Source organism: Gymnodraco acuticeps, unplaced genomic scaffold (genome assembly GCF_902827175.1).
Source record: "Gymnodraco acuticeps unplaced genomic scaffold, fGymAcu1.1, whole genome shotgun sequence".
Classification (NCBI taxonomy): Eukaryota; Metazoa; Chordata; class Actinopteri; order Perciformes; family Bathydraconidae; genus Gymnodraco; species Gymnodraco acuticeps.
The window spans coordinates 73,256-145,344 of record NW_022989904.1 but is presented as its reverse complement, the minus strand read 5'-3'; the positions used below and the strand labels follow the sequence as shown (position 1 = coordinate 145,344).

At 40.3% G+C, this 72,089-nt stretch overlaps 2 protein-coding genes across 4 annotated transcripts in view; both read right to left on the bottom strand.

The window, feature by feature from the left end:
- Positions 1–9,863, bottom strand: part of rxfp2a (relaxin family peptide receptor 2a) — an 80,842-nt gene extending 70,979 nt beyond the window's left edge. Inside the window, exons 1-2 of one of the 3 annotated variants that reach the window (XM_034207328.1) lie at positions 9,480–9,863; positions 1,083–1,226 (exon numbers count right to left, since the gene is read on the bottom strand). In XM_034207328.1, the coding sequence (XP_034063219.1) occupies positions 1,083–1,226; positions 9,480–9,564 (229 nt within the window). In that variant the 5' untranslated portion in view covers positions 9,565–9,863. The remainder of the gene's footprint in view (positions 1–1,082; positions 1,227–9,479) is intronic. The other 2 variants (XM_034207342.1, XM_034207336.1) reach the window with 2 other exon arrangements.
- Positions 9,864–44,577: 34,714 nt separating this feature from the next.
- On the bottom strand, positions 44,578–70,560 carry LOC117540603 (beta-1,3-glucosyltransferase-like). Its single transcript, XM_034207376.1, has 15 exons — positions 69,596–70,560; positions 67,234–67,271; positions 67,105–67,144; positions 66,315–66,424; positions 57,478–57,554; positions 57,223–57,334; positions 56,903–57,039; positions 56,191–56,254; positions 54,713–54,829; positions 53,563–53,632; positions 51,946–52,059; positions 50,505–50,604; positions 49,902–50,021; positions 47,264–47,408; positions 44,578–46,602 (listed from the first exon to the last, which is right to left on the bottom strand). The coding sequence occupies exons 1-15, from the start codon at positions 69,654–69,656 to the stop codon at positions 46,477–46,479; spliced, it is 1,431 nt and encodes a 476-aa protein (XP_034063267.1). The 5' UTR covers positions 69,657–70,560; the 3' UTR covers positions 44,578–46,476.
- Positions 70,561–72,089: the final 1,529 nt, after the last annotated feature.

The window sequence follows — 72,089 nt, the reverse complement described above, 5'->3', positions numbered from 1 at the left end:
ACACAATAAATAAAGCTTCGCCAGTTTGTTTGTTTTATTGCACAGTCAAGACATAACAATAACGGCATCACGCTGTTACAGGTGTGTAAATTGACGTAAATTGAAGTTAAATAAAAGTGTGAAATGTAAAATAAAGTGTAAGTAGTTTCAAAACAATGTAACAGTGGCAATATATATAGCAGCAGACACACCTTAGTGCAAGTTAGGTGTCAGTATTAAAAAACAGTGGCAATATATATATATATAATAACAATAGAAAATCGTTACCACTCTTATTATTGTGGTCTTTAATTTTTTTTATAGTCCTGCCTGAGCTTCTTTATTTTTACCCGACATCCGTGTGCACTGTGCACGATTCCCAGCTCAAGTAGCTTTTGCGAACATCGCTCAAAACATTTGGAGTTGGGAACTGCTTTCTGTAGAAGCTGCTGCATCCCGTCCTCAGAGTAAATTGCCAGAAGCGCCGACACTTCCTCATCATTCCACCGCTCCGGTGTTGTAGTACGTGTGGTCATAACTGCTTTAAAGTACAAAAAAACTACTCGCTCAGGTGTGGATGTGGTTTTGTAGCGAGGAAAAAAATGGCTGCCTAACAAAAAAAAATTCAGAGTCTAACGGGGCGTGGTTTGCAATTCGCCCAGCCAATAGAAATAGAATATAAATTGGCACTCTTTTATCACCAGGTTCGTACCACCTCTCTAGCAGGGACTAAAAATGGCCAAAAGAGATCCCGGCACTGAGTAGTCCCGGCGGTGTGAACGCGACATTATTGGTACTAACGGAACTAAAGAACCAAAGTACCAGGGAAAGTCCTGCGGTGTGAATGCGGCTCATGTGCTTGTGTAGTTATATTTTCTATTTTATCCTTTGCCCTGCAGTGTTAAATGAGAGAATCTACTTTTGTTGCTCTTGGTATAATGAAGTAAGACATGTGGAGCATTAGTATGTGTTGTGAAGTGCTTTCTGGAGCATCTCTCTCTGGTAAAAAAATGAAATTACCCATCCTGTATATGTTGATGAGACAAGTCTGTCGTACGAAAGTACTATGACATGGCATTTTAATGTAAAAAAAACCCACTTACAACAGCGGCGCTCGTCAGCTCCATTGGGACAGTCTTTGTGTCCGTTACACTGCAGAGCCTGTGGGAGGCAGTCACTCATGTTCCCACATGGGAAATGGCCGAGTGGGCATCTATCATCGACTTCCTGATTGTTGCCCAAGAGAGCTGAGGGAGAGATGGACAAAAGAGACTGAGATGAAATGGGTTATTCTCACAAAAGCGTCACATTTCAACTGTCTACATTCAGTTCAGGGGAAAAGTGTGACTCATATAAGTTAAAAGCAAAACTTCACAGGAAATATTTCAAAGTAAGGGAAGGTAGTGGTAACACTTTATGGTAAGGGGACATCAATCATCATGAATTCATGCATTACTTAATGCATGAATTCCAGGCCAAAAAGCTGACCAGTCACAGCAATTCCAAGTGTTGTAATCATGATTAACTAAGCATACTTCATCATGTTTGTGCCCCTTCAAATAAAGTGGTGACCTGATCCGTCGTTTACACTGATAAATAACATATGATTAACAATAACAATGGTTAGTAACCATTTGGTGCTCATGCATCAATCATCTTTGTGATCCCTCAAATAAAGTCAGCCCTGATGTCTATTTAGGCATCATGTATTTGGCAATATTACAAATGCAAATTAGATCATAATTTTGGACTTAATTTAAATGATCAATTATATAGTTAGGACTTTTTTTATGTATCATACAGTATTATCTTAAAGCTAACATACCATTAAAGATAACTCATTCTTAACATACTTTAATTTATAATTCAAAGCCAACAAGATCACATTTTCACATATCATGTCACATAAGAAAGCAGTAACAAATGTCGGCAAAGCCACAAGATTAGGAGGCCTAGGGAGGACGTGGATTACCACATAACAATTTAAAGTATATGGGATCACACAGCAAGGCTCAATGTAACCATACTAACTTGTACTTACCGTGAAATACAGAGGTTAATAAAAACAATATTTATAGGGACTGTTAGGGAATAATTTGCTTAGGTATTCAACCTTTGACACAGTTCATAATTTTTGTATTCATTTTTACCAATATATATTTCTTTATGTATTGCATTTTTAATTATTTTATCCTTTTTATTCCTCCTTCACTGGATTCCTCAAAACCACCTGCAGAGAGAAGTAATTCTAAATACTTGCGGCCTGTCCTATGTGGAATCTTTTAATTTATGAACCTGGGTCCTGCTGATTTTAATCACACTTCATTTTAAGACAATTCGTTTCTTATTATTGTGTTTAAATTATTATGTGGTAATCCACATCCTCCCTAAAGTAGGCCTCCTAATCTTGTGTTTTAGCCGACATTTTTTACTGCTTTCTTATGTGACATGATTTGTGAAAATGGGATCTTGTTGGCTTTGGATTATAAATGAAAGTGTGTTAATATTATGAATGAGTTATCTTAATGGTTTGTGAGCTTTAAGATAATACTGTATGATACGTAAAAAAGTCCGAACTATATAATTGATAATTTAAATGAAGTCCAAAATTATGATCTAATTTGCATTTGTAATATTGCCAAATACATGATGCTTAAATAGACATCAGGGCTGACTTTATTTGAGGGATCACAAAGATGATTGATGCATGGGCACCAAATGGTTGATAAAGGTGATTTCACATAGGCCATTAATCATATGTTATTTATCAGTGTAAACGACGGAACAGGTCACCACTTTATTTGAAGGGGCACAAACATGATGAAGTGTTACGTGCTCCCTTTTCTGTTGTCTTCTCTTTCTCTCTGCTGCGCAAGTACACCTGGTCCGCCCCTGGCTCCGCCTCCCCCAGGTGTACTACATGAATGAATTCATGCTTTTTCATGCATGAATTCATGATGATTCATGTACCCTTACCATAAAGTGTTACCCAAAAACAAATGTTGGGGGGACATTGACTTTCAGTTGCATGATGATATGTTATTGGTGAGCCTCATTAATAAAGCCTGTTAACCACCCAGCCTTTATAGTATTTAAGGTTATATTTGTGGAGACAATAACGCCACTTAAACCGTGTCTTCTTTAACTCCCACAGCCTACACTCCCATATTAATGAGAAATGAGGGTTATAAAAATGCTCTGATTCATTAAGCTCGACTTTGAGATGAAAAACCAAACTCTGCAGATCTTTTGTCTTCCTCACCATTAAGGCAAAAACATTTTCAGTTCTCTTACACAGAGTTTCTTAGGGTGTATCTACACTCCTATATTAATGAGAAATGAGGGTTATAAAAATGCTCTGATTCATTAAGCTCGACTTTGAGATGTTCCTAGTTTGTAAATTGGTTAACAGAGGACTCATTTATGTCAGTCATTTTGTTTTTAAACGTTTTTCATGATCCTTCATGGTGCATTATTTATGACCACCCTATACTTCTGTCCAAACCTCAAGTTAGCCACAAGACGATTAAGTTGTCAGAAAATACTTTATTTTAGCTGTTCATTTATTGCAGCCTTTCATGGATCTGGCATGTAAAACAAGACACGAACAAAACCCTCATTATCACTTGCCAGCAAACACAAAAGCTCTACTCTAGCTCTAAAAGCTAGTAGATCATTTTAATTCAAACATTTACATTTTTATAGATGCCATTGCTCCAACTAAGGTAAAGGAAGTGTCTGGCAAGAAAATATCTCCATGGAGAAAGGCCATGACCGTGAAAACAGAAAAAAGAGAATGTCGAAAAGCTGAACGCAGGTGGCGAAAAACAAAACTCCAGGTTCACTTTGAAATCTATAAAGAGAGACTTGGCCTTTATAATTTGGAATTGAAAAACGCACGACAATCGTTCTTCTCTGACATCATTACCAAAAACAAAAACAAGAAGAGTGATTAAGAAAAGCAAACAGAAGATCCAGGAGACATTTCCAGGTAAGTGACCCACAGCAAAGAATAACAGAAATAGAGGATAAAGATGAACAAGCAGCACACAAACGCCTCCTCTTTATGCAGAAAGGCACTAATTGGTAACAAGGAGCTGCTGAGGAGGACCAGAGTTGGGAACAGTGAGACAGATGAGCATTCGTTTGTGACATCTCTTTTAAGTATATACAGAATACACGTTTATATTATTATGGTATTAACCAACTCTAGTACAAGTTAGTCTCTCAGGTGAGAATAGCTTTTGTTTTTCATTGAGAATTTCTCAAGTGGTCATTTTTTTGTATCACTACTTTTTTCAACTTTCATTAAGCCAACTTCTGACATGGTGGCAGTTCTGCAAAGCACTAACTCTCTCATTATGCTAACATAACATTAACAGAAGTTATCAAACCCCACCCTAAGAAACTCTCTTTTTTTAATGAAGAAAGTGTGTAACTATAACTTTTTGAATTTTTGAATTAAAATGATCTACTAGCTTTTAGAGCTAGAGTAGAGCTTTTGTGTTTGCTGGCAAGTGATAATGAGGGATTTGTTCGTGTCTTGTTTTACATGCCAGATCCATGAAAGGCTGCAGTAAATGAACAGCTAAAATAAAGTATTTTCTGACAACTTAATCGTCTTGTGGCTAACTTGAGGTTTGGACAGAAGTATAGGGTGGTCATAAATAATGCACCATGAAGGATCATGAAAAACGTTTAAAAACAAAATGACTGACATAAATGAGTCCTCTGTTAACCAATTTACAAACTAGGAACATCTCAAAGTCGAGCTTAATGAATCAGAGCATTTTTATAACCCTCATTTCTCATTAATATAGGAGTGTAGATACACCCTAAGAAACTCTGTGTAAGAGAACTAAAAATGTTTTTGCCTTAATGGTGAGGAAGACAAAAGATCTGCCGAGTTTGGTTTTTCACGTTTTGTCTCTGATTTACGCAAACTCAGTGGTTATATCAGGACTTATTGTTCTGCGTTGCCCGTAGTTCAAAGCCAGTGTTTCTGCTAATACAATGTCAAAATGAGATTCTTGAATGCTACACTTGGTTAGACAAAGCCGGTCTGCAACATCTGAATCAAACACTTTGAAAAACAAAATGTTCTGCTCCTGTTTGATCTCAGACTTGTGTCTTTTTTATCAGCGTCTTCCCTCAGAGAGGCCTTTCAGTCTTGTTTGTTTTTGTTTTAACCTACACACATTAAATCCCACAGCAGAAGTCACAAATAAATGCTGAGTCTTGCCACAGTGATCACAGTCGTATGGCATTCACAATATAACCATTTAAGCCACTCAAAAACCAGAACACAAACTCAAATTTAGATGTGCAGGACTATTAAATTAGACTGCTTGTGGTCAATTTGAAATGTGTTTCCCTTCTCTCAAGCATGAAAGATCACCCAAAGTGTCACTGTTTCATTTACCATTGTTGGGGGATTAATTATCTATCTATTTTTATAGGCAATTTATTCTAGAGCCCTGCAGTAATGGCCCAAAACAGTCTGCATCAATCTATATTTTATCCATATATCATGTTTCAGTATATATATCAGTATATAGTTAAAGTGCTGACATTTACTTTTAATGGGCTAAAACTCCCAACTGATCACTTGAAATTGATGTAAACAACCTCAAACCTGAGTCAGCACTTTACCTCTACAATAAATATTTGTCTCAAACCCAATGCGCTAGGGGGATAGAGCCAGCCCAGCACAACAAAATATTGTGTGAATTTTGTTGTTATTACTCGCAACATCAGTATAGCCATCATGCTGAATAGGCAAAGAAAATCACAGCATTCATAAAAAAGGAAAACTGCAGAGAAAGAACAACTTTCTCAAGGGAAGGCCTACATGCTATGAGAAGTGACTGAAAAGAGAAACCTCTACATCACTGTTTGCCAAAGATGAGAAAATGTCCTGCACTGTCCAGAAAATAATAGCAATGAGAAAACAGATCCACCAGAGTAAATATTTGATTACCTCTGGACACATGGATGTCAATTAGCAGCCCCACTTTGTGTTTTGTCTTTCTATATATGGCAAGTGATTTTATTAAGTGGTCTCACAGCGGCCGAAGCGTCATCTGCCAACTCATTCAAATAAGTGCCAAGCCAGAAATGTTTGATGCATACAGTACAGTGACGTGCGGTGAGGTTCATGGCTGGTGAGGCACTGACTCTTTCTTTTAAATTGGACCTTAATCGAAATATTCGGTTATTTACAAAAGCTTTTTTAGTCTGATGCTTCAATTCATTTTAAACAGACCGTTCAACAAAAGGATACCCACAATCTAAATATTGGATTGTTCTTTCTTAGTAAGAACCAATTTTCATTACAATTGTGGTCTTACCTTGACTTGAAGATGAAGTCCATGCTATCCTTCTGGACAACAATCTCTATTACTTTTTTGTAAAAGTCCTCCTTATCTTCCTCTAGTTTCAAAAGTCTAGTTTGTTGTTTGCGTCTACCGTCTCTGCGTAGAATAACAGTAGCAACAAGAACCTGTGGGCTCACGTGCGCCCCCTTCAGTGCGGCAGAGGTTATGGCTGCCTCTCCTGGTGCTTTTTTCATTGCCGTTGTATGATGAGACCAGCGAGCCTAAATATCATATATACGTGAAATAAGTTATTTAGAGACTATGGATGGCGAGGATAAATGTAATAAAGGGATCTACAAACATTACATTGGTGACATACAGTGAGATGGTGCAGGCATGCGCTTAGGGCCCGCTTTCCAGACAGTTTCTGTGAGGTGACGCATTCTGAGGTGAGGCAGATCTCATCTGTGCCTCACCTCACCACACAGTAACTGGCTTGAGCGCGCTCACAAAATAAGTGCCCGCATTAAATTAGTACCCCGCGCTCCAGCCAGTTACTGTGGGCTTACGTGAGGCAGAGCTCGTCCCTGCCTCACTCCCATGTAGTTGTAGCGGAGCTCGGCCAATTTGCTGATTTTGACTATAAAAAGCGATTGGAATCATACATAAATCACACTTACAACACAGATCAGTGGAGACATTGTATTATTATTATTACTATTTAGTTTTTCTTTAGTTGTTTTTCCGTTACATTGGAGTATGACAGGTGAGGCTCTGCCTCCCCTGCATGCCTCCCCTGACTGCACGTCGCTGATACAGTAGCTATCGACAACCATCACTTTGAGCTTAGTCTCACAATGTTTCTGACACAGGCAGAAGCTGTAGCAAACATTTGAAAATGATATGTTTGGGTGAAAACACTGAATGTAATAGTGTTGTTTGTTCATTGTTTCGCACAGAACTATATTTTATAGACAGAGTGGGGTAACGAGGGGTTGAGGGAGAGATTTATTTTATAGTTAAATGATCCTGCTACATTTGTCACTCAGCCAAAAATAAACTTTCTCTGACTTGCTCCATGGCAAGGCAAAGCAAATGTATTTATATATTTATATAGCACCTTTCAGCACCAGGCAATTCAAGGTGCTCCAGAGATGTTTTGTTCTGAATTTGGTGAAAACTGCTCAAAATGTGTAGGAGGAGTAGCTAATTCAGTGGTAAATCCATATTGATGCATATGGATGTGGCTTATATGATTTGGCTATATCTTTCTGTACTCTCACTCCTTGCAGTTAAATGATTACAAGCTAAAACATCAAGTTCATTGCTTTAGGACTAGCATCTGTCCAAATTGCACCAAATTCGACAACACACTCCCCTGGGTCTTGAACAATACACAAGTGTGAGGAGGACAACTTACAGATAGACAAAGTTGCCTGGCTTTATTGTTAGAAGTCAATCTTTAACTATAAAAAAAAAAGAACAAAAGTAGCTATACCACTCATTGTATGCAGGTGTGTTAAAAGTGCAGTCGCTATTGCTACATTATTTTGTGTGTGTGGCGTCATCACCATGTTTACATCTGCAGGGTTGAACTATTGCTTTTTGTGGTGGTGCAGGTGGTGTGTTGTGTTGTTCTGACGATTAACTCTCCCTCCACAGTCTGTTCAAAGTAAATTGGTCGGTTTGCCAAGTGTTTTATATTCTAATTGCTTACTGTGTTTTATAAACAAAGTGCATGACTATTGCAAATATGACATTTAAAACTGTCTGGCAAAGCTTCCACCTACACATGTTGACCATAGAGACAATAGAAAAATAAAACTTTGTATCAGTCAAACCACCAGTCCCTCAAGATGCTTTCCAGCCGCAAAGAGCAGATTCAGTTTGACACAACGCCTCGTTGAGAGGTAAAAAACCTTCACATATCGAGACTGGAAGCAAAAAATCTGATACGTTGCAAGCCTCTGTGGCCCTTCAGTCTGAAGGATGCTTCTGATTGCATCATTACTGCACTCAGTAACGGCACAAATAAAATATGTACTGTAAAAGGATTGAGTTACCCTGCAGACAACCAGTAAAGAATCCTGATCTCTGCTCTACGGTCTCTGCTGCTCTGGAATCTCTGCTTGAGGCTCAGAAAAATCCAAATCTCCTGTTGGTACGCTAACTTCCCCCTTTCTCTGCAGACAGAAAATAATTGATGTGAGCAATAGTCTGCGTAATCTGATGTTATCTGACATATATTTCATTATAAATTGGCTCGGTGTTGAGATGAACCTGAATGGGACTCTGTCTGACTGTCAGTCCTAGAAAACGGTAAAGCAGTTACTCTGATGTTTTAAAACCCGGACACTGAATTTAAGCTCTCCTCCATTGCCCTGATGGAAAATATTTGATTTATTGTGAATATTTGAAGAAATTAATTCAGAGAAATATGTATACAATTCTTTAAAAGGGTTCCTCACTGAGCAGGAGTGTCACAACAATGTAATACAACTATAATCTTTATATTTCTTACCATTATATAATGATCAGTGTAACTGTGGGAAATACTTTTTATAATCCATTTTCGATTAACAAGCCGAATAACACCCGTTTCGGAGTTGTTGTTCCATCAAAAGGAGTGTTAATTTCTGCATACTTATTATGCCAGCAATCACAGCTCGTTTCCCGATTTGGAACAAAACAAAACAGAATATCTGTCCCTGTCCGGCCGCTCAACACTCTCAGTGTTTCGTTTTGTGTCAAAAATAAATCCTCATTCATGAAACATTTTGACACTAAAGGAGAGAAGATTAGTCACAGGCTGGGAGGTGAGGGGGTGTGAGTGGGCTTGAATTTTATATACAATTATGTGAAATGTAACTGCTCTACCCATGCTGTTTGGGAAATCCCTTTGAATATAATCATCTTAAAGATTGAGATGTAACAGTTTACTAAAAAGAACTGTCGATTTGTCATAATTATTATTCCCTAAATAATCTCACTTAGACAATTCATTATAAATCTTTTCAAGGTTTTATTGTTTTTAAATTAACTCAATATGTAGTAAGTCCCTAAAAAAGTATCATTGTCCTTGTGATGATACTGAAAAATCTCGCAGCCTTTTCACCTCCTTCTCTGATAGAAAATTCATCCTATTAATAAAATCTGATAAATAAAATCAAGTACTTATATTACCTCTCATCTCAGTCTGAGTGAGGTGGATAAGCAAAATGAAGACAGGTACGTCCATCCTGAGGCGCAGAAGTTTTCCAGCACTCATGTCTCTTCGGCTGTAACGCCTCAAACCGATCCACGATATGAGTCCCTGTAAAAAAACGACAGATAATTCAGCCAAAGTTCCGGTCAGTCCAAAATGTTAGAGCATGCCCGACATCTAAAAAAAACAGAGAGAGCGAAGTAAGCCATCGGATGAATTGTGAAGTGGCTGCACGGTGCGCAAAATCAGCGACATGCTCTCCAAATACTGTCCTCCCGGAGCTCTCCGAAGACTCTGCTTAGATCTCCCGTACAGCCGACTGCGGTGTGACAGAAATAATGTGCGAAAAAGAAATTGGCACCATGACTGATATATCTTTTTGAAGAGAGGGGAGGTGGAAGCCTCTGCGTGTGTGTGTGTGGTGTGTGTGTGTGTGTGTGTGTGTGTGTGTGTGTGTGTGTGTGTGTGTGGTGTGTGTGTGTGTGTGTGTGTGTGTGTGTGTGTGTGTGTGTGTGTGTGTGTGAGAATGAGAGAGAGACGGGGGGGCTACTTCCTGTGAAATAAAAGGAGCACTTATTGCACCCATGTTACAGGACCGGGCCCTGTACAGTATACTCCTCAGGCCTATAGCTACACTGATTTATATCGGCTTTATTTCCCAATCTTGGAACAAATAATTGTCTTTTTTTTCTAGTATTATTTGTGAGGCGGTTCCCACAGATAGGCTAGGCTTCTTAAATACACTGAACAAAAATATAAATGCGACACTTTTGTTTTTGCTCCCATTTTTCATGAGATGAACTCAAAGATCTAAAACATTTTCTATATACACAAAATAACCATTTATCTCAAATATTGTTCACAAATCTGAACAAATCTGTGATAGTGAGCACTTCTCCTTTGCCGAGATAATCCATCCCACCTCACAGGTGTGGCATATCAAGATGCTAATTAGACAGCATGATTATTGCACAGGTGTGCCTTAGGCTGGCCATAATAAAAGGCCACTCTAAAATGTTCAGTTTTATCACACAGCACAATGCCACAGATGACGCAAGTTTTGAGGGAGCGTGCAATTGGCATGCTGACAGCAGGAATGTCCACCAGAGCTGTTGCCCGTGAATTGAATGTTCATTTCTTTACCATAAGCCGTCTCCAAAGGCGTTTCAGAGAATTTGGCAGTACATCCAACCGGCCTCACAACCGCAGACCATGTGTAACCACACCAGCCCAGGACCTCCACATCCAGCATGTTCACCTCCAAGATCGTCTGAGACCAGCCACTCGGACAGCTGCTGCAACAATCGGTTTGCATAACCAAAGAATTTCTGCACAAACTGTCAGAAAACCGTCTCAAGGAAGCTCATCTGCATGCTCGTCGTCCTCTTCGGGGTCTCGACCTGACTCCGGTTCGTCGTCGTAACCGACTTGAGTGGGCAAATGCTCACATTCGATAGCGTCTGGCACGTTGGAGAGGTGTTCTCTTCACGGATGAATCCCAGTTTTCACTGTTCAGGGCAGATGGCAGACAGTGTGTGTGGCGTCGTGTGGGTGAGCGGTTTTCTGATGTCAATGTTGTTGTTACGTTCCCTATTGGGGCCTACAGCGGCTGTAACAGTTGTGAATCGAGTGGCCCATGGTGGTGGTGGGGTTATGGTATGGGCAGGCGTATGTTATGGACGACGAACACAGGTGCATTTTATTGATGGCATTGTGAATGCACAGAGATACCGTGACGAGATCCTGAGGCCCATTGTTGTGCCATTCATCCACGACCATCACCTCATGTTGCAGCGACATTGTGAGATGAGGCCCCAACCGACAGGAGTGAAACAAATGTGTTTGGAAACAAAGTAGGCTACTTTGCAAATATAATTCTTGTTTATTATTATTATTATTATCAACACAGTTACTTTTGTATACAGTGAGGTAAATGGTAAATGTGCATGTATGTCGTTCAGTATGCGTCTGCATTTCCTGCCAAATACTAGCCTCAAAAAGATTAAAATATAATTAATGCAAATAAACTTCTACTAATAATAATCATAATCAATTCAATAATATAAATACTATATTATTTTATTATAATATAGTTGTAATATAGTCAAGACAAAACATGCTTATGACATGCTCAAAAACTGATATTTCTTAAATCTGTATTCAAATAGTTCCCTCTGTCAGCAATGTATCAACAATTATACACACATTTCTATCAGTATTTCTCTGTGTTGTGGTTGACATGATGATGACTGTTAGGAGTTAAGGGAGAGGCTTAGCATCACCATGAAATGTGCAAATTGACATAAAAATGAATAAAAGGGGAAAAAATGCTCCATGTGTTTTAGGCTGTAAACTTGAACTGTTATGTAAGTCAACTAGACAGACAGTTTATCACTCTTCCTCCTGTACATTATCAGATAAAAGGCACCACATACTTGAATGAATGGTAAATAAAGAATGCTGGAAATAACAATTTGACTTATACAACATTCGCAAGTTGTACATTTGACTCATACAATAACCCACCTTCAAGTGATGCTCTAGTTTCTTTATGTTTTTTTTTTCCCCTCTTGCTTGCGCCGGACTGAAACTGTCTTTTCACCGACATCTCTTCACCTGCACTATTGCAACGGTGTCGGGTTACAGACGTGCTCCCCTTGTCACCTCTCACTCTCGCGTTTCAGCGGGGGGTGCGCGGAGAACTGCGCGGAGAACTGCGCACAGCATCTGAGGCCCTCTGGGCAAGGCGGGGCCCCGTGCAGCCTGCGTGATTGGCCTGTAGGGAGGGGCGGCCCTGCTAATCAGCATCTTGATATGCCACACCTGTGAGGTGGGATGGATTATCTCGGCAAAGGAGAAGTGCTCACTATCACAGATTTGTTCAGATTTGTGAACAATATTTGAGAGAAATGGTTATTTTGTGTATATAGAAAATGTTTTAGATCTTTGAGTTCATCTCATGAAAAATGGGAGCAAAAACAAAGTGTTGCATTTATATTTTTGTTCAGTGTAATATAAAAAAAGTGTATAATCACAAAAAAAGTAGTCCATTCTGGAAAAATCATGCAACACACACATTAGAAATCATTCTTACTTACTGTATTGTAGAAATGAAAAAGTATACTTCAAGATTTCACATTTTTTATCTATAGTTTGTGTTCTATGTAATGGATAACAAAATTCACAATATTATTCAGCTTCTCATTATTCTTGGTGATATCTACATCAACACATTGTCTGACTCAGAGCCCAGCTTTACTTGTGTTATTGTATGGCACCTCACTCCACTTTTTAAAGGGAATACATTTGATTTGAACCTGAAAGGACTGAAAGGGAATACTTATTGGCTTGTTCAAACATTATTTTAATTGTTTTTGCATTATAAGTCTATTACGGACACTTTTTAGGCACACAAATTGATGGCCTGTTTTTTGTGAGCATTTAAACCCTTCTTGCATCTGTTGCTGGGTGTCTCTGTCCCCAAACTGAGCTATTGTTAAATTCCTCTTGTTACAGTGAGTTTAACAGATCAAGTATTTGATAATGGACATAGCCAAGCTTTTATTTGCTTCAAGAATTGTAAACCAGGCAACTGACAGAAGATCCGACGGCACAGAAGTTAACCTTCAATGATGTGGCACAGATTACTTGGCAGAGCATTGATTTATAACTGCTCTGCATCATCTGAGTGTTTCAAAATGTAAAATCCAATTCAGAAATACCTGAGCATTTCTCTCATAATCCAGAATAATATTAAGAAAATTGGGCAGATATTGTTCTTTTTAATGTTTTTAACCAATACCACACAGCAGAGTAATTATTATTTAAATTAATTAGCAACCACCCGGACTTTGAGCTTTAAGAAAAAGGTCAAATGTTAATGCTATGACATATGTGGTTAGGAAACAACACTTTTTTGTGTGCCATTTAGATGTAATGGTGTTTTTTTTCTCCAATTGTGCCTTTGGGGCTGACCTCTTCTGCTCTAATCAATTTGGATTCTAATAAAAGTCTTCCATTTTGCCATTTTACAGGAACATGTGGGATATATTCTCTTGCTTTCGACACAGGACCAAACCATCTTAAACAAGGTTGTGGCAGCTTTACTCTTAGCATCTATATTAAAGGGGACCTATCATGCAAAATGCACTCTTGTACGTCTTTTATCAATCAATCAATCAATCAATCAATGTTTATTTATTTATGGACTTATGATCCATGACCACAGCCACGCCTCAAGATCCAGGGATCGCAATCCAGGACACAGGACCGCAGCAACAGGATCATCCATGACTCCGGATCCCGGCGTATATAGACACCAAAAAGAAAGACATTTGGGGAAGCTGGGTTAATCGGAACATGAGAGTACACAGGTATAGACAGAGAGAAGGAAGAAGTAAGATGTCCCCCCGACAAACTAAGCCTATATCAGCAAAACTAGGGGCTGAATCTAATCAGCCCTAACTATAAGCTTTATCAAAAAGGAAGGTCTTAAGCGCACTTTTAAAAACGGATAGGGTGTCTGCCGCCCGAACACAAACTGGAAGCTGATTCCACAAATGTGGAGCTTGATAAGAAAAGGCTCTGGCTCCCATTGTATTTTTAGAGACTCTAGGAACAACCAACAACCCTGCATTCTTGGAATGCAATGCCTTAGTAGGACAGTAGGGTATAATGAGTTATTTAAGGTAAGATGGCGCCTGCCCATTAAGGGCTTTGTAGGCGAGAAGAAGAATTTTAAATTATATCCTGTGTTCTATTGGGAGCCAGTGTAAGGCAGCCAGAACAGGAGTAATGTGGTCCCTTTTCCTAACTCTGGTTAGTACACGAGCTGCAGCATTTTGAAACAGGTGAAGCGACTTGACTGACTTCTTGGTACACCCTGATAATAAGGAGACAATAATCCAGCCTTGAAGTAACAAATGCATGGACTAGTTTCTCTGCATCGTTTTGAGGCAAGATATGCCTGATTTTTGCAATGTTACGTAGATGGAAGTAGGCGGTCCTTGAAATTGATTTATGTGGGCGTTAAAGGATAAATCCTGATCAAATATAACACCAAGATTCCTTACAGTCTCACTGGAGGCCAAATTAATGCCATCCATAGTTAGTATATCTTTAGATAATTTGTTTCGTAGATTCTTCGGGCCAAATACAATAACTTCAGTTTTGGGTCGTATTTAACATCAAAAGGTTTAAGGTCATCCATGTTTTTAAGTCCCTGAGGCAGTCTTGAATTTTATTTAGATGATTAATTTCATCAGGCTTGATTGATAAATATAGTTGAGTATCATCCGCATAACAATGAAAATGTACAGAATGATTCCTTATAATATTGCCTAACGGAAGCATATATAATGTGAACAAAATAGATCCGAGCACTGAGCCCTGTGGCACTCCATGGCTAACTTTGGTTTGCGTGGAAGATTCATCGTTGACACGTACAAACTGAGAGCGTTCAGATAGATAGGACCTAAACCAGCCTAAAGCAGTTCCCTGTATGCCAACTAAGTGCTCTAGTCTTTGCAATGAGATATCATGGTTGATAGTATCAAATGCAGCACTGAGATCGAGCAAAACAAGAATAGAGACACGTCCCTTGTCTGAGGTTGTTAGAATGTCATTTGTGACTTTAACCAGAGCTGTCTCTGTGCTATGATGTGTTCTAAAGCCAGACTGAAAATCTTCAAATAAATCATTGTTTTTTAAGTAATCACACAGCTGTTTTGCGACCGCTTTCTCAAGAATATTTGAGAGGAACGGAAGATTAGAAATAGGTCTATAGTTGGCTAAAACCTCTGGATCGAGGTTGTGCTTTTTAAGAAGTGGTTTTATCACTGCTACTTTGAATTATTGTGGAACATAGCCTGATAATAAAGACATAGTCATAATATTTAATAAAGAAGTGCTAATTAATGGAAAAACTTCCTTCAAACAGCTTAGTTGTAATTGGGTCTAACATACACTTTTATACATGACTATGTGTCCCCGGTGTGTCAGGGAACTCACCAAGTGTCAGAAAATACAACCCTCTCTCTTTTCCTCTATACCCAAATCTCAAAAAAAAGGGGCTGTAACGGATCTGATACAGACTGATCCAGATTTGAATTATTTCTACGTCACAAAAGGGGTGCTCCACTTAGTGGTCAATTCTCCACCTATCAGGGGAATGAGAGGTTGGGCCACGGCCGGCCATTGCTGCTCGAAAGCGCTGTAGTACATATGCAAGGCCAGTAAGTGGCGCTCTAGTCTGCCACCAAAGCAGGGAAGAAGACTTCCCTTGCATGGTTGCCATGGTTGCCCTTCTGTTTATTCTCCGCTGTAGCTCTTTTTCTCCCTCCCCGAGGCAAGCGTTTGCGCCTCCTGCTTTAAAACAAATTAATAATGACTATATAATCATATGTAAGGGATAATGTGCAGCGACGCGGTCATTATGGGGAAAAGAACACCGACAGGCTGATCAGGAGCCCGACGCGAAGCGGAGGGATCTAGATCGGCATGAAGGTGCAATAAGAGCAACACAAGCGATGATGAATTTACTTACAAAGGACGTATTTATTAAAGTGGGCTTAAATGTTCCAGCATGTGTTTTTGTTGCTACAGGTTTGGAGCAGATGATATGAAGTCACTCCAAACGAGGAAGTAAGAACATGCTATCAATTACAAACAATCTGATTTTGAGTAAAAAAGACAATTTAGCCAAACCCGAGCAGAGAAAGTAATATGTAGAGAAGGAAATGAAAAGGCCTGCTTTTTTGTTATTGTAAACATTACATTGCTGTGTAACTCACTTCCCTGCCAACACGGGGGTCTTTCGGGGTGTTTTCAAAAGTTCATGGTGTTTCTTTCATTCAGTGGCAATATTGTGTTGCACAACACATGCCTGAAATATTCTGAAAGGTAGGCAGGTTGAGGATTTCAATATCCCCACTGTTTATTTTTAGAATAAGGAGTCATTGAAAAAGGATTGAAGGTGAACCGCCTTTCCGCTCCGCCCTCCAAAGAACAGCCCTGAAGATAAAAAAAGTTATATTGCAAAAGATCAGTATTCCAAAAATGCAGTTTAAAGAGCATAATAAAAATGATAAGTAATAGACTTTTTGCCATTATTGAAGCACAGCGCCCTTTAGATACATGAGTCACGGACTGAGTGATGGTCACAGCTCACCTGTAAAAGCATTTGGTTATTAAAGAGACCTCCACAGTAACAGCATTAAGTGTTTTTAAGTCCTTGAGGCAGTCTTGAATTTTATTTAGATGATTAATTTCATCAGGCTTGATTGATAAATATAGTTGAGTATCATCCGCATAACAATGAAAATTTACAGAATGATTCCTTATAATATTGCCTAACAGAAGCATATATAATGTGAACAAAATAGGTGGTAGCACTGAGCCCTGTGGCACTCCATGGCTAACTTTGGTTTGCATGGAAGATTCATCATAGACACGTACAAACTGAGAGTGTTCAGATAGATAGGACCTAAACCAGCCTAAAGCAGTTCCATATATGCCAACTGTTGAGATCTCCATATCAAGTGAATACTTAAAACGAAAGTTAGTTATAATCAAGTATAATCAATTATATTCTTGTATAACTCACAATGAACATTTTTCATATGTTATGTTTTTCTATATTTACAGTATAAACAAAACACAAGTGGTTTGTTAAATTGAGTGTAAGGCCTATAATGATTTATGCCTTACTCTCTGATAAGAGAGTAGGGCAGTTTCTTCCCTCTCCTCTCACAGCAGTACACAGGGAGGGGGGCTCCGGACTTAAAGAGAAACACACTAAGGCCCCAAAAAGGTGGTTATTTCATAGCCGAGAATAATATTTTGCAGGGGTCATGTCCTTTTTACACAAACATGGGAAGGTGTGTCTTATGCCATAGCCAATAGAATATGTCTGGTCATGTCCAGTCCTGTACATCAGAGGCCATGCCCAGTTTTCACAAATATGGGTGTGGAGGAGGTGTCTTAGGTTTCTATATCCTGTTGTTGAGCATAAAGACACTGGCGGATGGGGAGGAACTTTTCTTTTTGGGAGGGAGCGAGAGAGAGAGGGGGGTTCCCCTGGTATGCTCTCTCTCGGTAAGCTCTGTCCCTCAGAGCTGGGTTAATAGCTCTCGGTAAGGTTCTCTCAGACTTGGTAAATATCTCTCAAATTTCTTGGTTGAATGCTGAGTGAATTTCTTTGTGAACTGAGTGGAATGATTTGATGGGAGATGTGTTTGTGAATATTAGGCCCGCCACCTGTGAGGAATCTTCCTCCGAATTCATGCGGATAGGAATGGGTTTTTGAATGTTATTCCCACCATCTGTGTCGGAAAAACGTGTATGAATATTAGGCCCGCCACCTGTGAGGAATCTTCCTCCGAATTCATGCGGATAGGAATGGGTTTTTGAATGTTATTCCCGCCGTCTGTGTTGGAAAAAAGGTATGAAAATGATGTGAATTGATTGGGTGAAAATGAAAGTTTGAATGTGCTTTTTATTATCACCGGTCATTTATGAGGAAATGCCTCTAAATTCTATCGGGAGATTTAAAAATCACAACTGAATTGGGCAGTTGAAATTACAATTCTGGTAATAAATGTAAAACTGTGAATTAAAGTTTCATATTTGAACATGATCACAGCATCATTTAGTTTATTATGATTATAATGTTGTAAAGAGAGAAGGTAAAAACCCTGTATTAGTTTGGACCTATTTTTCTTCAAATAAACTGATCCCACCTTTTGGATTGGGATAATTTAAAAGACATCTGCGCTCTCCTCTCCTGCTTCAAAGGTAAGATTGCACCCTGCCACACTCACTCTTAGGTAGGGCCACACCTCATTTACTGATATCAAAATCCTTCGGGATCGCTTAAACAGATTTTAAGAGAGTTGTCTGAATTGAAACAGCAGTTAATTGAACCTGGTTCTTCAGGGAGTTAATAGAGGTGAGATCTTGCTGACCTTGGTGGATCTGAGCCAAGCAGTAAACTTACATAGACTCAATAACTTCTGTCAGGTCAATTAGTAGGTCAGAGTAATTTCCCGGAATAAATTATCAGGACCTCACCAACTCTTACACAACTAAGTGCTCTAGTCTTTGCAATAACATGCCATGGTCGATAGTATCAAATTTAACACTGAGATTGAGCAAGACAAGAATAGAGACAAGTCCTTTGTCTGAGGCTATTAGAATGTTATTTGTGACTTTAACCAGAGCTGTCTCTGTGCTATGATGTGTTCTCAAGCCAGACTGAAAATCTTCAAATAAATCATTGTTTTTAAGTAATCACACAACTGTTTTGCGACTGCTTTCTCAAGAATTTTTGAGAGGAACGGAAGATTATAAATAGGTCTATAGTTGGCTAAAACCCCTGGATCGAGGTTGTGCTTTTTAAGAAGCGGTTTTATCACTGCTACTTTGAATTATTATGGAACATAGCCTGATAATAAAGACATATTCATAATATTTAATAAAGAAGTGCTAAGTAATGGAAAAACTTAATTCAACAGCTTAGTTGGAATTGGGTCTAAGATACACGTTGATGGTTTAGAAGAGAGAATCATGGAATTTAATTGTTCAAGGTTTATGGCTGAAAAGCATTCTAATTTACTACCTAGTGTAATATTAGAACTTACGTTTCCGGGAGCTGTTGATAACACTATACTGGTCAAAGGCAAGCTCATTAATTTTGATTCTAAGAGTAACAATTTTATCATTAAAAAAGCACATACAATCATTACTACTGGGTGCTATCGGAATAGAAGGCTCAATCGAGCTGTGGCTCTCTGTCAGCCTAGCTACAGTGCTGAAAAGAAATCTTGCATTATTCTTATTCTCATCTATTAATGAAGAGTAGTAAGCTGCTCTCGCTTACGCAGTGCTTTCTTATATTCATTGTAAGTAATATGCCAATTTAAACGAGATTCTTCAAGTTTAGTGGAACGCCACATCCTTTCAAGTTGTCTCGACTTTTGCTTTATTTTTGCGGGTTTCGGCATTATGCCATGGAGCTAATCTATGTTGTTTTATTTTCTTCTTTTTCAAAGGAGCAACAGAGTCTAATTTTATTCGCAGCGCATCTGTAGCACTATCAACAACATGATCAATTTGGGGTGGTGTACATTTTGTATAAGTTTCCTCCCTTACATGCAGACATGCTATCGAGTTAAGTATTAGTGGAATCTCTTCCTTAAATTTGGCTATAGCACTAACAGATAGGTTTCTGCTGGAGGAACTTTTGACTTATGGTTTGTAGTCTAGTAACAGTACTTCAAAAGTTACTAAGAAATGGTCGGACAAAGCAGGATTATGTGGTTCGACTAATAATTGCTCAATTTCAATACCATAAGTCAGAACAAGGTTGCGAGTGTGATTATACAACCCAGTCTCATGGCATTTCGTGTTCACCAACACGATTTTTAATCTATTGATTCGTGTTCACCAACACGATTTTCCCCTTTTTTTCGTGTTGCACAGCACGATTTTAAAAGCAATGTATTTCTACTGGTAATGTGTTTCGTGCCTGCAGCACGTCTTTTTCTCCGGCCGGGTCGTGGAAGACCGGAAGTTGTGTGGTTCATAAAAACATGCTCTTACTCAATATCAAGCCACAATTATTGCTTTTATTTTAAATCGTATAATTTATGACTTTTGTTGCCGTCTGTGAGGAAAATAAATGGGACATTCACACACTCACACAACTTGGCTCTGCAATCGGGAGGTATATTGCCCAAGGATACATTTACATGTTGAGGAAACAAGAATGAGTAGGATGACAAGCAGACCAGCAGTATACAGGAGCAAAAGAAGGCGAACGGACATAAATAAAGGTTGCAAAAACAGAAGGAAAACTTTTTCTAATATTAAAGCACTAGAAGCCTGAGAGTGATACCTTTGGGATTGATATGTAGGACAGTTGGTGCAGGGATGGTAGCCAAGTGGCTGCTGGACAAGGCAACAAGAGAGGTGATGAGCCGTTTGTAGGCTGGTGTCCAGTTGACACACACTAAAGTAAACAGATATTGTTCTAAACTGTATTAAAGTAAACAGGTATTATCTTGAACTGTATTGAAGTAAACATGTATTATTTTGGACTGTTTTAAGTAATCCTATATATATATAACCTTCTCACTTACACTCAATGACCCAGATACCCTGCTACACACACATACACCTCCTTCCACCAGCACACACACATATTCTTTTCAAGGTTCTTTCTGGGGCCAATATAATCTCAAGCACCAATATATCTGTGTACAATGTTTGATTGTCTGGGAGGGAATAGTTTGTGTGAAATATTCCTTGGGAAAGTAAAGGAGTGAAGTCAGGTGGAAGATAAAGATTGACTCTGTCCTTGTTTACTTCCGAAGCTGTCACGCAGCTCACGCTCTGTTCAGAAGTAATGCGCCAATATATCTGTGTACAATATTTGATTGTCTGGGAAAGAATAGAGTTTGTGTGAAATATTCCTTGGGAAAGTAAAGGAGTGAACTCAGGTGCAAGATAAAAAGTGACTCTGTCCTTGTTTACTTCCGAGGCTCTCACGCTCTGTTCAGAAGAAAAATACTTTTTCCCAGAACTCTGATTCGCTGTATTGGGCCCGACCCGAAGTGAATCCAACCAGTAAGAACACCTAGGGGAGTGAGCAACCGACCCAACTCCTCCCCACGGACTCTCTGATTCACTTAGGAGTCAAATGGGACGGAAGAGCCGACACACCTCCGCCCCAATATGTCTATGTATACTGTTGTTTATTCATGCAAAATGCCCCCTGTTTCTGACTGGCTGGTCCCGATATCTGTATCGCACGGCAGTAGAGCGCGGAGCCTGGAGTGCTCTGTTACAGCACACAGTGTGTGTTGTTACCTACAACACACACACACACACACACACACACAAACACACACACACAGGCGCAACATGGGGACATGGAAGAGGCCGTGGCAGAAATACTCCCTGGCAGAAAAATGTTTTTGTTATCCTTACAATGGAATAACCTTAGCATCATTATCAGTGAAAGCATCAGATGGCTCAGACATAAAGAGACTAGAGAAACAAAAGAAGACACCGGCTCAGAAATTATCATAGGGAGAGAAAAGGGCCAAATTAACTTTTACCAGGGATCGGCCCTCGCCATCTGCAATGTGTTGCATTTGGAAGGACAAGACAGACTCAAGCGGTTCATTGCACTAAAAGCATCTCAAAGGTGTATACTCTAATGGGTCAAGATAAAATAACGAACATGTCAGCTGATGTTTATTCATGAGGCGTTTGAGCAGCTGGAAAGTAAAACCATTTGGCTTTCAGGTTAAAAGACCCAGTTGTAATGAATCAAGATTTAGGAACTTCAAAGGTTTGAAAACAGAAGGGACCTATTATTATTCCTCATCATGATTCAACAGACTATTATCTTTATCCTCCTTTTGGATTTTCTTTGCTTCTAATCAATGTCACTTCTTCTTTCGAGTATGCAAATGGAGATTAGAGGCTGAGAATAAGCGTGAAGGCATGCCCTTGCATTTTCTTTGTCTACTTACTTTGAGCGCTTAGATTAGTCTCTAATACTTTCAGTGCTTTACAATGTTATTTCTTTCACTTACTACGTTTGTTTCATTCGTTTACACACATTCACAAGCCTAATATCCTGGGCGGAGATATTCAATACAACTTTTCTCTAGAAGTTTATTTTCAAAAAGCTGTTCAGTATGAGGAATTGGTAACTATTTTGGGGTGCAAACTAGCTTGAGAGACATAAGAATATCAATTAATGTCAAGCTGATATTCCGTTAGGAGAGTTTTAGTTGTCAGAATTAATAAGGGATGCATTTTTCTAAAACGTAAAGGCTGCAGCTCTGCGCCAAGATAGGAGAACAAACATGTGAGCTGATGTTTATTCATGAGGGGTTTGAGCAGCTGGAAAGTAAAACCATTTGGGTTTTCAGGTTAAAAGACCAAGTTGCAATGATTCAAGATTAAGGAAATTCACATGGTTTTTCACAGGGTTGGAAACAGAAGGGTATGGAAGCAAACAAGAGACAGAAGTATTTGAATTTTATTAGACACCGAATTTATAGCATTGAAAATAATTACTTTGAAAATCATGTATCTGAATGTTTTTGCTCCGAATTTACCTATGTGAAATACAAATGTAAAAATTAAAGTGAAAAAAATTCGAATGTTCAAATTCAGAAAATTTGACGTCAAAAAATTAGCTGTATAAAATTCGATGTCCAAAATTGCGATGCAGCATCATCCGGGCTACTCAGACAGGATAAGCAATCGAGCCCTAATGCAATCAAACCGACTTCTGGCCTATCAGAGCACGGCTTTGTCAGTCATGTGCAGTGGCGACTGGTCATTAGGGGCAGGTGGGGCACAGCCCCACCTAGTGTCAGCAGAAAGTATTAAAAGTAATGATTACAAAAAAATGCAAAAAATAAATTAAAAAATATATAAAATATATTTTAAGATCATGTTTAATCATCTGATTCGTCTGTACATTGCTGTTTTAGTCTGTGTTCTTCTAATTAGTGTCTACAGTGTGTGCCTATTGAGCTGTTTAGAGCCATGTGGGACAAAACCCGATCCTGCCCCTCCCTCTCCCTGTTTAAGTCAATGGTGACTGTAAAAACTACACTGCGCATGCTCAGAGTATTGTCCTATTTAATGTGTGTGGCAAAAAAATAATGACCATAGGGGCATAGAGCTGCCATCCCCACCATACGTCATCTCACATAATTCAGAGCTGATTGGCTGTAAGTACGTGTGCCGCGAAAAGTGTGGTGTGTGAAGAGGAGGAGAGAGAGCTGCAGTGAGGCGTCCTAAAACCCGGAAATAAACTGCGCATGGCTTCCCTCCACAAAAAAGCAATGATATTTCTCCATAGGATTTTAGAAAATAGCTCCAAATAAGATCTGTGGGAAACAAACCTGTTAGATAAATGCACGTTTTGTTCAGCCGGATAATATCCACATGTCTACCCTACTTTTATAATTTTCGAATCATAAATCTATTGATTAGATCAGATTTATGATAGACTTTTGAAACTACAAGAACATAAGGAGGACTTTTACAAAAAAGTAATCGAGATTTTTGTCCAGAAGGATAGGCAAATGGACTTCATCTTCATGTCAAGGTAAGACTGCAATTTTATTGAAAATGGGATCTTACTAAGAGAGAACAATTCAATATTTAAATGATAAAATTACATTTTTTGGGTATCCTTTTGTTGAACTGTCTGTTTAAAATTAATTGAAGCATCAGACGAAAAAAGCTTTTGAAAATAATATTATATTTTGATTTAGGTCAAAATATAATATTTGTAAACCTGAAGAGTCAGTGTGCCTCACCAGCCATGAACCTCAGAAGCTTATATATAGACATCTAAGTTTGTTGTGCCCCACCACTTTTGTACATATAAAAACGCCACTGGTCATGTGATCACAACAACCCGGGAGAAAAATGACCGAGAACAGTGGGGCTCGCCGCTCGGGTAAGTAGTCAGTTTGTGCTCTTTATTTTACAAGCAGTGAGGGCTCGACAGCATTTGTATCTTACATTAGCTAAATGAGTGAAGTAGCCTTGTGCCTTGCTGTTAGGCTAGCAAACTCCGTAGTTATAATTAATTGAAGTGAATCACAACGTTACCGTGTCCTTTTGTGTGTGTGTGGGGGGGGGGTTTGACGGTTTGCAAAGTAACGTAACGATCACTTCGGTTAGATCAGGGTTAGATAAGTCAAGTAGACAGTAGGCTTGTTTGAGACGCGTTGCGGCTCGCCTCGAAAGTAGACGAGAATAGCCGATCGCAGCCGGGGGAGGTCTCAAAAAGCTCGCCTGAAGTCGGACAGCTCGGAGTCGGTTTCGTCCTCTTCTTCTTCTTCTCTCGGTTTTTTGGCGGATTGCAAACAACTTTGAGGTGCATACCGCCACCTCCGGAGTCGGCTTGATTCGGTTTGCATTTATAAAGAATGCACACATGTGTTTAATCGTTAATGTCAGATATGTACTAAGTAAATACATTTGTTCCTGCTCAAGATTAGATTCAACTTTATTGTTATTGCACATATTACAGGTACTGAGACAACGAAATGCAGTTTAGCTTCTAACCAGCTGCAACAAGCAGTAAAGTGAAAAGTAATGTACACAATCTACAGAATAAAATATAGAATGAATTGAATGATGAATAAACAGTGAGGGGTATGAATACACTAGATATACACAGCGAAAACGGTAAGCAGTGCAAGTATAGTATAAAATATATGGATATTAATTTCATGATGATAAATATTGTGGAACAATGATGAAAAATGTGAATGGAAGTGGCGACGTAAAACGGACACAAAACAACAACAAACTTTTGACGAGCCAATTGGAGAGTTTCATCAGCAGCACGTGGAAAAAACCACCAATGAGCGCTCAGCTCGAGATACCAGCGAGTCGTTTCCCATCAAGCATTTCGCTTCCGCAGCTCTCAAGGCTGCGGGCGTCTTTGTCCCGCGAGATTTCAACGTCTCATGTAGGCGAGCCTCCAGAGCAAGTCGGACAAAATGACTAACCATCATGCAACGCACGAGCAAGACGTTGATCGCAACTGCGCAGGTCTCGCTTGTCTCAAACAAGCCTACTGACTTGCGGTGAGGTTCATGGCTGGTGAGGCACTGACTCTTTCTTTTAAATTTGACTTTAATCGAAATATTCGGTTATTTACAAAAGCTTTTTTAGTCTGATGCTTCAATTCATTTTAAACAGACCGTTCAACAAAAGGATACCCAAAATCTAAATATTGGATTGTTCTTTCTTAGTAAGATCCCATTTTCATTACAATTGTGGTCTTACCTTGACTTGAAGATGAAGTCCATGCTATCCTTCTGGACAACAATCTCTATTACTTTTTTGTAAAAGTCCTCCTTATCTTCCTCAGTTTCCGAAGTCTAGTTTGTTGTTTGCGTCTACCGTCTCTGCGTAGAATAACAGTAGCAACAAGAACCTGTGGGCTCACGTGCGCCCCCTTCAGTGCAGCAGAGGTTATGGCTGCCTCCCCTGGTGCTTTTTTCATTGCCGTTGTACGATGAGACCAGCGGGCCTAAATATCATATATACGTGAAATAAGTTATTTAGAGACTATGGATGGCGAGGATAAATGTAATAAAGGGATCTACAAACATTACATTTGTGACATACAGTGAGATGGTGCAGGCATGCGCTTAGGGCCAGCTTTCCAGACAGTTTCTGTGGGGTGACGCATTCTGAGGTGAGGCAGAGCTCATCTGTGCCTCACCTCACCACACAGTAACTGGCTTGAGCGCGCTCACAAAATAAGTGCCCGCGCTACATTAGTGCCCGCGCTCCAGTCAGTTACTGTGGGCTTACGGGAGGCAGAGCTCGTCCCTGCCTCAATCGTCATCGCTACCTAGTTGTAGCGGAGCTCGGCAAATTTGCTGATTTTGACTATAAAAAGCGATTGGAATCATACATAAATCACACTTACAACACAGATCAGTGGAGACATTGTATTATTATTACTATTTAGTTTTTCTTTAGTTGTTTTTCCGTTACATTGGAGTATGACAGGTGAGGCTCTGCCTCCCCTGACTGCACGTCGCTGCAAGTAGACCATGCTACACTATACGAAATACTCTCTTACAAAAGCCCATCATTTAAACATGTTAATGTTACTTTAGTAAAAGTATGCTAGTATAATTAGGAAAGTGTTGTTAAAGTATTTAAAGTAGACACAAGTTATACTATTATATTATATCATTTGTTTTATTGTTATTACCGATGCAAGAGTTGACTTAACCCTCAGTCTATGGCATGACTTTTTATTTTGGGAGGAAAAATATGTTTCACCATGTGTTTTAGGAGCTTAGGGGTCCCTGATATTATATCAATTATAAAATGTGACCCCCCCTCACCCCTTGCCTCAGGGCAACAATGTGCTACGAGGGTATTGAAACACCAAGGATTTCTACAATTCATAAGAAATAGAAAAAACAACTCTATACGCGTGCGTGCGTGCGTGTGCGCGCGCGTGTGTGTGCGCGTGCGTGTGTGTGCGCGTCCGCCGCATCCGCCGCCGCAAACACCCGTTGCGAGTCTCCGGCTGTAACAGTCCACTACCGCCCGCGAGGACCAAGGTTCGATTCCGGCCTGAGGTCCAACATTTTTATTTAAAAAATAATAATAATCTCCCGTTCATCGTGTCCATTCGCGACCCACCTATCACATCTCTGCGCGCCCCACACTTTGAGAAACGCTGCTTTAAAGTCAAGCTTCAGTTTAAGATTCACCCTGTAATAGATGTAAAACATGTGATGGAGCATTACTAACCTGACTCAGATGCTTTGTTTCACCAAACTATCTAAAGCTCCATTGGAAGCCATTTGGAAAGGGCAGGCACTTTCAAAAGCACTTGGCAGGTGATTGGATCAATCTGTCTATCACCTTCTATCATGGGCCACTTCTGATTGATTAACAATGGCTGGTACATGTGGAGCACAGCACTTCTGATTGGTGTGGATGAGTGACACACAAGAAGAAAAAAGAAAAAATGTGATCGATTAATCGTTCAGCCCTAGCACAGACACACAATCTCATACTGAAAAAAACATCAATGTCTTTGATTCTGCAGGGTCAACTTTTCACTAGTCGAACAGTGTTAAAGAACCACAATGTTAAAGGTCTCCTATCATGCTATTTTTAGGCATATATTAAGGGTCTCAGATATATACAAATATATAAAAACATGTCTATGATGTGTTTTGCTCAAAATACCAAACAGATCATGCATTTTAGACATCCCTCATATCCCTCTGTTTTAGCCCTGTTAGAGAAACGCTGATTTTGGGTCCTTAGCTTGAAAAAAAAAGAAAAGAGGAGGGGGAGCTAATGCCTGCTCATAATTACCCGGCAGATACAGTTAAATTCTGCCGGGATTAAATGCCATCATGTTCCAAACCACATCAAGGATTATTTCTGAAACAGTATGGAGCTCAAATGCTTTTTCTCTTGCCGGTTTACCACAAGGTGAGTTCCTTTTTGTATTTCCTGCTTCTTCACACATCTGCTCTCTCCAGTACAGGTTAGCTCTGAGTGTTAGCGATGCTTGCTAATGTAAACAAAGACCATATTACGTCCAAAACACGTCAGGCATTGTTTCTGATAGCAAACGTTTCTGATAGTGCCGTGGGTCAACATTTCTGATATTGCGTCATATCGGACGCAAATCTGGATCAGCTCCGTTGTACCCCCGTTTTTAGAGATTTGGGTACGGAGGAAAAGAGAGAGAGTTTTCCTTTCTGACACTTTGTGAGTTTCCTTACACACCGGGGACACATATTCATCTATAAAAGACATCAAAACGTGCATTTTGCATGATAGGTCCCCTTTAAATTGATAGTTTTCTTTTAACACAGGAAAGAGGACCGGATCAGACTAAGATGAGCTGACTCACCAACACAGCAGGCATTGATGATGGTTGAAATTGAGTGAGCACACAGGGGTTTTTGATAAGGCTTGCATCCCTTGTCTGGCAATCAAAGGATTAGGATACGTTGTGTTCTGTTTGTAGCTGGTACTGTACTCTCATCATACTTGTTTGTTTTTAAACCTCCTGACCAAAACAACAAAGCATTTGATCAGTACTAGATGTGCCATAAGAGTCCTCACAGAGAGGAAAACCCTGAAGCTTTCACAGATTCTGGCAGAGATAGAATGACTTTCCAAGACTGGGAGAATTGATTTAATGCTTTGCTCCCAGTCAGACCATACTGTGAGGTCTGTTATTACCTTATGTAGCTTGCTGAGATGAGATAATGGCAGGCCCCTGCAGGTGTTAATGTGCAGCAAAAAGAAGATAGCAGAGTGACCAGTTGTAAGGGTGTTTAGGATGACAACAAATACAAATCTGTATTGAGAATGAAAAATGTATTGAGAGACTAATTTGCATTCCTGTGAGACTACAACAGTCGACAAGTCATGGTTTACTTTGTCCAAGAAATCCTGATCCACTTTAACAAACTGTTATGCCTAATCGACTAAACAGTCAAATTAGATTAGAGCACACATTGCGAAGGAGAAAGAAGACCAGAACATAACATCCTTCCAAAAGAAGGTTCTGGACGCTTTAGTCCAACTAAATGATCAGTGTCTATACTCTAATTTAGATTTTTATATTAAAAATATCAGTATTACTTTGCATCATTTCAATGCATGACAAACCAACAGAGAATGATCTCCCAGGAATGCAATTCTCCTCAGCTCTACAGTATGAACCATTTCAATGTTAACATCATAACACATGTTGATTGTTTATGGCGAGGGTCAACAGCCACACAGCATCTACTGTGACCACTTCTTGAGTGCACATAAGGCTTTTTACGACTGACATGATTGTTTGCATGCATCAAACCCTGTGGACTTCTTGTTCGGGCCAACACTCTCTTCTTCTGATGGTATCGCTACATCCTGACTGAGATATTTTCCTCTGTAATCTGGAAACATCATAATAGCTTTTGTTAATCATCAACTCAACTATCAAAATGATTCTGTTGGAAGCGGAGACAAACAGCATGACTGGACAAATGTGGGACACGCTACACAGATGCTGTGATCTACAGGAGGCTGCATGAGAACAGAGATAAGCCAGGATTTTATAAAGAATAACACATAGATATGGCTCAATACTCAGCACTTGTCTTGGGAACACTATAAGCTTAAAGAGAGGAGTAAAAGCCAGAGCATATACCTTCACCTAAAACTCACACAAAACCTCCTTATATGTGTCCTCTCTTGTTCAATTTTACGAAAGAGGGTGTCTCTAAATATTCTTTTCTCTAGCAGTGGTTCACTGACATCTGAGAACTGCACAGTCATTGTCTGTGGTTTTCCTCTGAGAAGGTTTTATTTCCTTTGTTCAACAAGCCAATATCAATTTGGTTCTGTCCCATCAGTGATTTAAGACATCGGTCCCTCCACGACATTACATATTTGGGAGGTTTTTCAATACGGACTGTTAAGTTTGTAATCCCCTCATGAAGAAGAAGCCCAGCTTGCCAGCTTTAGCCCTGATGCCCACTAGTTGTCCTGTCTGTCAACTCCTGCTGAGCCATGTGCAGCTTCATCACAGAGGGTTTGTCCTGCATTATGTAAAGGGAAAAGTATTGCCTTGGTCGCTGTAACCTCAACAATCTGTCACCATGTGATCCAAATTCCTCCAAAATGACACAAAGTAAGAGTCACAGAAAACGTGCATAAAGTGCTGAATCACAGATGGGACTAAGCTACGTTAACAATTCAGCCACCTCGCTGGTTTACAGTTTGTTTACCCACACACACGGCAGAGTCCTGCACGGGTCTGATTTTCAAGACCCGCTCCCGCCCCGCACCCGCGACGTGCAATACCGAACCCGCCCCGCTACCCGCACATATTGCCAATTAGTTCCGCAACCCGACCCGACCCGTCGGCACAAGATCCGCAACCCGACCCGAACCCGCATATATATGAGCAGTGAAAACATGCAATTATTAACACACGCAGTTGCATATTTGTCTCAAAAAGCGTGGGATGTTGGTTATTTTCTCCATCTAGGAATCAAATGCCTCCAGACGTTGGATTTCGCTCTTGAGGAAGTGTTATTGTAAATGCTGTATTCTCCGCTAGAGAGCTTCAGCTCAGCCATCTCGAATGTGGCGCGCACAGCGGCAGATTGATGCGCTGCAGAGGTTATGATTATGCGCGGTCCCGCGGGGGAGAGGTCTGAGGATTTAAACATTAAACTAAATTATTATTATTTTAATATATTTATTATGCAATACCCGCGACCCGACCCGCATCATCTTTGTTTTACTCGGACCCGAACCCGGAAAAAAGCGTTTGAAAAAATACCACCCGCGAATCACCTTTTTTGCGGGTCACCCGTCGGGTACCCGCGGGTACCCGACCCGATGCAGGACTCTGACACACGGTACACCAGTAAAAAATCAGAGCTGATATTTAAGATACATTTTACTTGCGCCTGAGTTCGTAACAGAACGAACTGACCATTATGGACCCAGCAGACTCAGCCCTTTTGATGCTACAGGCGGAACGTCTTGGGTACTCTCTGGAGTACATTTTTTATACGTGGAAAGGCGCCTCATCTAGACGGGGTAGAGATGCTGCGTTGAAGGAGGCACGTCAGGAGGTTGCTCGCAAGCCCTGGCTCTGGAGCTTGTTGCCCGAGTGGCTCAGGGTTTTCTCACGTAGCCCTTAGTGCCAGTCTTCATGTTCTGACCCTTTCTTGGGGTCTGGTCTGGCGTTTGGAGGTCCACGAAGCCTCCAAAAGACTCCTAAGAGACGCAAGGCCAGGGTTCCAGCCCCAGTTCCGGCTCCAGAACCGGCCTACAAGGCCATGGATCCATGCACCAGTACCGGCTCACGCAGCCATGCTTCCATACTCCATTACCTGGCTTACACAGCCAGGGTCCAGGCTTCCGCTCCGCGCCCAGCAGCCATGGTTCCGGCTCCAGTGCCGGCCCCAGCAGCCATGGTCCCTGCTTCAGCTCCGGACCTTACAGCCATGTTTCCGGCTCCAGAACCGCCCCATGCAGCCATGGTCCCTGCTCCAGAGCTGGCCCATACAGCCATGGTTCCGGCTCAAGTACCGGCCCCAGCAGTCATGGTCCCGACTCCGGCTCCTCGTCACCTGTTGACTCATCGGCCGACGCCAGCTCCCCGAGTCCTCTCGGCATACCGGCCGACTCCAGCACCTCGTCTCCTGCTGGCTCTCCAGCCGACGCCAGTCCCCCGTGTCCTGTCGGCGTACCGGCCGACTCCAGCACTTCGTCTCCTGTTGGCTCTCCAGCCGACGCCAGCTCCCCGTGTCCTGTCGGCGTACCGACCGTCTCAAGTCTCCTCTCGAGTCCCCTCTCAAGTCCCCTCTCAAGTCATCTCTCAAGTCTCCTCTCCAGTTCCCTCTCTCGAGTCATCTCTCAAGTCTCCACTCGAGTTACCTTTCGTGTCTCCTCTCGAGTTCCCTCTCGAGGTCTCTCTCAAGCTACCTCTCGAGTCACCTCTCCAGTCCCCTCTCAAGTCCCCTCTCAAGTCATCTCTCAAGTCTCCTCTCCAGTTCCCTCTCTCGAGTCATCTCTCAAGTCTCCTCTTGAGTTACCTTTCGTGTCCCCTCTCGAGTTCCCTCTCAAGTCACCTCTCAAGTCACCTCTCGAGTCCCCTCTCAAGTCACCTCTCGGGTCACCTCTGAAGTCTCCTTTCGAGTCCCCTCTCAAGTCTCTTCTCAAGTCCCCTCTCGAGTCACCTCTCGAGTTCCCATTCAAGACACTTCTCAAGTCACCTCTCGAGTTCCCTCTCAAGTCACCTCTCGAGTTCCCTCTCGAGTCCCCTATCGAGTTCCCTATCGAGTCCCCTCTCCAGTCTCCGTTCAAGTTCCCGCTCAAGATCCCTCTCAAGTCATCTCTCAAGTTTCCTCTCGAGTCTCCACTCAAGTCCCTACTTGTGTGCCGTGGGAAGTTCTGCTGGGGGTCCTGCCAACCTGTGCTGTGCCGTTGGAGGCCCCGCCGACTACTCTTCTGCCGGGGGTCCTGCCTACCCTATGTCCTGTCCCGTTGGGGGTCCCGCCGACTACTCTTCTGCTGGGGGTCCTGCCAACCCTATGTCCTGTGCCATTGGAGGCTCCGCCGACTACTCTCCTGCCGGGGGTCCTGCCAACCCTGTGTCCTGTCCCGTTGGAGGCCCCGCCGACTACTCTTCTGCCGGGGGTCCTGCCAACTCTATGTCCTGTGTCGTTGGAGGCCCCGCCGACTACTCTTCTGCCGGGGGTCCTGCCAACCCTATGTCCTGTGCCGTTGGAGGCCCCGCCGACTACTCTCCTGCCGGGGGTCCTGCCAACCCTGTGTCCTGTCCCGTTGGAGGCCCCGCAGACTACTCTTCTGCCGGGGGTCCTGCCAACCCTATGTCCTGTGCCGTTGGAGGCCCCGCCGACTACTCTTCTGCCGGGGGTCCTGCCGGGCCCTGTGTCCTGTCCCGTTGGGGGTCCCGCCGACTACTCTTCTACCGGGGGCCCTGCCAACCCCATGTCCTGTTTCGTTGGAGGCCTCGACATCACCTGTCCCACCGGCTCTGGTTCCTGTCCGGTCAACACCGGCTCCTGCCCGGTCCCCTGAGAGCTGTGGTCTTCGCCCCTCCTCGAACTCTGCCTTGCCCCCGGGCCGTCCGCCCGAGACCCCCTCCTCGAACTCTGCCTTGCGCCCGGGCCGTCCGCCCGAGACCCCCTTTTTGAACTCTGCCTTGCCCCCGGGCCGTCCGCCCGAGACCCCCTTTTTGAACTCGGCCTTGCCCCCGGGCCGTTTTCCCGAGACCCCCTCCTCGAACTCTGCCTTGCCCCCGGGCTGTCCGCCCGAGTTCCCCTTTTTGAACTCTGCCTTGCCCCCGGGCCGTCAGCCCGAGACCCCTTCCTGGTCTGCCTGCCGTGCTGTCAGTCAAGGCCCGTCCTCCGGACCCCCTCCACCCACCCTGCTGGACGTTTTGGATTTTTTTGTTTTGTTTAGGGACGTCTAGTATCCGTCCCTTGAGGGGGGGGTTTCTGTCAGGATTATTATGTCATGTCACGTTTCTATGTCTAGGTGTGGGTGTTTTTCCGTTCTCCTTGTCATGTTTCCTCCCTGTATATTGTCTGGTATTTTTTCCCTGTGTTTTCATGTCGTAGGTAGTTTCCCTGGTGTGTCTAATTTCCTGATTGTTTTCACCTGTCACTCCTTGTGTGTCTTCTGTGCTCATCAGTGTCAGCCCCGCCCCTGATTGTTTTCACCTGTGTCTTGTTACCCTGTGTTTAAATTCCCCTGTCTCCCAGTGTTCAGTGTCAGTTCATCTTGTCTATTGTCATGGTAAGGTCTATGCTCCTGGTACGCTTGAAAGGGCATTGCGTTCCAAGAATGCAGGGTTGTTGGTTGTTCCTAGAGTCTCTAAAAGTACAATGGGAGCCAGAGCCTTTTCTTATCAAGCTCCACATTTGTGGAATCAGCTTCCAGTTTGTGTTCGGGCGGCAGACACCCTATCCGTTTTTAAAAGTGCGCTTAAGACCTTCCTTTTTGATAAAGCTTATAGTTAGGGCTGATTAGATTCAGCCCCTAGTTTTGATGATATAGGCTTAGTTTGTCGGGGGACATCTTACTTCTTCCTTCTCTCTGTCTATACCTGTGTACTCTCATGTTCCGATTAACCCAGCTTCCCCAAATGTCTTTCTTTTTGGTGTCTATATACGCTGGGATCCGGAGTCATGGATGATCCTGCGGTCTTGTGTCCTGCATCGCGAGCCCTGGATCTTGAATCGTGGCTGTGGTCCTGGATCATAGGTCCTATTATACACACATGCATTTCCAAACATTTGGACTACCTATGTTGCAAATGTATTATCTTTTCAATTTACACACGGCATCTATTGCACGTCTGTCCGTCCTGGGAGAGGGATCCCTCCTCTGTTGCTCTCCCTGAGGTTTCTCCCATTTTCCCTTAAAACTGTGGGTTTTCTTCGGAAGTTTTTCCTTGTACGATGTGAGGGTCTAAGGACAGAGGGTGTCGTATTGTCATACTGATATTCTGTACAAACTGTGAAGTCCACTGATACAAATGTAACATTTGTGATATTGGGCTATATAAATAAACATTGATTGATTGATTGATTGATTTTTGATTCCTCACGTGAGCGCTTTCATTTTTTGTTCTCTGTTTTTTGTCTTCTCGACTAGAGTTTTGGTGGTTACCTTTTTGTTCATTTTTGCTATTCATGGGAAAATAAAGTATCTTACAATACTTTACCTCTGTCTCCCGGGTCGTGCAATTGGGTCCTACCCCCTAAGTGCCGGAGTTCGTAACACAACTACGCTTTGGTTATTTTGCATATGACACTAAAGCTTTTAAATCTTTGATATTGTCTAACAGAATCAAAAGATCGTGGCTCCTTAAATAGCGCTAATGAAGAGGGTACCATGGTGGCAGAAAAATAAAACATTTATTTGTATTAATTACACAGGAACAAACATCAGGAGATGCTTTTTAAATATCAGTTAGACCTAGGGATGCTCGATTAGGGCAAAAATCATAATATCGATTATTTTGGTCAATAATTGATATCACGATTATTAAAAAACGATTATCCATTTACTTTGAAAACATCAATTTATTGGAGAAAAAAAATATGAACAGTATGTTTTTAACAGTTGATTACCCTGAACTTTAAGTATAATTCAACTGAAAAACCAATAAAAAAAAAATGTATTTGAAAAAAAAAAGTAATAATAAAAAGATAATCGTTTTATTTCGATTACGTTGCAAGCCATAATCGTAATTGTGATTAAAATACGATTAATTGAGCAGCCCTAGTTAGACCTTTAAAGGAAAACCACTGCTGTACGCATTAACTGTTTAAAAAGGTCTGCACATGTGAGAATAGCTGTATAATGTTAGTGTTTTTATTCGTATGGTTAGGGACTGAGAGGCAGAGTAGTGGGAGGCACCTACATTCCCAATAGGTGGCTCCACCCGCTTCCAATTAACAGTATTGGGAGCAGGTGTGGAGACCTCACACCTGGTGCTAATCACTCCCTCAAGAAGGGAGACAAAGAACCCAGAGTTGCTCAGTTGTGTGTGGCACATGGAGGGAGCAGGAGACTCCCAGCGTGAGGAAACAGTTTGTAAGCTGGTAAGTCGGTTAGCGGCCCGGCTACGTTAGCCTTTGTATAGTTAAAGGTAGTGATGGCGAGATGAAGCCTTATGAAGCTTTGAAGCTTTCCAGCCAATTGGTTCGCAAAAGGGTTCATCTCATGAGGCTTCATCATGGGCTTCATTTGAACACAAACCCCCTGTTGGTCAAAGTGTGTAAAACAGGCAGATTGGACATCTCAACAGTGTGCTCTATCTCATACCGAGTTCCCATTGAGTAAAGCCTTAGAATAACTCTAAACAACGAACATTAAATTATATTTTCATGTTAACAATATTGTATTTATTACAGTTTAATGATTGTGATTGAAAATCCTAAGGAGGCTGGTAAACATTGCAAAGAGGGATTTGTATTCCTTAATAATATTCGAGGAGCGGCTCGGAGTTGAGCCGCTCCTCCTTCGCGTCGAAAGGAGCCAGTTGAGGTGGTTTGGGCACCTAGTTAGGATGCCACCTGGGCGCCTCCCTAGGGAGGTGTTCCAGGCACGTCCAGCTGGGAAGAGACCAAGGGGTAGACCTAGGACCAGGTGGAGGGATTATATCTCTTCGCTGGCCTGGGAGCGCCTTGGGATCCCCCAGTCAGAGCTGGTTGATGTGGCCAGGGAAAGGAAAGTTTGGGGCTCTCTGCTGGAACTGCTACCCCTGCGACCCGACCACGGATAAGCGGGAGAAGATGGATGGATGGATGGATGAATAATATTCGTAAACTTAACCATGTTGTAGCCTGAGAAAGGCTAAACCATATCAAAGAATACATTTATTAACTACATTATCTCTTGTAGCTGTAGCTTTTATAAACCACAACAAATACGTATTGTTCAGTCGTTGAACTAGGGACCCTGCGGTCATGAGTCAACTGCTTTCCAGCTGAGCCACAGCACACACGCTGAATCTCCTTGAAAACACTATAAGATATGTATTCCTGTATTTATTGATGTTTTTATTCCTACATTTCTTTATGCTTGTATCTATTTATACTTATGACATGTTCCGACCTATGAGTGAGGGTCTGAGCTCTCTTGATTCCATCGTGTCACCGGGCCCGGGTACAGGAGGGGTAATATGGTTCTTATTATACATCCATGGGTATTATGAGCGTTGTGGTTCAACGGTTCAACGGTTCAACCGATCTGAATCGCTTCGTGAAGCAGTCACGTGGTATCGACAGGCAGCGAGGCTTCGTTTGTCATCGGTGACGTCACTGGCCCAAAACGATACAAGCCTCGATACAAGCTTCACAAAAAGCTTCTGGGATTACTCGACACACGCTCCGAAGCCTCGGCGCAATACGTAACATCACTAGTTAAAGGTATTTTTGAGTTTAATAAAGCCTCTTTTTTGGACTTGAACACTGCAAAAACTGCATGCCTCTGTCATGATTCACTACCACTTTTCTCTTTATCTGCCCAGTCCTGTTACAGTATGATGTTTTAATGCTTTGTCCAGCACTTTGTGACTACAGTATGTCTGTGAAAAGCGCAAACGTATAAAAGTGTTATGCTTCCAGAGGGAGCTACATACATTTAAATAAAACAGCCTCTAACCAGCCTTAAAAGGGGCTGACAACCTGAAGTGTTAATCAGAAAAACAACTTCCCCGCAAGGGAGAATAATTTATTGTAAAATAAATAATCTCTCAGCACTGTTTTTATTACTATCTATCATGAGTCGCACAATGTTATAGGAGTGCTGTGATCAAATGGTGGAATATATCATAAATATAACCCGACAGCAGCCGAGCTGTCAGACCATTTATTAGAGTTTCAGTATTTGTCTCAAAGGAGATTGCTTGTCATTCAACCAGGAACTAGTAGGGATGCATTATCAGTTGGTCCCCAAAATATAAAAAATGTAATTCTATCATGCGGTGAAAGTCGTTTAATGGTAAAGAGTAAAAATGGTAAAGAGTGATAAGCACTGAGCTGAAAGAGGGACATGAGATATTTCCAAGCTAAGAACATCCTGATCCCTTTCCTCCTCTCTTTCCATTTACTCCCTCTGCTCCTTTATATGGTTTATCTCACACACACACACACACACACACACACACACACACACACACACACACACACACACACACACACACACACACACACACACACACACACACACACACACACACACACACACACACTTTCCTCTTGCTTCACACCTCTTGTTTTCCACCTGCTTCTTTTCATGCCAATTTCTCCATTTTAAAAATGTGTTATTACATCTTTGCATTCAGTGTGTGGATCTGCAATTTTGCAGATACATTCTTTGTTGCTGATTTTCATGTGTTTTCCCCTTAAAACAGATATACTGTATTACAACTCAGTAGAATCATGTACTTTTATGTTAAACAAACATGCGTATTTGGATGGACATGGATGTGCTTTTTTACAAATATATTTCCTAGGCCAAAGAAGTATGTTTGATGGCCAACAAAATGCTGTTATCTATGAACAAAATGCAAACCTGAGATGAACATAATATGTTAACTTAAATCAATACATATGCAATCTTTTAATAGCATATTTCAAATCCAAGAAGTGTGTAGGCAAACCTAACTGTGGAAAATGTGTGCAGAACAAACTCTGTGATCAGCTTTCAGGAAGATACTCTGGTTTTTTCTCACATCTTAAAATGGGCATCACACTGTAGTTGCCACTTTCCCAATGCACCCATAGAACATTGTGTTGAATATAAATCATACTGTGATTTCTAAAAAGGAAAACATCACACGTTGCGGCAACAATGTTAATTTACACCTCCACAATTAGCTCTTTAACCACCTCTTTGTTTCCCAGTGCAGCACTGCAGATTCATGAGGCTTGATTATCTTCCAGATGTTACCACCATGGCTCTGCAGCTGTGAAGCACGTAACAAACTGCTGATCATTTATCTAGTCGTCAGGGTCGTATAAACCACCCACCATGTTTGACTTAAGGCGCTAACCTGCTGTGCTGCCAAGATTCTATCTCCTTAAATCACAACCATGCCCACTCAATCAAATTTTACAGCAGTGGAGAGTCCTAGAAAAGTCAACAAACCAAATGAGGACACATTGTCATAATTAATGAAAAAGAGACTGTTTGCTTTGATATTTGACAAAAGTTCTTACGTAACAATGTTCTTGTGCGTAATGCCAGGTCCATAAAGAAATGGTTTTACGAGTTCATTATGGAAGAACTTGCACCACAACCACTTTTAGTACCTCGTCCTCTTTTGTACTCCGCAGGAATTCCCTTCAGACAGGATCCAAAAATACTAATTGTGAAGGCCGTTATAGTATTCTCAGAAGTCATTTCCATTTCAACAAAAAATAAATCCACAGCTTGAAAGAGAGAATCTCCTCTTTGAAATGATATTAGCAGCAGGACACCTAACCTAAAACAGTTTGCAGTGAGAATCATTCTGTGTAGTGTAAACCAGAGACCATTAACATTTAATATATAAAGCTGTCACATAACAACAAATGATCTCAGTGGAAATATTTATCTTATGATTACATTCAAAAATAAGAGGAAATGTATTCTGCTTGATTTGTATCAGTTGTGGTCAAGTGGGCATTTGGAGCTTGGAGCAACATGCTAGCTCTTTAGCATTCTGCATGACTATTGAGCCCAAAGAGAGGAGATTAAGTTCTCTTGTGTTTTGAATCAAACAACAATTTTTCTACTGATGCTTGTTTCTGGTGTTTTGTTCAGCTGAGCTCAAATATGTTGGGCAAACATATTCTCTGGTTGACACCCCATTTTTAATAACCAAAATGGGACCCCAAAAACAATAACACCACCTGGGGAAGCATGCCAGAAAAGCAATTTTGCCCTTAATAGCAAAAATATCAATAGTGACATTTTAGTTTTATATTCAACCACTTTGAGAATCACTGGGAAAGAAAGCATTGTAATAAACGAGCCAAACAATAAACATAGTAAAAAGATCAACTACAACAAGCCAACCCAGCAATTAAAAATAAACTACACAGAGAGACAACAGCAGCCTGACAGCAGAAAAGAATAGCAGACCAAGTGAAAGACATTTTACAAACAGATTAACACTTACTAGCATGGGGTGCGTGTGGCATAGTGAGTTGTCCGTAGGTGTTCGGATCAGGGGGTCACAGGTTCCCACTGCATGTCGTTGTGTCCCAGGGCAAGACACTTCACCCCAAATTGCTCCTGTGGGGATTGTCCACAATATTGAGTATGTAAGTCGCTTTGGATGAAAGCGTCTAACAAGTAACATGTAATGTAATGTGTCAGCGGCCATATTGCCAAGAACACAAAATAAATGACTCCAGTTCCCCACATGCAGCCAATAGCACGGTGAAGTGTATACCCAGGCCCCTCAAGACCTAACCCTATGAACGTGATATTATTTCTGCATAAAGCCTTCTGGGAACTGTTGGCAGCTCAAAGTGAATACAAAATGCTATCTGACAAGTAGTAAAAGTGTAAGCCATATGTTAACAGCAGTGAATCAAATGAGCAGCATAGCAGTAGATAAAAGCATGGTTGCAGTAAAATAGACTGTCGTGTTGCAAAGTTGCATTGAGCTATACGTTAATTGTTTTTTATGTTTGAACGCAATTGTATGTTTATGGAAACACTCAATAAACAAGGACCATGAGTTCAGTTTTGGGTAACAATCATGTCTCCATCTTCCTGTGATTTACTGTGCTCATTATCGCTATAATATAGACATTGCCTCTGTTCTCATGCATTTTCCACATTCAGGTCTACGCCATCTTATCTGCCATCTTTCTTGTTTTTAATATTGATATAATACAGCTTCATATACATGACATTAATATGATGCCGTCTTCTTTGTCCATTTCTGAACTGAATCCCTCTCTGACTTTAGTTTTATGCCAAAAAAAAAGAAGAAATCAGTGCCTCGGTTCTCCGCAGGCCAGCCAGAGAGAGCAGACGGATCAGCGAGACTAAAATTCTTCAGATGTGGAACCAACACTGACTGATGAGGGCTGTGCAAAATTCCCCTGTGGTTTTTCTCATGTTTGTGGATGAAACAACAGAAAAGACAACGAAGTGGTTTCTTTGAAGCGAGGCTGACTGAAAGACTGGTTGATTTACTGAACAGTAGCATCTCTTGTTTTCATGAATTACACTCCCAACTATATATAATAGTGAACATGGTTCAGTAATTCCAGGGGTTTGGTAATAAAGTGACTCTTGTGCTTCTGCCTCAATAAGTTATTCCCGAACCTTTTTATGAGGACCTTTGACAGCCTCTGGAGCATGTCTTAGCAATTCAATTCTGTTTTGTTTAATTAGGTTTTCCAGAGAAATAAATTGACGCAACAAGCCCTACAGCCACAGACCATCAATACATTTGTCATGGTTTTAGTTCTGTACTCCCGCACAGAAGTGAAGCAGTGAGGATATAGAGCCGGTTCCCAGAATCGCAGTTATTCAAGGTTGTTAAAATGTATGCATAACAATTTTGAAAAGAAAATGAATGTCTTGTCTGTATGGACTGTGATTCATACAGACAAGAGAGCCAAGGAGGTTATTTATGCCAATCATATTTTTGCATACCTATCTGTTTTGGATTGATATACTGTTAACTGGAAGACTGATATTTTTAATAACAAATTCAACACTAAGGGGTGCCAACATGAAACCATGAAATGTAAAAGTCTCGCTTTTTCTTTCTGGTCTGAAATATAACACGGTTTCCAAACAAAAAATAGATTTTTACTTATTTAGTAAGATCACACAAAGGCTGAGGCATGTATCATTCTGCTGTAGTAGACAGGGTCAATTTTCACAAAATCAGAACCCCGAAGGCATTTTGTGTTTATTTATGCTATGCAACATTTCTAGGGGAATTAAGGGGTGCTGAATCCAAATCTGCTGTATATGAAGCTCAAAAATGTCCCAAAATGCCTCCATCCATCCATCCATCTTCTTCCGCTTATCCGTGGTCGGGTCGCGGGGGTAGCAGTTCCAGCAGAGAGCCCCAAACTTTCTTTTCCCTGGCGACATCAACCAGCTCTGACTGGGGGATCCCAAGGCGCTCCCAGGCCAGCGAAGAGATATAATCCCTCCACCTGGTCCTAGGTCTACCCCTTGGTCTCTTCCCAGCTGGACGTGCCTGGAACACCTCCCTAGGGAGGCGCCCAGAATGCCTCAAAATTGAGAAATCCAACACATCCACCACCAGCCTGAAATCTATTTTAAGTATATATTTTTGACTAAACAAGGTACAAACTTGAATTAAATGTGCTTTTGTAAGTTCTCCTACATGGGCAATCTGATGCCATATTCAGATTTGAGATGTAATGTGAATAAACTGCTTAGATCTCATATATATTGCAAAAATAGTAGTTTTTAACTATGAATAATTACTCAGCTATTATTATTATCAGGCTACTTTTACTTACTTTGTATATTGTTTTGAGGTTAAATGTTTCAAATTTGCTGTGATGGAACCTTTGCCTTCCCCACTATTGCCCCCCCCCCCACCCACAAAACCAAAAAACCAAACCAAAAAGAGGAATCACAGAGCGCTCATTCAGCGGTGTATTAGCAGAAGACTGTTTCACACAGTCATCTGAACAATGTCCCGCAGCACAGAAAGTACAAGCTACACACATGGCCTTCTTCATGTCCAGGACATCTAAAAAACCAATGCCTTCCTGGATATTGAACAATCAAAAGGCAAACACAGTCAACCCAGAGAAAACTGCAGTAGGCTAGCTACCTATCATCCAGGCTCCTGCATCTGAACTCGATACACTGAACACAGTTGTCAAGCGAATGCTTCATATCTCCATATCAATGGAACAACAGCATGTCATACTGACAGTGGACGAGGCACTTTATCCGAAGTTGCTAGAACTGAAGTGGTCAGTAGAAGAATACAAGGACGTGCTTATCCCTTGCCTTGGAGGCCTTCACATTGCCATGAACTTCCTGGGTGTGATAGGACAACACATGGTTGATTCTGGCCTGAGCGAGCTATAGGTCAAGTGTGATCTACTGGGAGCAAATGCTGCTCAGTCAGCATGTCATGGCAGGAAAGGGGTATGCACGTGCCATAAGGACCCACAAACTTACCCTACAGGCTCTTTGGCAGCTACTGCTCCCACGGCTTTACACATATCTGGATGAGGTTGATGTTACACTGAGAGCTGAACTCTCAGATCTCTTTCAATCCGTAGATGCTGACCACATCGCGCAGATGGTCAACAAACTGACTACAGACAGATTCCAGCAGCCCATGAAAGAGTTTGCTGCATCGCTTGCAGTTGATGACCCGAATGCCGCATTCTGGTGGGACTACATGACTATGGTCAGCATCCTACTCTGCTTCACAAGAGCGCAACGTGATGGATTGTGGGATCTCCACCTGTATGCTTTCAAACGTATATGCTGCCCTTCTTCTTCAGGTACGATCATATAAACTACGCCAGATGGGGTATTGTGTACCTGGCTGAGCTCTCCCACCAGAAATCCTCCTCGAGTTTCAGAAAGGCAACTTTGTGGTGAAACGCAGTGATCGACGCTTCAATCAGGTTTCAGCAGATCAGAGTACTGAGTGGCTAAACGCTACAGGAAAAAAGAGTGGAGGCTTAGTGGGCATCACCAGGATAGCAACATCCCTCTGTAGATGGACATTGTCGTATAATCTGAGAACATTCATAGCTTCTCAGACAAAAACAATGCTGAGAATGACGACAGATGATGAAGACAATGAGTACACACACTCTGAGTGCACAAAGAGTAGAATGGAGAGAGACGATGGGGATGAAAGCAAAATATGTGTATCATTGAAAGAGCACTGTGTGTTTCAAGATGGTGGGGACACACTCAAGAACATAATCAACAAGGACGTAGTCACACCGGAGATTCAAGAATCTCTGCTTGGTGCAGAACACCTTGGACAGGCACAAATGAAAGTGTTTGTGGACAAACGTCTGTGTGAACCTCCAGCTAGTGACCAGCACTTGGGACTGAAGTCACCCATTCGAAAGAACAAAGCCAAGACATTTGCCTCTTTGTATGAAGTTGTGCAACTGGACAGGCAGATTCTACAAAGGCTAGTCACAGCTTACAGAGCAGGTCGTAAAGTAGACCTGGAAAATGTCCTCCAGCATGAACTCATGCCCATCCCGCCATCTCTGGCCGCAACTAACGGCAGTCTACATTCCACCAACAAGTCTGTTTTAGCAAATATACTGACAAAACATGTCCAAACGCCTGCAGATGTGCCCCTTCAGGAACCCAGCTGCCTGGCTATTGATGGCCAAGCACTTGTAATGGCACTTGGGAAGCCGCCTGACACTACAACATTTGGTGACTATGCCAACAAGTTTGCTGAGACGGTGTTGAAGATGGGAGAGAAGTACCAGAGGGTTGATGTAGTCTTCGACAGGTACCATGACGAATCCATCAAAACGGGCACAAGGAGGAAACGTAAAGAGCGTCACCGACCAGTACGCAGAGAAATCGTTAATGACTACGTTCCACTTCCAGCAGACTGATCAAGCTTCATGGCACTGGAAGAGAACAAAGCAGATCTCGCTCGACTACTCTCAAACCATCTGATAGAACACAGCCCAGAAGATGAGCTTGTGGTTGTAGTATCGGGTGGGTTTGCTGAAGTAACCACTGTCAAGTCATCAGATCCAGATCTTGATTGATCTTGATTCCCCTGTGCTCCATTTCTGTTCGTCGTCATTTCATGTCACTGTCACCCATGCTTGTCCGTGTCTCCTGCCTGTTCCCGTATGTAAGTTTGTTCCTGTCTGTCGTGCTCCCCGGTGTTGTTTCTGTTAATTAGTTTCTTGTTTTTTCATGCCTTCGGCTTTTTATAATAAAGCTCGCTTTTTGTTAACGAACGTTTTTTAAGTCTTAACATTGTGACTTCCTGTGATTTAAAAATGACTTCCAAATGACTTTGCTAGTTGCTTTCTAATTAGACAAAAGCAAATGCAAAAAAGTGACAATGTAGGTAAAAAAAACCCGCTGGATGATTTGGACTCTATTTTTCTCTTTCAGAAATGTTCTGAAATCACAACAAATCACACGAAGCAGGAAAATCAACAGATGCAAAATATTTGATATGGTGAAATATTAAACATAACCATGATTAATATTCATTTAAAATATAAAGGATGTCTGAAGCGTGCTTATAAGAACCATCTGTGTGTTTAGAACAGGCAGCAGTGGAGCAGAGAAAAACGTTGGTTGTGAATGCAGCGCTGGAAACGCCTCTTGTGTGGATGACAGAGATAGAGTGGAAAATGTCACTGCCTTAATGATGAGTATATGTGTATATGTATGTGTGTTGCTGTATCCCGAAACAATTAACAAACAAGTCGTTTACTATATAATTTACATTAGTCTTGATGTTAATAACATGAGCTTTATTCATTTATGTTAGTAATATTTTTCATTTCACTTTCAGACAGGCACTCTTTTTAAGAATAGTTTAACATTGTTGGTATCTACTTCTACCTTTTTCAAAAATCTTTAAAAAAGTGTATATGGTTTTAACGTTGAATATGATTATGCGATTAAGTCTCTAACTTTTCCAGCTGTTTAGAATTGTGTTATTTATCTATAAACAGCATTACTGTTTGTTTTTTGGTTAGTTAGTGTGGATGGGTTCAAAAGTAATTAAGACCACAGCTGGCAAGCCTGCGTTAAAATGCTATTCTGCAGCTGCTTTTATAAATAAATACCGGCTGAAAAACGAATTACCTGTTTTTATGATTTGAAATTAAATATTCATAGAGTTGAATAATTGTTTGTGTATTCTTTTTCTAAAACAGACTGACAGAACTGTGTGAAGCCAGCGGGAATCACAGTGTTTGTATGCCTCACACAGGGAAACACATCATGTCCTCCTTCCCAGATTACTGCACTTTGAAGAATCACTGCCACATCTCAGCCACAAAGTTGTAACAAACAAAATGCTGCTGTTATTTGAGCTTTTAAGACAATCTGAAAAAAATAGAAAGAGATAACATTGAGTATCACAGTCTTGTTTTAGTCACAAGTCGTCGTCACACTGACACTTTCTTTAGTCTCAGCACAGTTCCAAAACGGACTGCAATTAAAGTTGTAGCAAAGCTTTCAGTTCCTTGATAATAATACATGCCTCAGCCTTTGTGTCCATTACTTTTTCAGTCATTCTCATTGATGCCAAAACCCCACGAGTTATGAAGTGCCTTAGTGTGTCACTGTGACACTAGTTACTATAGCAACCGGGACACTGGGCTGCACGTAGAGACAGTTTCTTTTTGAAGACTGTGTGATACTAGAAAAGGGACATGGTGTCATAAATATGTATTCAGCATTCATCTTCCCGGAATAATCCAATTAGTCTTTACTGATGACAAGCAATTGTGCTTCTGTGGATGAGCATTACAGGGAGATAAAACACTTTAATGCTTCATTCTGGTGAATGAGGTTACATTTCATATTTTACAATTGCCTAGGATTTTGTTACATTTTCTACAGTTCTGAGATTAATATTTTAATTCTATTTCATGCAGAAATACTGTCATTACAACTTCATAAAAATTAATCACTCTGTTCATTTTGCAACATTCAAACACACACACACACACACACACAAAGTGGTGACCATTGTTAAGATGCAGCCCCTCTAATGGCTGACAGGCACAAGAAGAGGCTTACACACTGTACTGATGTCAACAAGTCCAATTACTCAGGGAATTGGAAGTTAGTATTATCGGTTGCCGCGTATTTGCACATTTTTAGCTCTTTGCTGTTGTGCAAATTTGATTCAATGTTCGGTTTACATATGCAATTTCACGAAGGATTATGCGCAACACCTGCACAAATAAGAATAAGAAATAAAGAAACAGTTATTCTCAAAGTATCGGCAAAGGAAAATACACATCTCAACTGCAGTGAGGGCAACCAGAATCTCCTCGTTTCTGTGCTATTAGCATATATTTAAATGAGGTAATATGCATATCTTTGGCACAAAATGTGTCCCAATTTATGCAAATTAACCTCACTGCAAAAACAAAAAGACTGTCTTGGTTGTTTTTAGGAATGTTTCTTCTCTTTGTGCGTTAGGATGTGCAGCATTTAAATTGTTCTCTAATGTTTTTGCATACTTTGTTCTTGCTGCACAAGCAACACTAATACTTTGCCTCACAGATAAATGCAATCAGGTGCAATATATTTTCTAAATCTGCCTTTGACATGGGCAGATAGTGGCTGAGGTGCAAATAATGCCGCTGTTGGCCTCAGTTCATTCTGACGGTGTTTCTACAGTTCATCTCGTGGCTGTGTGTCCTGCAGCCAGTGTTTGTAGACGACCACAGGATCTATGTTCCAGTGTTTGTGGAAGGAGATGGCCTGCTGCGTCGCCTCAGAGTAGTCATACGGTTGGGCCTAAAATATCAAGAACAAGCATTGGTGTTTGATACGATTAATATTTCATTTAATATATTGATGTGTGGATCCTCTGATACTTGAAACCATTGCCTGACCACAATAGTGCCTTTATAGACAAAGTGATCCTAAATTTCATCACAAATTGACCTTATGCAAGGATGGAGTTTCTTTTAGGCAAATCAATTTGAAAATACAAGTACTTTAAAAAGGTACTTTTTCCACACAAACCCATGGACTCATGGTTAGAGAACATACCAGATGAGCACAAATCCTCTCTTCACTATTGCTATCAGATGAAAGCACAAAAAAGGGAATAAATAAGAGCTAAACATTGAGAAAAGCAATTCACCAACATTTCAACATCAGTAACACTTTCTTTACGGGTAGGTCATTTCCTAACATGTTCAATAGGAATTTCAATTAAAGAAAGTGTAATTTCATAGTTATCATTTAGATATTAGCACAGTCGACTGTTCTTGGAAAAGTAACTAAAGTTAGTTGTGTAAACGTTATTCTTTACATTTGCTGAATGATATGCTTCCCTGAAGAACATTTCACATTTCTGCATGTTCTGCACGTTCTGCTGTGCACTGACCCCAATGTCTTTGTTAAGTTACATTACATAGCGAACAAATGACATGTGTGTATTGTTTCCTACCTGGTGGAACAGGGGGCTGTGTGTGATGGGAACACCGAGGGAAGTGAAGCACCGGCCCAGCACCATGTCATCAGGAGCATCGTCACTATAGCAACCACAACCACTGGAAACGAGCCGGGACACCGCAGACCGACTAAGCACCATGCTGCTCACAGAAAAAAAACAGATATTTAAATAATAAAGGGAATTAAAAGCACAATAAAACATGATACAAGGTTTATGTGGCTGTCTGAGCCTGAAGAACGTATTCATTTTTGTTATGTTATCATGTAAAACTATTTTTATATTTCAAAGAGGCAGTTTTCCTTGAACTTTGGGATGCAAATATCCTTTTCTTCACACACAGTATTCAGCCTGTCAGGACTATCAACGCTTCCATTACTGTTTTTTCTTTTGACGGGATGTGTAGCCAAAATAAATGTTAGCTGGTGAACATAGTGGAGCATTCAGCAGCTTGAGCAGAGTCAGATGTTTCAACTTAGTTGTAAGTGAATTTGTCTCAGTGGGCTCAGGATAAGACATATAATAGGAAATAAAAAGGTCTAACACACACAACAACACCCTGTCCCATAAAACACACAAAGTGACAGTCCTTTAAACCTTTTATAAAGTGCTGGAGCAGAATTGGGGAACCCTTTAGTAATTTAGTGGTTGTGCTGTAAGTGCTGTGGAGAAAAGGGGATGTCTACTTTCTGGTTGTCTTTTTCCTGAGGGCAGTGTTCTTAAGGATGTTTGTCAGGAAGCCTGGAGTCCTATACTATTTTAAGACCTTTGAAATCAACGCCGGTCTCATGCGTGTCATAGATGGAGTGAGTTTAAAGGGGTTGGTTTGGTTGCCATACCACACAAATATCAAAAAGATGAAAACATTTTCCCTGGTAGCTCTGTAGAACCGCAGCTTCCCCGCACTGGACACTCCAAACATTTTTGTTCAGCTCGGGGATGAAACTTTTTTGGTGAACTTTTTGATGATCAGGAAGATCCCAATTCCATGCAGCACAATTTAGAGAGGAGGTTGTTGTTCCAGCGGTGCACTTTTCCAATCTTTAAGTTGGTAATAGTCTTTAGTGAGAGAGCCTGCCCATCCCTCAAAGAGTCAAACACCAGCTACTTAGTTTTGAAAAATACTTTAGTTTCAAGTTGTAGCGACAGCCCTTGCTAACTTGCGACAAGACCCTAATTTCTGTAGGCTCATTCATTGACTCGTGATATCAGCCTTGCCAATGTTGTGTTATCAGCAAGTTTACATTTTTTAACAGAGCCCTCAGGAGTTGGTAGAGACCAAACCAGCAAAAAGGGTATCAATTAGAATGATGTTTGTCAGAGCAACATTATCATTTGCTTTGGAGGCCATTTTAGTCAGTGTGAATAAATAACTTAATATCAACATACAATTAGTCATTTGATCATTCAATAATATAATACATATACAAAGTACATTAAAAATATAGCAAATTGTAGTCAAAATGTATGACAAGATTTCAACCCTACCAGATTTGTCTTGTATTTAATATGCATTTTAAATGTACTGATTTAATGCTATGGTGTACTAAAGAAATACTGATACTTTATGTAATATTTATCAGAATGCAGTCGCAATAACGTTTTGGGACAGGCATACACATACTCTGCTGCTCAATGCAACAGGCATACACATACTCTGCTGCTCAATGCAACAGTCATACACATACTGTGCTGCTCAATGCAACAGGCATACACATACTGTGCTGCTCAATGCAACAGTCATACATATACTGTGCTGCTCAATGCAACAGGCATACACATACTGTGCTGCTCAATGCAACAGTCATACACATACTGTGCTGCTCAATGCAACAGTCATACACATACTGTGCTGCTCAATGCAACAGTCATACACATACTGTGCTGCTCAATGCAACAGGCATATAGTGTTAACGTTTATTCTCCAATTTTGACTTAAAGGTGGGGTAGGTAATTTTGAGAAACCGGCTCGAGATACACTTTTTGTTATATTCCATGGAATGCTCTTAACATCCCGATAGCAATGAATATCTTAAGTGCTTTGACAAAAAATCCATAAAAAAATGTCATCTGTGGAAGCCGTAGTACTGTAAAAAGCACGACCAATCATTTTAGCCGGCCCGGCTAAAATAACTGGATGGCCTACCTGCCTGTCAGCCTTCCATCTGTGCACAAACTTATCTCGTGCGTGTCCGTGTGTGTTGGAGGAGGGGCTCTGTAAGGAAGTAGCAGATTTCTTACGGCTGTGTATTTTTAAATTCTAGCGCACTCGAGCTGGTTTCTCCAAAATCACCTACTCCATCTTTAATAACACTTTTGTATTTGTGCAGCTTTCACACCACTGGCTAAACTGTGGCTGTTCCCTGCAAAGCATTCTTCTTTAAGCATAATTGTATGTGCAGATAAAATAAATGAAAAAGAAAACCGAAAGAGGACAGTTCTGAGTTCAGTCAGAAGCTGAGCTGAACACAAACACCCACACACTCACAGAAAGAAGTGTTGACAACGTGCAGCTCCCGTACTTGTACAGCTCGACATTTGCAAATAAACAGCCCATGGTTCATGGTTAAAATTTGATTCACCTTCTGTCCTTACAACTTAGCATCAACAGCACCCACACTCCCTGCAGCCTCACCCTCCTCCTCCTGTGATGTAGCTGTATCCGCTCTGAAGCAAGCTGTAACCGTACCTCTCCCCCAGAATCACTACTTCCTTCGGGTCGTAGCAACGCAGCAGTTGCCGCAACCTGGGTAAACTACAGACAGCAAACAGACAGGAAGTGAGGAGCATGCGTGCATATTTCCCAAACACAAGCACACATCATAGACTCTAGACTGTATGGAGAAACACAACACAATGTCTTGGCTACATCAAATGTCTATGCTAAGAGACTACAGAGGAATTTTAGGGGATTCAAACCGTTTCTAAAGTTGTGTCTTTAATGCAACAAAACTACTTTGGTTCAAAGCTTTTCTCAAGACTGTGACCATCTCGCTCCCTCCTCCAGTTTTGTTGGAAATGTTAGTAAGTTACACATTTATAAATCTAACTGGTTCCTGAAATCACTGACTAAGTCGGCCAGCAAGTGACCTGTGTGTGCGTGTGTGTGTGCGTGTGTGCGTGCGTGTGTGTGTGTGCATGATCTTAAAATAAATCACTGTCATGTGATATCTAAGGTTATGTTTTCTTCCTTTCGTTGACAGTTGTAGAATACAACGAAATATCTTCTCCCAGTTACCTGATCAGTGTGTCGTCATCAACAATGAGAAGCCAATCAGCCTTTGGTACGTCTTTGCTTAAGAACCGCTTCAAGATGGCAAATGTCTTCCCACAATGCCCTGCAGGGAGATGACATACAGATAAAGCAGGGATCTCCAATTCATGTTTGTGGTTCATGAGACCTCATCAGACCCGATTAAAGTATTTTATCCACTGGCTGTTTTAACCCGATAGGTAAACATATTTACAAAAAGGATTATTTTTCTGTTGATCATTTTAAAATAGTTCTGAAATAAGTTATCTACGTCAAAGGCCAAATTATTTTTGTGAAAATCTGGCAAATAGACAATTCACACTGGTACTGATGATATTAACTTTTACAAAACACAGAACATATCATATTTTTACACCAAGACAAAATAGCTAGGCAAACAAAATACCCCATTTTCTGAATGAAGATAATGTATGAAGAAAACTTGAGATGTCCCAGTCAGATCATATACAGTAAGTAACATTCAAAAAAGACTAGGTTAAATAATAGAAATTTCAATACGCCTGCAGGTTTATTGGCATAAAGCAAAGTATTAGACAACTGACACAATTGACCTCAAGATGGTGCTATATAAAAAAAGTCAAAGGATCATAACGACATGATCATCCCGTAAAAATATCCAACTGAAAATGGTTAACTATTTTGAAGCGATGAAAAGTCACACAAAAAAAGAAAAGTTAGATGTATAGTTATTAGGAGACCTCATCTGGGAACCAATGGATGTCTTTAGAATATTCTGTGCCAATCCATCAAGTAAATGACATTTCACTAAAGAAAGTGGAACCTTTGACCTAATGCTGGCAACAGAGGAAAAGTCATTAGATTGTATCCCCTTATGGCCCAGCATCATCTATTGATCCCCCTCCATCCACACATTTTAAAGCTACCTAGTTAGGTCAGGGGTGTAGTCGTTACAGCCGTCACAAACATCCCCTAACTCTGCAGCTTCCCCCCGAGCTCCTTCTGAGGGATCCTCCGACTGCTGTCAGGACACCTCTGTGATTGAATCTCTCTAAAAGCCATGACACACCCACAGTCCAAGATCGTTCAATATAAGCAAAGAGAAACAGACGTGAGGGAAACAAACAAATGACTCAAGTCAAAAGGGGACACAGAGGTCTAATGTATGATGTTTTCACTACACAATGACCTCCAGGAGTGAGTGTGAAAATGGTTCGGCAAACGCTGCTTTGATTAAATGTTTGTATCAAAAGAACGACGTGTATATCTACAGGCTGTTATCTGGGATCCCTCACTACCACAGCTGCTGTGACATTATCTCCTCAGTCACAGAACGTAACTGATTGTTGGCTTCTGGCTGTAATCTTTGCGGTGTGTTCAAATGCAACAAATGAAGCTAGTCCCTTGTTCTTGGTGTGGTGTGTTTACACTTCCTACATCCGCTTACCTCTCTCAGTGTTGGGCACTCCCAGGCTGATCGTGGGTATGGAGGCGTCAGTGACGTCGCTGTAATACTCCAAAAACTCAGCGTCTTTCTCCCAGGTTGCCTTCACCACTGGTACTGTGAGGAGAAATGGAAGAGGGGAAAAAAAGAGGCCAGGTGGAAGAGAGAAAGTAGAGCCTTAAACATTGAATCTGAATCACAGACACATACAGAGTTAATTATGAGAACTATCAAATAACGACAGAAGGGAGTGAGACTGGAGGAGAGAATTAATAGTGTGTCTTTGAACTAGCATTGTCATTCCCTTCATGTGGATTTGGATAATAATAAGTAATCACAAAATTAGTTTTATGTTGATTTATTCTTAAATGATTCCACTAACTAATTGTTTGGAGTGCACACTACTGCTTTCCCCTGCAATGCTAATAAGACCTGAATATTAAGTAGCGGGTTGGGGAGTTAATCGCTCTGATCTTTCTCCTTTTGAGTTTGTCTGTTGCTTTAAAATATTCAGTCCCTAACTGCTGGCTAATTTTGACCCTAAAAAAAAGAACCCAATGTTTTGGATAATTACACAAACTGTTGCAATTTAAGCAGACAGACTAAACGAGGTTGTGAATTTAAATTGGATGTTTTAAATGACCGGCACTCTGTTTAGAGAGTGGCAGTAAAGAAAAAAGCGTTGACAAATTAAAACTGTGAAGTAAAACTTGCACAGCTTAATGTCCTGTGATTTCCATTTAATTTCGATTTACTCTGTGATAAACGTTAACTAAAAGAGTTCATTTTTGCGATGTCGTGACCTCAGGGGGACAGATCGGCTTGCTAGTGTGATCAGGAAGCTGAGTACAGGAGTGTGGTGGACAGTTTTGTGGAGTGGTGCAGTCGGAAACACCTGCAGCTCAACGTTACTAAAACGAAGGAGCTAGTGGTGGACTTTAGGAAGCAGAGTACCGCCCCAAGCCTAATTACCATCGTGGGCATGGATGTGGACAGTCACACATTTCTGGGTGTCCACATAGACAATAAACTGGACTGGAATAAAAACACTGACGCCCTTTATAAGAAAGGCCAGAGTTGCCTGTATTTCCTCAGAGTCCTTTAACGTCTGCAGCACTATGTCGCAGATGTTTTATTACTCGGTGGTCTCCAGTGTCCTCTTCTTTGCTGTAGTGTGCTGGGGCAGCAGGGTGAAGACAGCTGATGCCAACAGACTCATCAAGCTCATCAGGAGAGCAGGCTCTGTCCTTGGAGTGGACCAGGAGTCGTTGGCAGTGGTGTCGGAGAGGAGAATGCTGAGGAAACTTCTCAACATTCTGGACAACGAGTCTCACCCCCTGCATGCCACACTGGTTTCCTACCGGAGCACTTTCAGCCACAGACTGAGATCACTGAAGACCACCACGGAGCGCCACAGGAGGTATTTCCTCCCAGTGGCCATCAAACAATATAGCTCTTCACCCTTCAGCTAAGCGAACTGAGAACTTTCAATCTGTCAATATAAATATCATTACCCTCATTACAAAACACTCGCTGCTATATAGCATGTGCAATATTATTATTATTAACAATGTGTAAACAGTGCTTGCCCTTCAAAAAAATTCGGGAATAGGCACACACCTCGCTCTGAGTGGAACTTCTGGCAGGTTTTCACAGCAACAAAAACATCTCTCTTTGACACCGGATCTCCCTAGTAAAAGAAAGAAAGAAAAAACAATGTTACTTTTTATTTAAAAGAATGTGTTTTAGTTATAAAATGCCAAGAGGTGCAAAGGTGAACCCACAAGCACAGTGTGAGGTGGAACATACAATGAATGTTATGGACTTAAAATAAGGTCCAGATGGTAATATCAGGCACATTAGGTCCTAACAGCGCTGTCAGGTATTATCATCGACTACACCTGTCAATACTCTATTCGTATTCCAGCAAAAATGGGGATTTTAATTCTTTTTTTTGATCTGCGACACTTGCAGAATATTCATTACAAACTTCAGACACTTCCTGATGATGCTTGACACTAATTCCTGTGAGATCATCATCATCAGATCTAGCGCTAAATTATTAATGTATTCCTTGTGACAGATGGTCTTCAAATGTATGCTCCTTTCACATATTGCCCGATATACGCAGACAGCGTATATCGGGAAATACAAAATTGCTTAATACAAAAGTCATGTATACAGCAAAGTGTTTTATTCATAAATAGCGTGTCATTATCATATAAGAGGACCGTAGCGCGAAAAGGAAGGGAAAACAAATGGAAAATATGTGGAAATATACATTATGAGAATGATTATGTGCATGAAAACCAAATCTACAATTACTTATAAGTTATTCTTTTAAGTCATTTTTCTTTGAAATCGAAGTACATGTGAAATGTTCTTTAAAGCAGATTACAAAAAGTTAAAATTAAATTCTTGTGTGGGTTGTTTTGTTTAACACCTTTTTCTTAATCTTTTGTCTTCTTGATTTCTGTTACGGCCTTCAGACCGGGCTCACTCATCCTGCAGGACCCGATTATTTGTCGGCCTGCATAATAGACTTTGGCACCAGCGACGTGTGTAATGTACTCAAATTAAACTCAGCCGGACAGCTGAGTTATAAATGTGATTCAAGATGGTGGATTAAAAGAAGCAACCCTGAAAGAACACCTTGAAGTCCTCATAATATAACACTCAGAAAAAACACAGGCTAATACAGGCACACTTTTCAAGAACTTAGTGCAAAGGTTTATGAACACCATATTGTAAACGTAATAAAAGTACATACACAGTTGGGAAGGTAGGATGTAAATGTGGTGGCACAGTTGTCTCTCGTCTCTGTACAAAACTCTTGAACTGCCGTCAGCTTTGGACCATTTCCTTCTTCCCAAATATACAAAGCAATCTAAAAATAAAAGAAACAAAATAAAAGACAAATGTTGGGCTTATGCATAATATTTGAAACAGTGATTTGCATTGACGGGTAAGGCAGCTCCTCGAATTGTAAATGACTATCTTTAGTTTTCTGGCAGCTCTCAATGGGTAAGTCATATACATACACTCATTTAGATAGTGACTTATTTATTCTGTACAATCATTACCCACAAGTCAATTGACATTTTCAAAAGAGGGCACACAGCTCCAAGTTTATGAATCACGCATGAGTAACATTATGAATAAATGTATTTAATAGTTGTGAAGACGGGGGAAGTAAAGAAAAAAACATCACTTTGACTTTGAATGAACTCCCGTATCAGAACACATTTAAAACACAATTAAAACAATGTTACCATAACAGACCAATTTGCTGCCCTAGGCAAGATTTTAAATTAACACAAATACAAAATTAAAACCTATTATTGCAAACGAAAGCCATTATTTCAAAAAAAGAACAATTTAACATAAACCTCTGGTTTTTACTGTAATTTACATTAATTACAGCAGAGAGACCTGTCCTAATCAAGTGAAGAGAGGGCTGTCATCTACTTTCACATAAAAAATTACACTTGACCCGCCCCCTTGCTTGCTCCTCCCCCCCGTAGCCCCGGCTCCGGCAGTTCAACTTACCTGATTTGGGGGGGGGGGGGGGTTTGCGCCACAGTTTATGAGCGCTGTATGCAATATAGGCGTAGTTCTTTTAAGATAAGATAATAGGATGTACTTTGTTGATCAAAAATCGGGAAATTGTTTTGTTATGAAATGTAAATAAAACATTTTTTTTAATTTAATTTTGTTTTTATTTAAATAAAAATGTTCGGCGCCCCCATAGGTTGATGCGCCCTTAGCATTCACCGATACTGCCTATGCCAAGGGCCGGCCCTGTACCATAATGTAATTTCAAACTTTCCAAACAACCGGCTAAAAGGTTTTCCCACTTTCAAAGTATAATTTTAAAATGCTCGATGTGAATACTCAATCTCCCTCAACACACATAAATACACATAAGTAGATTCATTCAGAACTAGTCATTTTGCATCAACAATATAATAATAAATAGCAGAAGCTTCAGGCATAGAAAGCTGCAGGAGCCTTTTCAACAACAATCTACTTTCTGGGAGAATATTTTCTATGATTTGTACACGTCTAAGCATTTATCTTTTATCCAGGCAGCCTGGAAGGTAACACTGGAGCCACTTTTCACAGCAGCTCTAGAGGCGGAAAGTAGAATGTTAAAGAAAAACAGCAGTCTTAATAATAGTTATCCTAGTATAGTGATAAACAGCAGAAGGCACGCATATTCAGAAATTGGAAGATGATTCAAGGTACCTCGTGTTTCAAGTCGATGGTGAAATCTGACTTCAGACTCTTGTATTGTATCCGCTCAGCGAGTCTGAAACACATTAAAGAGAAAAATACTGAGAGAAGAGAAACAGCCGAATACAAGTGGGAACTTTTCCCAGGCCTGTCACAATATCAGATTTATACAGCACCATTATTTTTGCCAGAATTCAATAAAGAAGCATTATTGTCATCATTATCTAATGAAAGTTTAAGGAAGAAAAAACATGAATGGTAATGCTATCAGTCAAAGTCATCTTTGTCTAGTTTGCATTTGTCTCCTTTAAGCCAAAAATAATGAAGTGAAAATAATAATACATTTCATTTATATAGCACACTTTAAAAACAACGTAATCTCAAGGTGCTTCACAATGCTATAAGGAGAAAATAGTCAAATAAATCAAATAAAAAGTTATCTAAGGAGCATATTGAATAAAATATGGTAATGAAAAAAGGTTAAGAGCCTAAAAGGTTAGGATAACCAAAAAAAAGAATGAAGAAATGTACAAAGGTCTGATGTAAGACACACACCATCATGTGTATTACGAATTTATTCAAACGTATTCCAGTTGTGTTTATTTCCTAGTCTCTTGTGATAGTGTGTTATTTAAACAACCTTGAGATTTCAACTCTTTCAAAAAAGGAAATAATGAAGAAAAGGAGACAAACATATCAGCAACACATTCATGCGCACACAAACCTCTGGAGCAGCGGCGTGCTGAGAGCCCAGCCTGCGGCGGGGTCCGGATAGCTGAAGGAACCGAGGTCTTCAGAGAACGCATAGTGGTGGATAATGGAGGCTTCGTTGTCATAGAGAGGCTTACCCAAGAACCACTCCTGAGTTACAAAGGGGTGCACGGGAAAAGAGTGATATGAAAATAAAAGTTGCTCAGTTATTTTCTCATCAGTGCTTGTGTATCAGTGCAGGCAACATCACCATCATTCATGTAGCTGAAAGGGCTGTTTAGTACACCCAGTAAGCATTGTTCAAAATAGTGTGCATGTCAGAGTGCATCTCACCTCCTGGACTTGGTATCTGTGGAGGACCTGCAGCAGAGCAGACAGTGTGACGCTGGTTCCTTCCTCAATGAAGAAAAACCAGGATGCTGATTGGCCATAAAAGGCAAAGAGACTGGAAACATCCACATAGAGCCATACAATTCATGCATTTATTTTATAATCCAGGAATCATTAAAGCCAAACTCTCAATGAACGCTTATCGAATCTGATTTGATGAATTTGTTTATCATCCCCATATGTGTGTTTAACACTCACTGAGGAAGCGCAGGGAGGATACTCCAATCCCCTTCATAGTCTGATAACTCATGGAGAAGAAGAACGACTGGAACTCCCTGCATGGAAACAAATAATATTTCATTAATATTTTCATCATCTCAAAGGGCTGGAAAACAGAGTTAACATCGTCAAGGTTAACCTGTCACTTAGAGCACAAAAACACTCCTACATCTTCATCTCTGTATGCAGCCGAGCCATGAGGGTAAACCGTTATTGTTTGTTGAGCACATAAGATCAAAATAAAGTTGTTGTTTCTTTAAATATTATTAACAATCAAATGGCTATTTATTTTTAACATATTGAATTTGAATACTGCATTTTATTGGTGTCATTTACTGAATTCTTTTCAAGGATTCAAGGCTTTTATTGTAATTTGTACATAGCTACAGTGTAGTTATAGTTCTTAGGTCACAGGCTATGCTATTCCCTTAATTCCTGTACACACAAAATGAGTACAATATTTATAAGATTGTATCAGAGGATCAACCAAGGTTTTTGTGGGATATGTAGATATTAAGTAAATGTTGGGTAAATAAATGAAGCCAAATCATGATGATCACGGCCAACACTTATCTAAAAATAAATACAAAAAGACATTGCATGAGCTTGATTAAATGAAGGTGTTACATCCTACTGAAAACATCAATTTGAAACTGTTTTACATCACTGTGTTTCAAGAAGATCTAACATCAAATATACTAATGCCTTTGATAGACATCATTTACCCCAAGATAACCAAAGACAACAAATGTCCTGCTGGAGAATGATTTGAATTGTTTACCACTTGAGGGCAGTGTACACTAATGATCATCTCCTTGCAATACATTACATTACATTACATTACATTGCATTTAGCTGACGCTTTTATCCAAAGCGACTTACAATAAGTGCGTTCGACCAACAAAATACAAACTTGAAGAAAACAGAATCATATAAGTACATCAGGTTTCATAGAGCCAAACATTTCAAGTGCTACTCAACTGGCTTTAGATAAGCCAGTCCTTTATTAGTATAAAAGTGCTTCGTTAATAGTTCTATCGCTCGAAGTGGAGTCGAAAGAGATGAGTTTTCAGTTTGCGCCGGAAGATGTGCAAGCTATCTGCCGTCCTGATGTCAATGGGGAGCTCATTCCACCATCTTGGAGCCAGGACAGCAAACCCACGTGTTTTCGCCGATGGGAACTTGGTTCCCCCTCGCAGCGAGGGTGCAGCGAGTCGTTTGGCTGATGCAGAGCGTAGTGCACGCGCTGGGGTGTACGGTTTAACCATGTCCTGGATGTACGAAGGGCCAGATCCATTCGCAGCATGGTAAGCAAGTACCAGTGTCTTGAAGTGGATTCTAGCAGTTACCGGAAGCCAGTGAAGGGAGCGGAGGAGCGGAGTGGTGTGGGAACATTTAGGAAGGTTGAAGACCAGACGAGCCGCTGCATTCTGGATGAGCTGCAGAGGTCGGATGGAACATGCAGGTAGACCAGCCAGGAGGGAGTTGCAGTAGTCTAGGCGTGAGATGACGAGAGCCTGGACCAGAACCTGAGTCGCTTTCTGAGTCAGCTGGGGACGGATCTTCCTGATGTTGTAAAGCGTGTATCTGCAGCAACGGGTTGTAGCAGCGATGTTTGCAGTGAAGGATAGGTTGTTATCTAGGGTCACACCCAGATTCCTTGCAGTCTGAGTCGGGGAAACAACTGAGGTGCCGATGTTGATTGTTAGATCAAGAGTGGGACAATCTTTTCCCAGAAGGAAGAGCAGCTCAGTCTTGTCAAGGTTGAGCTTGAGGTGATGAGCAGACATCCACTGAGAGATGTCAGCTAGACAAGCAGAGATGCGTGCGACGACCTGGGTCTCTGAGCGGGGAAAGGACAGAATTAATTGGGTGTCGTCAGCGTAGCAGTGGTAAGAAAAACCATGCGGGCTAATGACTGATCCGAGCGAGTTTGTGTACAGGGAGAAGAGGAGGGGACCAAGAACAGAGCCCTGAGGGACCCCTGTAGTTAATTGACAAGGGTCGGACTCAGACCCTCTCCAAGTCACCCTGTAGGTACGGTCTTTCAGGTATGAGGTGAGGAGGGAAAGTGCAGAGCCTGAAACTCCAAGTTTTTGGAGAGTGCGAAGGAGGATCTGATGATTCACTGTGTCGAATGCAGCAGACAGGTCCAACAGGATGATGACAGAGGAGAGGGATGCAGTTTTGGCAGTGTGCAGTTCCTCCGTGACAGCAATGAGAGCAGTTTCTGTGGAGTGACCTGCCTTGAAACCAGACTGGTGCGGATCCAGAAGGTTGTTCTGATTGAGATAACAGGAGAGTTGTTTAAAGACAGCGCGTTCAAGTGATTTAGACAGGAACGGGAGTAGAGAGACAGGCCTGTAGTTTATAACATCAGACGGGTTGAGAGTGGGTTTCTTTAGGAGAGGGTTTACTCTTGCCTCCTTGAGACTGTTTGGAAAGTGACCAGAAGTTAGAGAAGTGTTGATGAAATGGGAGAGAAACGGTAGAATATCAGGAGCGATAGTCTGAAGGAGGTTTGAAGGGATAGGGTCCAGAGGACAGGTGGTAGGGCGGGCAGAGGTAATGAGGGTAAGAACCTCACTTGGAGAGAGAGGGGAAAAGGAGGTAAGTGTGTTGGTGGAAGGAGGGTCTGGTGACCCAGCGGGGAGTAAGGTGAGTCAGAAAAAGAAGAGCGAATATCATCAACCTTTTTTTCAAAGTGGGTAACAAAGTCGCTTGACAGAAGTGAGGAGGGGGGAGGGGCTTACAGGCAATACAGGTGTACAATTAAAGCATACATGACAGGAGTGAGAAGAGCACAAATTGGTTTTCAGAGGGTTTGACATAAGATCACATTCTCATGAGCGAGAAATCACACAAAGGCTACAAGATTTGGATGAAATTATTAATGATCCACTGTTACTGATGAAACATATCTTGACACGCTGACAGGAGGCGAGGATTCGATCCGGAACATATTGATGTTGTATCTGCTCATACATTGTGTGCACTGTTTTTCTAGTTTGGTAACAGACTAAATGAATGAGTTGATTCAGACGCTGTTTCTTACAACTTCCTCCTCTCTAAGTGACTCATTCAGAAGAACGCACACATCTCACTCTCTCTTTCACACGTTATTCATAGGACTATGAGGATGAATGTAAGTATAGATAAGTATAGGTTGGAAATTAAGGTTAGCGTATGATCCTTACTTATCTCCGCAGAGGTCACGCCCCTAATTTGGTCACATCCATGTTTATTTCAAAGAGCCAAAGAGTGTTTGTTTTATATAATGTTATGTAAATACAACATGTAATGCAGAACTCAGCGTCACTCTCACTGTCTCCCTGCAACGCATTGAATTATTCAGAGAGGTGTTTTTGTTCCTTCTGGAAAAAGTAATAAAAACTATAGGAAAATATAATTCCACAGCACTGAAACACCTCAGGCTTTAAGATGATTATGATCTGATGAATTGTATTATTATATCAACAATTCATTAAAACATTTTCAGCAAAAAGTGCATATCATTAATCTTCATTAGGGAAGGATTTCTTTGCCTTTTGAATTAGACTTCAGTAGCCTTAGCTAGGAGAAATGAATAAATAATCATGAAATTAGTGACACTATGGAAAAAATTATTCTTAATTCTTAAAGCCATATTAGGAATAAAAACTATTTATTATATACATTTTTGGAGGACTCGTATGTCTATGTAAAGCTAAGGCTAAGATGAAATACCAGAACATACTTGATAACATCATGAGTCTGATAAAATAAATGGTATTATTTTAGTTTCTGGCGTGACAGAACGTTTTGGTAATTTATTTACTTCCACAGTTAAGTGCACAATTTCCCACAAAGGAAAGATAATATTCATTGAAAAGTAAAGTAGCTTTAGGGCTTCCAGTTCCCACAGATATTCACACATAGAGCGTTTTCATGCAACCACACCACTTCAGATGCTGAGTGTTAAATATGGTTATTAACATCTGCTGTAAGTGTGGCGAGATGTGAGCGAAGAGAGCTGAGAGAGCAGCTGCCAAATGACGGGACTCTGTAATGAAGCTGGATGATGAGGCTGAAAAGGCTGATTTAAAAGCCTGCAGTTACAGCCAACAAATAAAGGGCCAAATGTGAGACGTTTATAAGTGTCTGTCTCTTCCTTTGAACAATATGCCAGGAAAGATGTGAATATAAATAGGTGTTATAAATTACACTAACATTACAATTGAGATGTAGCTGTTAAAATGTTGGTGACATCATGACCACAGCTGTGCAAATATAGATTACTCTATAGCGAAACAATTTAAGTGTTGTGAAATAAACAATAAAACAGCCATATGTCCCACAGACGATAAGCTGTCTGTATGCAAGTCAGACAGGAAGCTGAGTTAATGTGTGTTTGCCACCTTTAATCATCTACATTGAAACCATGACGCACATTGCTAAAAAAAAAAGTGACGAAAAACCTAGATTCTTGAGAAACATTTAGCTACAATCAAGATCTGTGATCAACATCAAATCTAGATAAAGCTCTCAGTCATTTTCCTCACTTTGACAAATCACCACGTCCTCTGAAGCACACATGCTGAGATGATTGAACACTTATCAATACGCTGTCCAGCACTTTCAGGACCTGCAGTCAGCGGTGGTCTGTCGGGGTCTCAGGCTATAATTCCCAGGGTGGACCTATTGCTTATTTTGTTTTTAAGTTTCAAGTCTGTTTTACTCTTAATATGAATGTAAATATGACGTTAATATCTGAAAAACCACAAACACTTAACTACATTGCTACACATTTTAGGGTTTTAGTAAGGTAACTACTTTAGCACTTAAAATATGTTTCAATCATATTATTATTTGTTTTTTTATTGTCTTATTTTATGTTATTGATTCTGATGTTTTCTTTAGAATGGCTGTTCATTTATTAAATGCGTATTGTACAATCCTTCTCTTAATGATCCAACTTTCTATTATCTGTTTGTAATTACTGGGTCATTTAATTTGTGTATTATTTTTCACAGTCTTTATCCATAATTCTCTTTTTTCCTCTTTCTTTTTTCATTTTCAGGCTTCAGCCTCTTCATTGACTTTTAATTAAAACTTTAACAAAGTTACGAGAATCATGCAAGTTCACCAGGAATGACCTGGGGCCCCTTTAGGGGGTTTTCTTCTGAGATGTCATTGCAAATCGTGCATTGGTCGTTTAAAGAGAAAGAACTGGTTGCAGTCAAATTATGAGACCTGGCTGTGGTTTAAAGTTTTTTTTATCATTATGACAAAATGGGGTCCTTGAGACATTTACTAATGGTATAGCGTCACAACAGTGCAAGATGCAGACCACAAATATTATACATACAGTATAACACCTTTTTGTTTACCTTTAAATATACAAGCCACTAGTTACATTAATGGTTTCTCTTGGATTTTGTGGAAATCTCTTTTTAATTCATACATAAAACTTCCCTTTTCATACCTGTTATTCTTTTCCAAAGTTATGTTTAAAAGACATTGAAGTCAAGACTTTCCTAATCCAAAAATAACCTTTGCATTAGAAAGATCAATATTTAATTAGCTAAAATACATTTTGATAAAATAAGTTCATCATGTTTACAGAAGTAATAATGATCTGAGAAAATTCATCGAGATGTAACCCCTAAATGATTGATGCTCTAAAGATACTTAAAATCTAATTTATTTTTGATTTAACTGAATTAATGATCATATCGCAATTACCTCAAGACTGCGGAGGTGTTGCACGTTTTTTTCTTTTTCTGAGTGTCTGTAGACTTCCTTTCAGACTGCATAGAACCAGACTACATCAAATTAAAATAATTTCTTGAGCCATTTTCTTTACATTAAGTATACTGATGAATTGCTCTTCACAGCTCTCATGCCCTTAACAATAATTTAACAAGCCATTAATGATAAATTAGAATTAATTGCCGGGCAGCTCACTCATTTTATAACCATAAAGCCACACTGAACTAACTGCATTATCTTTCTGTCTGTCAGATAGAAATTGGTGCGGTCACCCCTCAAACAAAACCAGAATGTGGCTTCAAAACAAAACAAACAGAGATTTCAAATGTATTCAGTGCTCCCACTCTGTCGCTGCTGAATCACTCACTGATAGGGTTGAGAACCGAAACTCGGTTCCAGATGAGAACCGATAAGAAAATGCCGGGTAGGCCTACCGATACAAAATACACAATTTCGGTTCTGCTTAACGGTTCCACCGGGTCCGTCTGCACCGCGGTGACCCGGTGGAATACAGCCAGGGTAAGGGAGGACTGGCCATCTGTGTGTTCTGGAGAATCACAGAACGGCCGGCTCGGTACGCTGACGGCCGGCACCGCCCTTCATTTTTTTAAACGGCATCATGTAAGTTGCGGCGACAGAGGTCCACAGTTTCCCCGCAGCGAGGCGGCCTGCCCTCCCATAGACAGTTCACGAGCTCAGTCACTTCATAACACCAAAGATGGATCGCGGTAAACGCTCTAAAGCTCCACTACACTAAAAAAGAAAAAGACAAGGCACAGTGTAATGCTTGTTAATAGCTTGCCACAGGCATAGCTCAGTTAAAAATAAAGCACAGCTATTGTGCAATACATTTGTATTGCATGTATATTTTTTATTTGTAAAAATGTCAGTTAAAGCTTAAAAAAATAAAGATATTTTTGTTATCTAAACGTTTGACCTCTTTCTTTTACAATTTTGGAATCAAAACGGGGAATCGATAAGAACCGGAATCGATAAGCAGAACCGGAATTGGAATCGGAATCGATACATTTCAAACGATACCCATCCCTATGCATATGTGATTTAAAAATGTCTCCAGCTGCCGCACCACATTTTTTGTTGACAGACTGCCATGTGATTGCAGACACATCAGGTCTCCTCACTTAACACAGGAGAGGGACTCAGAGAAAACAACATGTGAGATGGTTAAAATCATTAGTAGATTTCTCAACCCTGGGACATTTTTGTTTCTTTCTATGTAAGAATCTTTCAACGGAGCCCCTGCTGACTACCTTCTGCCATTATTACTATGATTTTCTGGATTGAAAAAGAGTTCGGAGGAAGAATACAAAAAACAGTATCAATGTATTTTTGCTTCAAAGGAAAATCAACAGCTTCTCACTGCAGGCTCCCATGTCCATATTTCTGTCGTCTCATCTCTCCCTTTTCCTCTGAGCTCAGGGAGGGGAACACTACAGCAAGGAGGACACCTATCGGTAGCCGTGTATTAAGACAGCTATGCAAACTCCCACTCCAAAAATCAGTGACACACAGTAAAAGCATTGTTTCTGCAGCATTATACCCTGTCTGCTGTTAAGAATAAACTGAACCTTCTTGAGTCCTTAACGGCAATAAAAAATATGTATTGTTCTAAACCATTACTGCTGGTAATAAATGTGCCTCAAGCAATAGGATAACTAATTAATGTACTTTATATTAAAAATCCCCATTAAAGCATATAACATTTTTTATGTTGTAGCCCATTTACTACTAATAATGTTTACTTTACATATCTGCTGCTAACCATGTCTCATATGAGACTGTACAATTGCCTTGACTGAATAAATAAATACTTTTATATTGATAATCATTCATAAAGTTATAATTTAAAAATGGAAAATTCACCTTCATGAATGGTTGGATGGAAAATCCAGGGAATCCATCCAATACCTAAATTACATATTTAAATGTCAACTTCATGGTGGCTCGAGTTGAAAAGTCACCATCATTAGTAGGTTTTACCCTCTGGGACTGTCTGCACACAATGTCCTGGTGGTATATCCAAAAATGTCTTAAACTAAATATGATCTCTTTATAATTATGTATAATAAAAGATATGGTGTCAAATGTTCATAATTAGCATATGTATTCAAGAGTTATGACCAACATTGTATTGTGTGAGTTCATAGTAATTCTAATGAGGTCATCCTTGAGTCCAATAAGATTAAAGCAGTTTTCTTCCAGGCTCTCTTTAAATATCATGTTTATTAGAATGGGAAAGATTAATAACCTGAAAACATTTGGCCAGTTAGTCGGCATAATTACATAAACGAACCTGTGCAAAAATGTATTAGATTATTAAAAACATAACTCTATTTTAAAGGTTACAGTACCCCTCTTATTATCATAGTATCTTGAGTTCTATCTTGATAACAGATGGTTCACACATGAGGACACATGTGTGGACACATAAGACCAGATCTAAGATCTAAACCAGGGGTGTCCAAACTACGGCCCGGGGGACAAATGCGGCCCGCAGGCCATTTTGAATTGGCCCTCAGTTAATTCAAAAAGTATAATGATATATGGCCCACAAATGAAACTTTTGCTTGTCTTGTATTGCACTTCTTAAATATATATGTAAACATATATTACACAGTAGTATTCATGTGTTAATAAGCTCACTTGCAAATGAATTCCATCAAAGTTGAAAACATTTTCTAACAAATCTAAGTCTAATAACTTATTTCCATAACCAGCTCGAAATATACCCTTCATATTTCCTCTTATTATGAGCAATCTGAGGCTTCTATTTTAAGGAATTAGCTGTAACACAATAAATTAAACCCTCGGGAGAGCTGTGATGTTGGCTGTTTTTTCTTAAAGCATATTCAAGTGTAAAGCATAATTTACCTATATTTGATTTATTTTGCTAACTTATAACTCAACTTATGAGGCAATATACCTCTAGTGAGTGGCCCAGCCCTTCCTATGTTTTTCTATATGTGGCCCTCGGAGAAAAAAGTTTGGATACCCCTGATCTAAACCCAGCAAAAGGTGTTAACCGACTGCCTGCCAGATGTTACCTGTCCCAGCTCAGCGGCCTGCTGCAGAATCTCCACCTTCCTCTGAGCAGCGTGACGGGCGTGGAAGGTGTTCCTCTGACTCTGGATCAGTAGCACCACCTCCTCTAAACCTGAGAGAACATGGACACACAAGTTAAGAGGGGTGACAAAAAAGGAAAGGCAAAGAGACTAAAGAAAATGTGTGACATACATTTCGACAGTGTGTGTTCTTGACAGGAAAACCTCAAAGTGATGACATAAATTCACGAGACAAAAGAAAATGTGTGACATACACTTCGACAGTGTGTCTTCTTGACAGGAAAACCTCAAAGTGATGACGTAAATTCACAAAGTCACTGTTCCCGGCAAAGATAACCACTGTCGAAACTACGACTTGTTATTTCTACATACCAGTTTTGGGATGCATTGGACAAACAGAATACAACAATAGTTAGCTAAATACCTTTGGAGGTGCTAACAGGTGGTTTGTGTTGATGTTGGACGGTTCCAAGTAAGTCTCTATTTTCAGTGTACTAAATGAAGCCAGTTGGCCATAGCTTTATATTTAGGGTACAAACATGAGTCCAATCAAACTTTTCATAGAACTATAAGCAAGAAAGCAAATAAGTGTATTTAACTAGTCCTTCTTTTAATTCAATCCACAACCTCAAAGATGTTGGTGTCTGGGTTGAGCTTTTCATTTACATGCTCTCGATGAAATTATTATCATGCATCGAATAATGGATTTGCTTTCCTAAACGTAATCTATGAACAAAACATCAGACCATCTGTGGTGCAATCCCTCACTCACCAGCAGGGCCGTGTGCAGTGTGCTCCTGATGCTCTGCTGCCTGCGGGGATCAGAGGGATCTGGTTTAGTCTGACACACACTGCTGAGCCACACGATGAAGCATTATCACAGAATCTGGGCAACACTTACATGAGCATGACCTACGTGTTTGTCCCCAGCAGAGGAACCTTTAGGGCGCGAAAGAAGAGGCAACATTTAGTCATCAAAATGCATTAATTATATGTAATGACATGAGCAGCCAGTTATTCTTTAAATTGATTTGCAGGGGATATCGGAAAATACATTTACAGCAGATGTCATATTGCATTCAGAAATGTTTGCCTGTTTAAACATTTTTTTTAATATCTTTGGGTTTTGGACTGAATATGTGATATTGAGCTCTGAGATCTTGGCACTGAGTCTAAAAACTATAGTCTAGTAAACACTTTAACCAAAAATGTAAATAATTGTTAGTTGTTGCTAAATATTAAGCACATGTTATGTCATTATAGTTATATCTCTAGCTTGGTCTTTAGAAATGAAGACAGGAACCACTTTCACAACACTTTAAAGTCTTGACACATCTGTAATAGCGCGACAGCCCCAGCAGCAGACGTAGCAGCAGCAGTAGTAATAGTTATTACTGCACCAACACCTCTTCACTATATTAACAAGATAAAAAATTAGACTTTGTGTCCATGACTCAAAACAAACTTTGAAACCAGGACAGATAGTTGCAGAGCTCAGTATAGGCTTTGTGGGTGTGTCATACTTGACTTGAGAGTCACCGGTATACTAGTGAATAATCATGTCAATCTACGCTAGAGGCAGAGATATGACGGGAAGTCAATGTGCATTTGTGCTATTATTAGTGGTGTGCAAAGCCCATTTAGTTATTTTCCTGACTCAGACATTAAAAAAAAATACTTTTCATACATGGTAACCCTAACCCTAAAAAAAGAAAAACATAACATTTCTCCAGATCTAACCACAAAATGCTTCTGAATGCTGTAATATTGAGCTGAGAAATAGGTCATGATGAACCAAGATGTGAGCTATGAGGTGACTCATGCAGGTGCAGGTCTCTATGGGACTGTCTGATCTAATGCATTTTCATTAAACATGAATCTATATGTGTACCACCCAGGGCAAAATAAACCAGCAGGTGCCTGCTGTGAATGCATAAAGGAAGAACACAAATAAGTATATTGCAGAGGTAAACTTCATTATGACAATCACTGTTGTTATTATGGTAAATACACATTAAATACATTACCACCCATAATAAACCTAAAGGCTCCCTTTCACTGCAGACATGTTGGCATGTTATGGTAAAGGATGGTCTGGTATGGGAAAAGCTCTCTTTAATAACATGAATGATACGGTGTTAAGGAAATAGAATAAATAATGTATCATCATTGAGGTAATATATTACACCTGCACTATTCCTGCTATCATTAATAAAGGGAAAAGTGTCAATAGCAATCAAATGAAAGACCATGAAAACATTTTTATAATACCTTGTGCATTTCTGGAAAATTCTTAAATTACAGGTCTTAAACGCGTTTGGCTTTTCCAGTTGTCTTTTGGGGTAATGCACACTCATGGCATGTCACAGACGTTTTCACTCAATTTAACTGTCTCTTTTGGCCTGTATTAAACTGTATTTAACCAACATTTCCATCACCCTTCTTTTGGATTTGTTAATCATGTTAGTTTAGGACAGCTAACAACTTAATGAACCCTTTTCACGGAAGACATTTTAAATGGACCTATAAGGAAAAGCCCAGGTGGAATTGATCATTTTAACCTCTTTTACCAGAGCAGAGGCCTCACTGGCCATAGGAGTCACTGGGTGTGTAGGTCTTCTCACTTTTTAGCTTACTATTTCATTCGTAGACAAATATCTGGCTGCAAATAACCTGCATGTGCTTTTCATTATTTACTGATAAGAATATGTGGCAATTGGACCACGGGGTTATAGACAATGTCAATTTCACAACAAACTAAATCAGCATGGTTTGTAACTTCATTAAACAATCATCTTTATTCTTCCCAAGCAAGCTTCTGTGTGATTCTATCAGTGCATATTCTTCCTAGAGACACATTTATCACATATTTGATTACCTTGAAATTAACAACTGTTCTTTAAATCGTCTTGTTTACAAACCCCATGGGAGCACCTGCATTTAATTGAGTGATGCGTCAAGCTATACACTATATAACCTCCCCGGGGACTCTTTTCAATTTCAAATTAAAAGAAAATAGACAATATTTTGTAGCAAAACATATGCCAGGGTCTCACTGGAGAATAACTTAAGTCTGTAATTAAACATGAAATACCTCCAGTTTAACATTTTTAAACAAAAATGCACGCTTCGCTCTGTTAAATTACATACATAGTTTTACTTTGAAGTACACATCAAACTAACTTCCGGTATTTTTATCATGCATAATGCTAGCAGTTTAGCTTACACCATAGCTATCTCCACAGGGCATTGACCCCACTTACCAAGCCAAAGAAGAAGCACCGCGACCAGTTTGCATCCGTCCACCACATAACGATGAGACATGGCTTCTGTGGTTGCTGTTCTTTGTTTTATATCACCGTGTTTTCTTGGCGAACTGGAAACACTGGTTAGCTACATTCCTGTACTGGCGGAGCTGGGCTGCAGTGACTGTTGGAGCAGAGCTGCAGCGACCTCTAGTGGTCACTGGTATGTTATGTTATGACACTGGCATAGTAGTAAACCACAATGTTGCTTCCTTCTCACTTTCAGTGGTGGTGGTCAAAGTCAGAGGTGGGGGAAGTACTCAGATCTTGTACTTAAATACAACAAATGAGAACTACCAGAGTGTAGGAATATTCAGCTAGAAATAAAAGTCCTGCATTCAAAATGTTACTTAAGTAAAAGTATAAGCATCACAATATATGTATAGTACCAAAAGTACTCAGACATTTAGCTAAAGTAAAAGAAGCATCAATATCACATTGTTTTTTGGATTCTCTGTTGTAATTTCTTTATTTAAAAAAAAAAAACTATACTCCTGGGAGACGGATCCCTCTGTTGCTCTTCCATGGGTTTTATTACATTTTTACAGATTAATTGTGGGGTTTCTTTGGTAGTTGTTCTTTTAGCGCTCAACTCTAAGGATAGAGGGTATTGTATGCTTTACACACTGTAAAGCCCCCTGAGTCAAATGTGTAATTTGTGATAGTGGGCTATATAAATAAAATGTGATTGAGTCATTGTAATACCAAAGAAATTCCAAGTCTTACATTTTTACAACAGTGCTTGAGAGAATGTAGCCCACATATTTATGTTTAACTTCTGGTAATACTGATATAATTAGCCCTAGTTTTGCTAACAGACTTATTTGCTACACTAGGTATTCAAAAGCTAGACTGATTTTACTAACACAATAGGATGGCTGAAAAAGATATACTAACCAAACAGTATATATTCCTCCTCAATGCTGCAGATCAGCCAAAGCTGCACTGACTCTCTGAGAGCAGCTTTTTCACTTTTGGACTCAGTATGCCCTCCACAGAGAGGTCGGAGGTTAGCTACACAATCAACCGACAATAAACAACGAGAGATAAACTAGAATGCATGAGTTTTTACACAAGCTGATTGTGAGAAAGGATTTTCAAGCCTTGTTCCCAGTATAGCAAGCATTGTCTAGTGTAATTTATATTATAAATAGATGTCCAGAAAGAAGGCTGAAAGCATGATTTCTGTTGTTGTCCATGCAGACTGTTAGAGACATACAGAACAAATGAGTCAACAATATCCTGACCACTGAGTCTAAACATGGACTTCTTGCCCACACAAATTAATTAGTCTGTCTCCGTGAAACCACAGCTGTGGGTGTTCAAATTTCTGTGTGAATATAAAGCGAACTCTACGGAAAGAAATTCAAATGGGATTTACGTTTCCTACAAACTTGAAGAATAAGGAAATAAGGTCAGAGCTTTACTGGCTTTATGGATCTGTTTTGGACTCTTATCGGGTGAGTGTTTGCGGGAGATAGCTAAAGTAAATACTCGAAGACTTACCCATGAGCACTGACCAAACATTGCTTATGAATAAAAACGCCAACAGGAAGAGAGTCTGATAAGACATAAACACACACACATGCAGAATATTAATGTCATCGTACCACAAAGGCTGGCAGGTCACTCAATATGTTTTTCATTACTGTACTTTTCCTTCTCTGTTCAAAAGCTCGCTTTGTTCTCGACAGGAATGCCTATTGCTCACCTCAAGTGGCTTCTCGTAAAGTCCGGAAATCCATCTTCATTATTGTGGATATAATTGAACAATAGTGTTATTTAAAAAAATAAAATTTGATTTAGTTATTTATTCATTTATATATTAATTGTTAATTCATAATTCACTTTATTTTCTCGCTTACTTAGGGCCTACATTGTAGGTTTATAATATAAGCTATGTAGGAAATGGCCAAACAGTTTTATGAAAGTAAATACAGCTCTGAAAAAAAATGAAGAGACCACTGCACGATTATCAGTTTCTCTGGTTTTACTATTTATTTTACTTGTGTTGGAGTAAAATTAAAAAAAAATTATTTATTCTATAAACTACTGACAACATTTCTCTGTGTTGGAATTCAACATAAACTGGAATGGATTGGCTGCCATACATGTCGAGATTGAGATTTAAGAAAAAATTGTAGTGGTCTGTTAATCTTTTCAGAACTATTCTCCTTCAAAATAACGTTTTAAGGGAAGAACAATATTAAATCATCAAATAGTACTTCTGGGAAATTACCCATATGTCAATAGTGCTATCCAGACATTAGACAATGATTAACATCCGGATAATATTGAATCTGTAGAACCTGTTTTTACTTAACCACATGTGTTTATGTGCTCCACAAAATGTCCAAAAAATGTAGTAAAAAAGAAAAGAAAAACAGTAGTAAAACATTACAATGTTCCAGAGCCAAGTTAATGTAAATTAAAGATATATTGTAAATAAAAA

What these genes read in the sequence shown, in the direction of transcription:
- LOC117540603 (XM_034207376.1), bottom strand. Translation starts at nt 69,656, where the DNA reads ATGTCTCATCGTTATGTGGTGGACGGATGCAAACTGGTCGCGGTGCTT. An exon ending in ATCCTCCCTGCGCTTCCTCA is followed by an intron (nt 57,335 to 57,477) that starts GTGAGTGTTAAA and finishes GGATGTTTCCAG; the next exon opens with TCTCTTTGCCTTTTATGGCC. An exon ending in ACAGATACCAAGTCCAGGAG is followed by an intron (nt 57,040 to 57,222) that starts GTGAGATGCACT and finishes TTTGTAACTCAG; the next exon opens with GAGTGGTTCTTGGGTAAGCC.